This window comes from Acomys russatus, chromosome 4, assembly GCF_903995435.1.
Source record: "Acomys russatus chromosome 4, mAcoRus1.1, whole genome shotgun sequence".
Taxonomy (NCBI): Eukaryota; Metazoa; Chordata; class Mammalia; order Rodentia; family Muridae; genus Acomys; species Acomys russatus.
The window spans coordinates 1,594,129-1,655,076 of NC_067140.1; the positions used below are offsets into that span (position 1 = coordinate 1,594,129).

At 50.2% G+C, this 60,948-nt stretch overlaps 2 protein-coding genes across 4 annotated transcripts; both read right to left on the bottom strand.

Annotated features, from left to right (window-relative positions):
• Positions 1–18,203: 18,203 nt before the first annotated feature.
• Positions 18,204–54,980, bottom strand: Hm13 (histocompatibility minor 13). 3 transcript variants are annotated; one of them, XM_051143506.1, is made up of 13 exons: positions 54,672–54,980; positions 47,619–47,717; positions 43,728–43,810; positions 38,281–38,369; positions 35,578–35,663; positions 35,363–35,488; positions 34,198–34,255; positions 32,165–32,248; positions 29,089–29,125; positions 27,990–28,092; positions 22,462–22,547; positions 19,362–19,508; positions 18,204–18,596 (listed from the first exon to the last, which is right to left on the bottom strand). In XM_051143506.1, exons 1-13 carry the CDS (start codon positions 54,852–54,854, stop codon positions 18,506–18,508), a joined length of 1,272 nt encoding a protein of 423 aa, XP_050999463.1. In that variant the 5' UTR covers positions 54,855–54,980; the 3' UTR covers positions 18,204–18,505. The 3 variants fall into 3 exon arrangements, with proteins under 3 accessions (XP_050999463.1, XP_050999461.1, XP_050999460.1); XM_051143503.1 differs by having other exon boundaries at positions 18,451–18,596; positions 19,309–19,508; positions 54,672–54,979; XM_051143504.1 differs by lacking the exon at positions 19,362–19,508 and having other exon boundaries at positions 54,672–54,975.
• On the bottom strand, positions 36,341–37,431 carry Mcts2 (MCTS family member 2). Its single transcript, XM_051143521.1, has one exon. The coding sequence runs from the start codon at positions 37,089–37,091 to the stop codon at positions 36,546–36,548; it is 546 nt and encodes a 181-aa protein (XP_050999478.1). The 5' UTR covers positions 37,092–37,431; the 3' UTR covers positions 36,341–36,545.
• Positions 54,981–60,948: the final 5,968 nt, after the last annotated feature.

The following is a 60,948-nucleotide window of genomic DNA, read 5'->3' on the forward strand; positions in this document are numbered from 1 at the left end:
GAAGCCCACAGCTGCTAACAGGCAGCAAGGCTCAGGGAGGGCTGCCCCCAGTGCTTGTATCAGCTTGTTTGAAAGAACAACCAGAAAAAGTGCTAAAGAATGGCTGAATAAACTATGAATTCCTCGTGGCTCTTGGACGTCATGAGACAGCACTTTTCTTTCAGGAATTTGGCCTGAGGAGGCCCTCAAACAAATACGTACATATGAGAAGGCAGCCAATCGGAAGGGGCCACACAGGCCCCAGCAGGGCACGGCTTGGATCGTGGTGGTGTAGTTGCGGGAATGGGGAATAGGGGAGGGTGGAGTGTCAGCCTGTGACGTCAGCCCTTGGGAGGCTGAAGCAAGAGGATGGAAAACTGGGCTTACCTACGCTACACAGTGTGTTCCAGGCCAGCATGGACTACATCACAACACCTTCCCTGTCTTTAAAAAAGAAAGCCATTGAGGTTGGAGAGGCAGCTCTCTGGTTAAAAGCTTTTGCTGTTCTTGCAAAGGACCCAGGTTTCATTTATAGTACCCATGGCAGCTCGAAGCTATCGGTGACTCCAGTTCCAGGGTTCACATGCATTCTGGCCTCTTACATGGGCATATGTGTTCATATGCGCACATACCCGCATGTGTTCATATGCGCACACACCCGCATGCGTTCAGATGCGCACACACCCGCATGCGTTCATATGCGCACACACCCGCATGTGTTCAGATGCGCACACACCCGCATGTGTTCAGATGCGCACACACCCGCATGTGTTCAGAGGCGCACACACCCGCATGTGTTCAGAGGCGCGCACACCCGCATGTGTTCAGATGCGCACACACCCGCATGTGTTCAGAGGCGCGCACACCCGCATGCGTTCATATGCGCACATACCCGCATACATACACACAATTCCTATTTTTATTTTTTGGTTTTTCTTTTTTCTTTTTTTTCTATTTATTGGGTTTTTTCTTTTCTTTTCTTTCTTTTTTTTTTTTTTTTTTTTTTTGTTTTTTCGAGACAGGGTTTCTCTGTGTAGCCTTGGCCATCCTGGACTCACTTTGTAGACCAGGCTGGTCTCGAACTCACAGCGATCTGCCTGCCTCTGCCTCCCGAGTGCTGGGATTAAAGGCGTGCGCTACCACGCCCGGCCTATATCTATCTATCTATGTATCTATGTGTCTATCATCTATCTATCTATCTATCTATCTATCTATCTATCTATCCACCTAATGTTGTTTTGAGATAGGGTCTTTTCACAGAGCTCTGGCTGTCCAGAAACTCATTAGATCAGCTGGCTCAAACTCGTGGCGATCCACCTGCCTCTGCTTCTCACATGTTAGGATTAAAGGTGTGCTCCACCATGCCCAGGCTGTATGAGCATGCAATTTATAAAAAAATAGCAATAAGGTTTTCAAGACCCCCCCACTCCCCACCTCTCTCTCCAACCCCGCCTCTCTTTCTCTTCTGTTTGTCATCCCACCTCTCTCTTTTATCAAGCAAGGCTAAAATAGCTGCTACCGCAGGACCTCCCGTGTGCATGCTTGCTAAGTTAGGGCTTCATCACTGAACTGCCAGCTGCACACCCAACCAAAACTAATTTTTTTTCTTATTTATATTTAGATTAAAATAAATTGTGCTGGTGGCACTCAGAGGAAGGACAGCAGGTAGCCAAGAAGAGACTTGATACCCTATGAGAATATATAGGGGGAGGTAATCCCCTTCAGGAACAGTCATAGGGGAGGGGAATAATGGGAAAATGGGGGCGGGGGGGAATGGGAGGATACAAGGGATGGGATAAACATTGAGATGTAACAAGAATAAATTAATAAAAAAAAAACAAAAACAAATTGTGCGTGTGCATGTGCATGTGTATTCCATGTGTATGTGGGTGCCCGTGGAAGCCAGAGATGTCAGATCTCCTGGAGCTGTAGTGGCAGGCTGTTGTGAGGCACCTTGCAGGTGCCGGGTCCTCAAGAAGAGCAACACGTACTCTGAGCCACTGAATCGTCTCTCCAGCCAGTTCCTTTCTTTGACAAGGTCTTATGTAGCTCCAGCAGGCCTTGAGTTTGCTGTGTAGCTCAGGGCGGCCTTTTCTGTCTCTTTGTTGTACTGAGATCACAGGTGTGTGCCACTATACCTGGTTCATAGAGTGCTGGGGACCGAACCTAGGGCTTTGTGTGGGCTAGCTAGGTAAGCACTTTACCAAGTGAGCTACATTTCCAGCCTGCGGGCATTGAAAGCGTACGCCGTCATGGCCGGTAGAACATAGTTTTTAAGAGCCGGGCGTGGTGGCGCATGCCTTTAATCCCAGCACTCGGGAGGCAGAGGCAGGCGAATCACTGTGAGTTCGAGGCCAGCCTGGTCTACAAAGTGAGTCCAGGATGGCCAAGGCTACACAGAGAGACCCTGTCTCGAAAAACCAAAAAAAAAAAAAAAAAAAAAAAAAAAAAATCAAGAGCACAGATGGGCATGGTGGTGTACACTTGTCACCCAGCACTTGAGAAGTAGAGGCAGCTGAATCTGGGATTTGAAGCCGCCTCTTCCTCCAGAGGGAGGTTAAGGCCAGTCTAAGACCCCTATCTAAAAAACAGCAAAATCATGGAGACACTGACAAGCTGTTTTTATCTTTTCTAGACAGGGTTTCTCTGTGTAGCTTGGATTGTCCTGAAACTTGCCCTGTAGACCAGGCTGGATGCAAACTCAGAGACCCACCTGCCTCTGCCTCCCAAGGATGGGATTAAAGGCGCATGTGCCACAATGTCAGGCTTGGCAAGCTGTTTTAAGTAGGGACTGGGATGGGGATGATATGGGCAACTCAGGTGGACCTCTCGTTGTGTTGTCCGTGTGCACCGCTTGTATTGTGATGACTGAAATGTTGACACATTCACGGTGGAACACTTAGAGACAGAGTTTCTCTGTGTAGCCTTGGCTATCCTGGACTCGCTTTGTAGACCAGGCTGGCCTCGAACTCACAGCAATCCGCCTGCCTCTGCCTCCCGAGTGCTGGGATTAAAGGCATGTGCCACCACACCAGGCTTCATGGTTTGGTTTTATGTAGAATGGAAGTCTTTCTCAGTTCTATCTTCTGAACACCGCAAGATAACCAACCAGCTTGAATGTTTGAGTGTGGGCAGAAGGCGATGAACCTGGGAAGATGGTGTTTTACATGAGGAATGGAGAGCCGGGAGCCGATGACTCCCAAGATCCCATGAGATGGACACAGGTTCTGATGTGTTTCTAGCTGTCATTGGCGGAATGCCCCCGACTTGTCAGAATGTCCTTCCTTCACGCTGAGATGGAACTGCATGCTCGAGGATTCATTTAGTTCAGGAGCATTTGAATTCTTGGTGACTATAAGCCAGATAGGAGTAATGTCTCTGACGTCACGTAGAGCCTTGGCAGAGGAGGCCTGGAAGCAGCCAGCGCACATCATCATCTAAGACATGGCACCTGCAGATTGAAGATGTGCGCTCATCTTCTGGTCATTCCACCAATTCACGCTTCGGCTTGTTGTTGGTGGTGGTTTTTTTTTTTTTTTTCTTCTTCTTTTCTTTTTTGTTTCTTGTTTTCCCCTAGGCGGGGTCTTGTTATATAATTCTGGCTGAACTTAAAATTTTGGTCCCGGGCAGGCATGTGACTCAGTCCTAGCATGTAGGAAGTCCTGTGTTCTGTCCCTAGTACCAACTGAGCTTGGCCCCCTTCTGTAGCCCCAGCACTCGGGAGGTAGATGCAGGAGGATCACAATTCAAGGTCATCTTTAGCTGCACAGCAAATTCAAGGTCAGCCTGGGCACCTAAGATCCTATTTCAAAAACATAACAAAGTTGTTGTTTTCAAAAGAAAAGAACCGGGCGTGGTGGCGCACGCCTTTAATCCCAGCACTCGGGAGGCAGAGGCAGGCAGATCACTGGGAGTTCGAGGCCAGCCTGGTCTACAAAGTGAGTCCAGGATGGCCAAGGCTACACAGAGAAACCCTGTCTCGAAAAACACAAAACAAAACAAAACAAAAACCCAAAACAAAATCAAAAGAAAAGAAATTGCAATCCATACACCTTAGCATCTGGAGCGAGAGCAGGAATTCTGGGCAGGACCATCACACTTGCCTTTGATCTTTAGCTATTAAGCACCTACTGTGTGTCATGCTCTGGCCAAGTCCTGGAAACACTGTGGTGGGCAACATTTGCTGTCTTTCCCTTCTTAGCTTCCTTGAGGTTTCCACATGACCAGGGTCATGACTAACTGATATTAATAATGATAATAATGACTTAATGTGTTTCCAAATTTAGGCTGAAATAGCAAAACTGCTTTCATATCCTGGCTCTGCTGCTTGAAGGACATGTGTCTTCTTGGGGCTGCGTGCCCCCCTTTGCAAATGTGATGCCAACTGTGCCACTGACAGGGTTGTGGTGGGGATGTACAGGACAATGGCAAACTTAGAATGTTCTCCTGCCCAGTTTAGTCCAGCTAAGTCCTCAAGAGGACTGGAGTTTTTCTTGGGGCTGGAACCCAGGGTTTCCTGCATATTGAGCAAGAGTCTATCAGAAAAAAAAAAATTAAATTAGTAAAACTTTTAAAAGATTATGAGCTGGGCATGGCGGTGCACGCCTTTAATCCCAGCACTCAGGAGGCAGAGGCAGGTGGATCACTGTGAGTTCGAGGCCAGCCTGGTCTACAAAATGAGTCCAGGACAGCTAAGGATACACAGAGAAACCGTGTCTTGAAAAACCAAAGGGGAAACACCCAGCCCTAGCCTGGTGTTTACTCACTAGCCTGCCACCACCATGATATGAGTAACTTGGTCTGCCACATTAACTTGCTAACCCTCGCACCATCACTTTCATTTGCTGAGGAGGAAACAGTCCTGAGGAGGCTGGCTGCAGGCTCGAGCTGGTTGACTCCCAGGATCAGAGTCTAAGGAAGCTGGGGGCTGGGAGCCAGGCTCCTCCTCTCCTCAGTCAGTGTCGTGTCCGCCTGCCCCCCCCCCCACTTCCCTGGGAAAATCCAACAGGTGGTGGGGCCACTATGCTGGGGCCATTGTGTGGCCTAGAGGGTAGTGAGTGTGTGTGTGTGGAAAGATGGATGCCTTCATTACCATGTGAATCCTGGGAAAGTGCTGGGCTCGGGGGTGGGTGGATGGGAGACTTGGCTGGCCTTGGCCAGACCACACAGCGCCTGGGGTAGGGGTCCCTGTGAACCCTGAAAGTGCCTTTTAAAGTCCCAGGTAATGGGATTCCTCCTCTTGTTTAATTCCTCATTTTTAGAACATTTCCATCCTGCGAAGCTTAAGCAGGACACAGACCGAAACAATACTTTTTTTAAAGGGAGAGACACCCGTTTCCCACCCTTACTGCCTCAGCTGCAGTTTCCCACCGCTGGCTCCGGCCCACCAACCACCGACCACAGCACGCTGTAGCCCTGCACCTCAGTGAGGCATCTCCCAGCAGGTCTCTTCCTGACTGCTCCTCAAATAGGTCCTAGGTAACTTCAGAGTGAGCAAATTGGTAGAGGAAGGGGTTGGTCTTAGACACTAGATGTGGTCAGTCTGTGGGCTGTTTGATGATGGGAGAGGAAGCAAGGAAAAGAGAGTGACACTAGACTGAAGATCATCTGGGGACCATGTATCCTCCCCTTACCAATCGATGATGAACGTGGATCTGTTGAGTAGAATCCACATAAAAAGAGAACTGCAGCCTGGCGTGGTGGCGCACGCCTTTAATCCCAGCACTCGGGAGGCAGAGGCAGGTGGATCACTGTGAGTTCGAGGCCAGCCTGGTCTACAAAGCGGGTCCAGGACAGCCAAGGCTACACAGAGAAACCCTCTCTCGAAAAACCAAAAAAAAAAAAAAGAGAACTGCAGCAGACTCAGAATCCCAAATCCTGTTTCTCTCAGCCAGAGTTTCTTTCGGGAGTTTTCCCTTGAGGGTAGAAAAGAGGAAGGCTTCTTGGGAGATGCAGTGGGTGAGGGGACACAGACAACTACTACGCTGGAGAGGGAAAGAGAAATAAGGACCCAAATAGCCAGACCACACGCACACACGCACACACACAGACACACACACACAGACACACACACATAGATGATACACACACCACACAGACACACACACACACACACACACACACACACACACACCACAGAGCAGAGAGAAAGCAGAAGGGCACAGGTTCACAATTTGATACAAACATGCTTGAAAGCGTTCTTCAGCCCACTCTCAGCTGGCACACTCTTTCTCCCCACCAAGAGCCCTGCCACAAACATTCTCATAAACTCACACGTCTCTTAGTGTGCCAGAAGCACAAAGGCAGGGGCACGCGCAATGAGGAGTAAAAAGTACAGGCAGCCACTGGCTTGACCTGAGCTCTGGCACCAGACCAAAATGGTCTCTGATGGTGAAAGCTCACTTGGCAAAACCCAAATCAAGATGCTTATCTGACTGTCCAAGAAATGAGGAGAGAGACAGATGAAAGCCAACCACCACTCAGCAGGCCAGGTCAGCCAAGTGTGCTGGGAAGTCCCCTCCACTATGCCGGTGGTGACCTTTATGATGGAAAGTAACTTGGATTTATTTTATTTTATTTTAGGTTTTCCAAGACAGGGTTTCTCTGTGTAGCCCTAGCTGTCCTGGCCTCACTTTGTAGGCCAGGCTGGCCTGGAACTCAAAGCAAACCCGCCTGCCTCTGCCTCCCGAGTGCTGGGATTAAAGGTGTGCACGGCCATGCCCGGCCTTATTTTATTTTATTTTTTAAGACATGGCCTCCCTTTTATAGCTCAGGCTAACCTACAATGCCACTACCTTCCTGCCTCAGTCTCTGCATCCGTTGAGGAAAGACCCTTTGAAATGACTAATTTACTGTATGCAGTCTCCACCTCCCTCCTTTCTATCATCTCCATCCATGCATTTGGGCTCTTTCACTCCCCCCCTCCCAGACTTCCCCCTGTTCCCTACCCCCTACCCCACCCCACCCCCCTGTCCCTTATCCCCCCAACCCAACCCACCCTACCCCGCCCCACCCCCCCCTCCTTGTGAGACAGAATCTCCCTGTGTCTCCCTGGCTGGCCTGGAACTTGCTATGTAGACCAGGCTGGCATCAAATTTGAAGTTACCCTCCTGTCTCTGCCTTCTAAGGGCTAGAATGAGAGGTTTTGGACCATCACAAGCAGCCTGAACAGTCAGTCCATTTCATGGAACAGGTGCTGCCCGATTACAGAGCCACACATAAAAGCCAACTAAGATCTGAAGTACACGTTGGCTTGGTGTGGCAGTCCACACCTTAAACGCAGCCTTAAACTCAGGAGGCAGAGGTAGGCAGATATTTTGTGAATCGAGGCCAGCCAGGTCTAGGTAGGGCTGAAGAACGAGACCCTGTCTCAAAACAACAACAGCAGCAACAGAAGCAGCAACAGCAGCTTGCTTGATGCCTTAGGATTGATTCTTTTTAAAAAAAATTTTTTTTTTCCTCCGAGACAGGGTTTCTCTATGTAGCCTTGGCTATCCTGGGCTTACTTTGTAGACCAGGCTGGCCTTGAACTCCCAGTGATCTGCCTGCCCCTGCCTCCCAAGTGCTGGGATTAAAGTTGTGTGCCACCACCCCCAGCCAATACACTTGTACATTTGTCTTTTCTTTTTTTTTTCTTTTTCTTTTTTTTTTTTCCCGTTTCTTCCTTTCTCCTTCTTTTTGTTTTTTGAGACAGGATCTCTCTACATAGCCCTGGCTGTCCTGGAGCTCATTGTTTTGTTTGTTTGTTTTTCAAGGCAGGGTTTCTCTGTGTTGCCTTGGTTGTCCTGGACTCGATTTGTAGAACAGGCTGGCCTTGAACTCACAGTGACCTGCCTGCCTCTGCCTTCTTAGTGCTGGGATTAAAGGCATGGACTACCATGACTGGCATGTACTACATGACTTTAAAAAGATCTTTAACGTTATTTATTTCTCTTCATAGTAGCTGCTCTAATCTGCCTTCCCTTTAGAAATCTACACACACAGGATTAAAACAGAATTACCCTATAATGGGACAACAATGTCCCTATAGACACTACAAGCTAACAAGTTAAAAAGCCTAGGCCAGGAATGGGCTACCTCTTTTGACGTTGGCCAATGATGTTCCCTAGACACTCAAACATTACAGATTATTGCAGTGCTATGAGAACTTGACCGTAAGTCACCCATGGAATGGCGGCCCCCATAGACTCATGTGTTTGAATACTTGGCCCAGTAAGATGTGTGGCCTTGTTGGAGGAGGTGTGACTTTTTGGAGGAAATGTGTCACTGTGGGGGTGGCTTTGAGGTCACCACGCTACACCCAGTGTGGCACACTGTCTCCTTCTGCTGTCTATGGATGTACAACTCTCAGCTCCTTCTCCAGCACCATGCCTGCCTGTATGGTGCCATGCTTCCCACATGACCATAATGGAGTAAACCTCTGAAACTGTAGGCCAGTCCCAATTAAATATTTTTCTTTATAAGAGTTGCCATGATCATGGTGTCTTTCAACAGCAATAGAAACCCTAAGACACTCATTGCTGCAGATACTACATCCTTTGTCATCGAATGTGGAGAAATTGCCAGGTGGCAGTGAACCCCTTTAATGCCAGCACTTGGGAGGAGGAGGCATATGGATCTGAGCTCAAGGCCAGTGTGCTCTAGAGAGTGAGTTCTAGGACACCCAGGGATACACAGAGAAACCTTGTCTTTATAAAGGGAAAAAATAAGGGGCTGGAGAGATGGTTCAGTGGTTAAGAGCGCTACCTGCTCTTCCAAAGGTCCTGAGTTTAATTCCCAGCAACCACATGGTGGCTCACAACCATCTACAGTGAGATCTGGCGCCCTCTTCTGGTGGGCAGGCACACATGAAGGTGAAACACTGTATAGGGGTAAAATAAGTAAATCTTAAGTAAATAGGGGGCTGGAGAGATGGCTCAGTGGTTAAGAGCGCCACCTGCTCTTCTAAAGGTCCTGAGTTCAATTCCCAGCAACCACATGGTGGCTCACAACCATCTATAATGTGATATGGTGCCCTCTTCTGGCTTGCAGGAGTACATGCAAACAGAGCACTGTATACATAATAATAAATGGATCTTTTTTAAAAATCTTAAATAAATAAAAAATAAAGACTGTGGACAAATCAAGCTGGTAGTGACTTGGAAGTGTCATCCCTACTGGCTAGTTTCATAGTTCTTGAAAGTTGACCCGAGCTAGGTAGGCCATGGACCCTAGGGAAAACCCTACTACTACACACTGCTGAATAGGCACAAGAGTAAATTGACTCCTAATGGCTTGTTAGGCCCATAGGCGAGTGCACCTCTCAGCCCTCATCTGAGCAGCTTTTATTCACAGCAGATGGCAATTAACACAACTAACTGCGGAGTGCTCAGCCCTAAGCAGGACATCTTTTCCACCGCTCTCCTCCTCAGGCTCAGGGGAGGGCCCTGGTGGTGGGAGGGCCCAAGAGCCAGCCGTGAAGGATGACTACAAGGTAAGTGTTTCCCAGACACAGCAAGGCAGCTGCACATAAGAACTCACAGCAAGTACTCAACCCAGACGAAATCTCAGTAAAGACAGGTGAGGGGCACCGAGCCCTAGCCCCTAGCTGAGACGGTATTTACAACTGATAGCTGCAGGAGGAGGACAAGCCAGTGTTCTTCAATGATCCCTGGTCGGTGGGTCCAGGCATAGGCCACACACCCAGTGTGTATGAGCAACACACACTGGACTAAATGTGCTAAATTTAAAAAAAAAGGAAGGTGGGCTGGGTCTAGAGGTAGGAGGAAGGAGTGAATATGATAAAAATATATTATGTGACATTCCCAAAGAACTGGTAAAAAAAAAAAAAAAAAAAAAAGAAAGAAAAAAAAGAGATACCAAAGACAAACAACATCATTTTATATGTATGTTTTGCCTGAAGGTATTTCTGTGCACCACATAAGTGCCTGGTGCCTGCAGAAGTAAGAGGGTATCACAGCCCCCTGGGTGTTACTGGAGTTAAAAATGGGGTTACAGATGGTTGTAAGTTACCATACGGATGCTGTGAACCAGACAAAAGTCCTCTGCAAGAGCAGCAAGTGCTCTTAACCACTGGACCATCTCCTTAGTGTCCCTGAAAGAGAAACTTCTTTAAAGTTTATAGATTGTTGTCTCGGAGGATTACTGCCTCTGTCTGCTAACCTAGGCCTAGAATATTTTCAGCCTCTGAGACTTACTGCTTAATAAGATCACCCTTTCTTGTTCTTACTGAGCTCTGGGCTGCCTGGTTCAATTCAGCTGTTCTGGCTCAAACTCCTCTCCCAGATGACTTATTCAGTCTCGGTTCTTTTTTGGCCCCTAAAAATTGATGTTTGGATTTGCTTTGTAGATAAGCCTGGCCTTGAACTCACAGCAATTCTTCTGCCTCTGTCTCCCTGAGTGCTGGGATTAAAGGCCTGGTAGTTGGTATATTTCTTACATGAAGGTTCACGTCTGCGTTGCCCAGTTCATACTGTTGCCTCCTAGATGGAGGCATGCATGAAGGCACATGCAGGTTCACATACACACAGTCTTTTCGTGCACATCTGTTGTCCTGCTAATTTTTTTTTTTTTTTTTTTGAGACAGGGTTTCTCTGTGTAGCCTTGACCATTCTGGACTCACTTTGTAGACCAGGCTGGCCTCAAACTCACAGCAATTCGCCTGCCTCTGCCTCTCGAGTGCTGGGATTAAAGACGTGCGCCACCACGCCCGGCTGTCCTGCTAATTTTTATGTCGACACAAGCTAGAGTCATCTCAGAAGAGGGAATTTCAACTGAGAAAATGCCTTCATAAAATAGGATTGTAGGCAAGCCTGCAGAACATTTTTTCTTTCTTTCTTTCTTTTTTTAAAAATTTACTTTATTTTATTTTTGGTTTTTAGAGACAGAGTTTCTCTGTGTAGCTCTGTCTGTCCTGGACTCACTTGTAGACCAGGCTGGCCTTGAACTCACAGAGATTAGACTGATTGTTCTGAACCACACGTTAAATCTATCGCTACCATCATCCCTCTTACAGTACGAGGTCCTAATCTTCAGGCCTGGAAGTCTTCGATCTGAGGTGCTGACATTTGTGATACAGTCTGTCTTGTCTTTGAGAGCTTCCTCTGCCTCCCGAGTGCTGGGATTAAAGGTGTGCACCATCACGCCTGGCTGGGCTATAGAACATTTTCTTTCTTTTTTATTTTTATTTCCTAAATATTTTTAATATATTTTATTAATTTATTCATATTACCTCTCAATGGTTATCCCATCCCTTATATCCTCCCATTCTTTCCTCCCTCCCATTTTCCCCTTACTCCCCTCCCCTATGACTGTGACTGAGGGGGACCTCCTCCCCGTGTATATGTTCATAGGGTATCAAGTCTCTTCTTGGTAGCCTGCTATCCTTCCTCTGAGTGCCACCAAACCTCCCCATCAAGGGGACGTGATCAAATATGGGGCACCAGAGTTCATGTGAAAGTCAGTCCCCACTCTCCACTCAACTGTGGAGAAAGTCCTGTTCATTGGCTAGATCTGGGTAGGAGTTCGAAGTTTACTGCACACATTGTCCTTGGCTGGTGCCATAGTTTGAGCAGGACCCCTGGGTCCAGATCCGCCCATCATAATGTTCTCCTTGTAGGTTTCTAGGACCCTCTGGATCCTTCTGTTTCCCCATTTTCCCATGCTTCTCTCACCTAGAGTCCCAATAGGATGTCCTCCCCTCTGTCCCACTTTCCTGGTGAGTGAAGACTTTCATGGGACATGCCCCTTGGGCTAGTGTCCAGATATAAGTGAGTATATACCATTTGAGTCTTTCTGCTTCTGGGTTAACTCATTCATTATGATCATTTCTAGTTCAATCCATTTGTCCACAAATTTCGGGAATTCCTTGTTTTTAACAGCTGAGTAGTATTCCATAGTGTAAATGTACCATAGTTTCTTTATCCATTCTTCTACTGAGGGACACTTAGGCTGTTTCCATGTTCTGGCTATTTAGAACATTTTCTTAACTAGTGATAGTTGGGAGAAGGCCCAGTCTATGGTGGGTGAGGTCATCCCTAGGCTGGTGGGACTGGATTCTATAAGAAAGCAGGCTGAGGCTGGGCGTGGTAGCTTTGTAGACCAGGCTGGCCTCGAACTCACTGAGCTCTGCTTGCCTCTGCCTTCTGAGTGCTGGGATTAAAGACGTGTGCCACCAAGCCTGACCAGGAACCTTTTTCTTTTGCATTATGGAGGATCAAACACTCTGGCCTTACATGGTAGGCCAATGCTGTTCCACAGAGCCATAGTCCCCTGGCCTCTGTCTTAGGACTTTTCGAGGTGAGAGGGTAGGACTGTGAAGAGCTCACTTGAAACTGTCAGCTGCTCCCCAGGCTCTCTAACCAGGCTAAAGTTACTCAATTCTGAGTAGCTAGCTGGAGAACAGTCTACTGTAAAATGAAAGAAAACAGCCCTGGGTGATGAAGGCTTTGCCCACAGCAAGATTCTCTGTAGTTTGGTCCATGCGTTTCTATGACATTAAGTCTCCTTGAGATGGAGACGCAAGGCAGAGAATTTCCTCATCCTCCTGCAAGGTTGACTTCTTTCCCCAGTCCTCCACCTTTTTTTTTTTTTTTTTTTTAATTTTAAAAAAAGTTTGTCTTTTGCTTTTTCGAGACAAGGTTTCTCTATGTGGCCTTGACTGGTAGACCAGGCTGGCCTAGAACTCACAGCGACCCGCCTGCCTCTGCCTCCCGAGTATTGGGATTAAAGGCGTGCGCCACCACGTCTGGCTCAATCTTGTTTTTTTGTTTTTTGTTTTTTTTTGAGACAGCCCTGTAGACCATGCCGGCCTTGAACTCACAGAGATCCGCCTGCCTCTGCCTCCCGAGTGCTGGGATTACAGGCGTGCGCCACCCTGGCCAGGCCCCAGAGTCATCTTGCTGGATCTCTATCTCTTGAGAGTTTTTCGTAGCCAAAGCTAGACTTGACCTCCATACTCTCTGTGCTTTTGTGTGCTGGGGTGAATGTGTGCTCTGGCACATGTGTACGTCAGAGGACAACTGCCGCATGCGGCCCCCAGCCATCACGCTCGGAAGCAGGTGCCTTTACCTACTGAGCTGTCTTGCCTGACAACTGAGTTCTTGCCTGGCTGGCGGCCTTAAACTTCTGAACCTCTGGGATGTCCCACCACACCCAGGCCTCAGGGTGCCTCTGAGAAAACCTGTTTCCTTCTACCAACTTCTGGTCCTGTTTTTCGGTTGGAGTGGTGAGCCGTAGGAACTTGAAGATTACTCACATCAGTGAGGCCATGAGAAAATTGTCAGGACATGCTGGGTGACCCTGGGGTCCACTCTACAGTGTGCCTGAGTAGACCAGGCTGGTCTCTGCCTCTCAAATGCTGGGATTAAAGGTGTGTACCACCACCACCTTCCTCTGTCACTCCTTTCTATCCATCCTAGTGTCTGGTCTTTCCTCCTTTATTGTAATACTGTTAAGGATGATGACATTTCTCTGTTCAGAGTCCTCTCTTGGCTCCCCATTGCTTTTACAATACATTCCCAAGTCCTTCCCTGGTCTGGCTTTGTGCAAGGACTGTTTGCTGCTCCACCATGTCATCTGTAGAGCTTCTGGCTCCTCTCCCACTCTGCTAGACCCTTTCTCTCTTTTGGACTAGGACTCACTCTTTGAGGAAGTGATGAGAGGCCAGGGAGGGAGATGAGCTTCCTCCTTGCACCTTTCTGTGTATTTAATTTGGAGTCTAACACATTTTCCTTCATGTCTCATCATCTCTACAGTTTCACTGTCAGGTTCTGGTTACCGGTTGGGTTTGGTGCTGGGGACTGAGCCCAAGGCCTTCCTCTTCTAGATTAACGCTCTGCTAACTGAGCTCAAGCCTCTAGATTAAAACCCCTAACTACGAAATTTGACAAATTACTTTCTAGAACCTAAATCTGTAGTTACCCTATGGATTGATTCATTCTTCTTTTTAAGATTAGTCTGTCTGTCTGTCTGTCTGTCTGTGATGCCTGCAGTGGTCAGAAGTGGGTGGTGTCAGATTCCCTGGAACTGGGGTTACAGCCAAATGTGAGCCACCGTACAGGTTATCAGAATTAAACCCAAGTCCTCTACAAAGGCGACAAGTACTCTTGACTGTTGAGCCAACTCTCTAGCCTTGGATCAAAATCTTCAAAAACACAAATAATAAGAGATCGTGGGGCTGGAGAGATGGCTCAGAGGCTAAGAGCACTATCTGCTCTTCCAGAGGTCCTGAGTTCAATTCCCAGCAACCACGTGGTGGCTCATGACCATCTACACTGAGATCTGGTGGGCAGCTACACATGTAGGCAGAAAATTGTATACATAAGAAATAATAAATAGACTGCATAGCCAGGAAATTTTGTGTAATCCTAGTCTGCTATGCATAGAGTTCCATCAGGGCCAGCCTGGGTTATATAGCAAGACCCTATGTCAAAAACAAACAATCGACTCACCCCAAACCCTCCTATCTCCAAAACGGAACATCTTCCAAGTAGAATTCTTTTTTTTTTTTTTTTTTGGATTTTTGAGACAGGGTTTCTCTGTGTAGCCTTGGCTGTCCTGGACTTGCTTTGTAGACCAGGCTGGCCTCGAACTCACAGTGATCTGCCTGCCTCGGCCTCCTACACCCAGCCCAAGTAGAATTCTTGTGTATATTTTTACCTCCAGTTTAATCTTTGTTTAGAGTCAACAACAGATCTTATGTAGCCCAAACTAGCCTCAGATTCTGCAGCAGAAACTGGCTCTGAAAAACAAATCCTTCTGCCTCACTCTAGGATTACAGGAGTGGGCTGCCACACTTAGCTTTTACTTAATACTGTTTTTTTTTTCTTTTTCTTTTTGGTTTTCTCCAGACAGGGTTTCTCTGTGTAGCTTTGGCTTTGGCTGCCCTGGACTCGCTTTGTAGGCCAGGCTGGCTTCAAACTCCCGTCAATCTGCCTGCCTCTGCCACCCTAGTGCTGGGATTAAAGACATGGGCCACCCCGCCTGGCTTAATACTGTTTTTTCACATCTTGGAGATTCTTCCATTGTATCTTTACTGAGGATATTCTAGGTGTCCACATTTCCAAGGATTGTTTAATCCTCAGCCATCCTTGAAGTAGAGAAAAACGCAGCTTGGGGATGAAACGAAGAATGCCTCATCTGTGAGAAGCGTTTGCCCAATACAACGCCAGGCCACAGGTCCGTCCGTTCCAGATTTCTGCATCCATCCATCATTTAAGTGTCTGCATGATTTCGCACTGGGCCAGGTGTTATGGGGTACAATTGCTTATTTTCTAGGTTAGAACACCAAAGCACAGGGTTTCAGGACCTAGCTCAGTGATAAAGTGCTCGTCTAGCATGTTTCAGTCCCTTGGGACTAGGGAGTAAGAAAAACAATAAAGCCTGCCGAAATTCCAAGGCTTGTCCTTGGGCCAGTGACCCCGCCCTCCTGGGTGGGACTAACCCAGACCACACCCCCAGGCCGAACGTCTTCCGGTCGCCGAGCTGTGCGGGCGAGCAGCCCAGCTGGCGGCCCCCGCCGTGCGTCGGGAGGCGGCCCAGACTCGCTGGAGCCGGGTGCTGGCCCGGCCCTACCGCCTGCGGAGCCCAGGTGTAGCCTTGGCGGGGGCGGGAGAGGTGGCGCTTTCCTACCCGCTTGCGCGGCCCTTCCTGGCGCACCCGGCAGGATGCAGCTTCTCCCGTGGTCGGTAGTCAGGCGGGGAGTCCAATGTCGGAGAACAGGAAGGAGGCGCAGGAGGCCGCTGAGACCCCAGCCAGCCCTGCTTTTTCACGCCCCCCACCCCACCCGTGTGGCCCGTTTGCCGCCTTGTGCAGGACAGCTGGATGGCGCAGCCCCTTGCTTTGCCCACCAGGACCGGAGCAGAAGGCCCCTCTCCTGTGGCGTCATCTCTTGGCATATCCACTCAGTCATTCATTTAAGTCAGTGTCCCCAAGAGGAATGTCATCTTGTAGGATGTCAGCTCTGGAGAGCCACTGTTTGTGTTCCCTGCTAAGTCCTCAGCGAAATAGCTGGTGTCTGACACACTGTATGGAAACAGCAGCCCGCCCACCCCCGACTTCCCTGAGAGGAAGCTCTCACCCCTTAGCTGAAGAAAGGGGTCAGATGTCAGGACACCGCCATCATGAAAGCTAGTCTTGGGAAGCCTCTGATCCCTGTCCCCACATCCCTATGCTGTCTCCAAGGAAAACAATCAGAGATCCAGCACATGAGCATAGTGGTCCCACACCAAGCCTCTCAGGCACTGACTAATGGCCTCACTCACTGCCTCGGTTTCCTTATCTGTTAAGATGATGGTAGGTGCCATATAGGATTGTTACAATTAATCTACCCCCTAAGGCCTTATGAGCCAGGGTCTGGCCTTAGACTCTTTGGAGCCAAGGGAGACTTTGAACCGATCACCCTGTGCTAAGCTTGGTCACGCAGCAGCATGATCAATCTTTCTGTTCTCATTTATATTTGTGCTGGTTGCCATCATGCAGCCCTGGCTGGCCTGGAACTTGCTACGGAGACGAGGCTTATCTCAGCTTGCTGCCTCCGCGAGTGCTGGGATGGCAGGCATATACTACACAGGGATATAATCAAGTATTTCTAGACACTAACACAATGCTGGCCACATGCTAACCTGGTTAAGTATGGAGTATGGGGTCTCTTGCAGGGATGGGGTCCCTTACACCCTCTTCTTCCTCGAAGCAGGAGAAACCAAGGCATACAGAGGATACCACAAACCAGGGGAGATCTGTTTGAAACTAGCTTCCAAAGAATCCACCCCCACCCCAGGGTGAGCCTGGCACCAGGCCCACTTGAGGCCCTGCCCAACCACCCACCCCACCTCCCAGTATGCAGGCCCAATGCGTGCCCGGCCTGGTGCCATTTTTCCATGGGGCTCAGGCGGTGGCAGTTCACATCTGGAGTCTAGACTCAGAGGCTCTGCTGGCCGGGCCTACCGCCCAGGCTGGGCCCCGCTGCCCGCTGTTTGCTCAGCTGAAGCTGGTTAATTGGAACTGGAGTGGCCTCTGTGGCTGGCTGGCCAGGCAGGCCCTGATCGCTGCTGCAAGGTCTGTGGAACATCTGGCCGGGCCAGGATGGTCATTAGGTGGCGGGCGCCCGGCGCCACTGCCACCTCAGCCTCTGCTGGGGGTCGGCAGTGACTCAATGAGGCCTTTGTGGGCTGCGGGCTGTAGAGCCAACCACACTGTGTGCCTGGGCTGCCTGCCCCATCTGCCACCCTCAGAGCGGCTTTGTTCCAGGACCACACGGCCTCCCCCTAAAGGCAGTACAAGCCTGCAAAGATCCAAGAAGCCCCTGAAGGGACCCTCTGGCTGAAGAAGCTGTTCAGGTTTCCCTCTCCATGGAAATCTAGACCCCGAGAAGTTGGCTGGCTGACTCAGAGGGGCCCAGCATACCAGCCACAACAGCATAGTGCTTAAGTATATTGAATGGCGTCAACTGCTTGAGGTCACATCACTGTCTGCCAGTGAGCCGCCCAGTTCCATCCTCTGTATATGAGGCTAACAATACACATAGCTTAGGGCTGTAAGTGTGCAGTGGAACCTCTGTCAACACTCTTGGTCTGTATCAGAACCCAGGGGAGACCCCCGTGTTCTCACTGCCCAGGCTCCCGACAGGCTTTGTTCTCTGGCCACCTTCCGATCCGTTGGACTAAGCCTGAACCCTGGACAGGGAGGGCCAGGGAGGGCCAGGGGCTGGCAACTAGAAACCTGGCTCACATTCTTAGTTCCCCACCTGGGCAGGTGGACAAGGGATGAGCTGCCCTCTCCTTGTCCTTCGGGAACGCTCCTGAAGGTCAGGGGTGAAAGAAAACTTGGGCTTTGGGATCTCTAGCTCCTGACACTGGGTGACCTCTTCTATTTTCTGGGGACTGCTCCCCTCCCAACACAGAACGGGAGAGATAGACAGCAGGCCCGGGGACAGCCTGTCATGGTTACAGGTCCCTTTCCTGCGGCACACTGCCCTACGGCACTCTCCATCTTCTCGTGCCAAGGCCAGTGGGGCACAGCGAGCACCTGCCCACCACCTTCCCTGTCCCCAAGTGTTTGGGAGAGGGTAGTGAGGAAAACTCCTGGCTGGGGAAGGTGGCTCCTGGGCACTCTCTTCTAGCCTGGCAATGGGTGGGCACCCAAGAAGGGGCTCAGAGGCCTAGTGAGTTTAGCATAGGATACTCGGTAAAGTTGCTGAGAACCCTCCAGGAGCACAGTGGCCCATCGCCATGGGATGAGTTTTTAATGTGAGGCAAAGTCAGTCCACAATACAAAAGGCTAAAACCACATTCAGTTCCCACCTGGCTCCGGGGAAGAAGCAGCAGAGGCTTTGTTTCCTTTGCCTGCAGGGGATGAGGAGGAGCAGAGGAAGCCAGAGAAAGGGGAAGAGGGGAAGAGGGGAAGAGGCAGCCGAGGCCCGCTCCAGTCCTGGAGCCGCCTTCGCCTCCCGCCGGTCTCCTCTGTCCACGTGGCCTACCGGCCTTCCCCCTGCCTGTCTGGTCTGGCGTCCAGGTCAGGTAGCGCTGCCTCACTTCTCCTTCTTCTCTAGATTCTTCGATGCTGATGCCTCTTTGGATTCTGTGGCGCCTGCTGCATCTTTAGGGTTGGACTCCTCGTAACTGACCAGAAAACAAAGGGACACACTTAGAGGATGCTGAGGGCAGAGTTTCTGTTGTCCCTTCTCTTTGCAGTTTCAGGGAATGACAGGGTCACTGTGTCTCAAGCCTAGCCTCTGTCAGCACCTGGCCCCAACCCTCATGGGTACCCTGCTTGGCCAAGGGGCTACAAGGGCAGCGGCAAGCAGGAAAGGCTGTCCTGGACTTGTGTGGACAACTTTAAAACCTTCTGCTAGACAGCAGAAAGAGTGACAGGGACGAAACTCTGGGAGGTAGGCTGTCTCCTGGGGTACATGGCAGAGTTAAGAGCTCTGCCCTGGGTGGGGACTGTTCTGGTGAATAGCATAGTGCCACTCTTTAGCGTGGACATGCTAGCTCTTATCAGGGGTTTCTAACTGAGTAATGTTCGTTCAAGCACAATGCATATTTCCTGGCTGGTTAGGTAGGCAGCAGGTGCCAGCTTCACCGAGGGGAAGCGGTGTGTCCGAGGTCATAGCACATAAGCAAGCAGACACATCGTCAAGTACAGTGTGACGGGGCCACTCACGTCCATCTCATGTGACTTCCCCACTGAGGGTGAGTGCCCCAAGGTTCTGAGCTACCTGCTTGCCTTGGGGCTGGGCACCAAGTGTTGATGGTTGTGAAAAGCTGCCTCCTGCCACCAGCCCCAGTGACTCTCCCTGGCTTTACACTAGGGCTAGAATATCTGCCCTACCTTAGGCCCAGGACAGTGGGGGAGCGGGCAGGTAGGCACCCGCTGGGCATTACATGGCGCTGGGATTCTGCGGGCGCCGGCGACGAGGGCCAGCTAGCTTCTGCTGCATGGAGTCGGCCAGGCTGGCAGGGGAGCCCGAGACTGTGGGAAAGTGAGTGAGCCTCGGGGTATGAGGCAGGATTACGGCCGAGGACTCGTAGCTGTGTGAGAGACAGACAGAGAAGACAGAACAAGGAGCTGGAGAGAAGGTCAGGGCAGCACGGATGGCACAGAGCACCATTGCCTTGGTTACCTGGCTTACACTTTGCCGTGTGTAAAGCGGCCTCTATTGTTTTGGGGGAAGAAGCACCCCTGCAAAGTACATCATGCAGACAAGAAAGGCGGGTGTGGTGTGCTGGGTTGAGTGTGTTACCAAACCATTGTCTTTAACATATGCTGTTCTGCAACATAGCCAGTGTCACAGGGTAGCTCAGCAGCAGAGCAGGTGCTTGGCCTAAGGGAGGCCCTGGGTTTGAACCTTGGCCTTTAACACATGGCACGCAGGAGAAGCACCAAAGTGCAGAGAAGATTCTGGAGAAAGATACGTGTCGGTGCATATGTCTCTGAAGGTCTGTAAGGACGGGCCTTAGGATAGCCTCCCTTCTCACATCTGTGTGTGTGTGTGTGTGTGTGTGTGTGTGTGTGTGTGTGTATGTCAGAGGTTATCTTTTGAGACAGGATCTCTTATTGAACCCACAGATCATCTGCTGGGTAGACTGGATGTCTAGTGAACTCTAAGGATCTGTATGTCTGTTTCCACCCAAAGCCAGGGTCACAGCCACTCCGCCCAGCTGGGTGCTGGGTATTCCAAACACAGATCTTCATGCTTGGGCAGTTGGCACTTTAATAACTGAGCCATCTCCCCAGCTTGTTTTTTTTTTTTTTAAATCTATTTGTATGTGCCATGATGCTTGTGAGGAGGTCAGGGGACAACTAATGTGAGTTGATGCTCCCCTTCTACAATGTAGATTCTGGGGATTAAACTCAGGATCTTAGGCTTGGCAGCCAGCAATGTTACCTCCTGAGCCATCTCACTTAGCCATTTGTTTTTGTTTTTGGTTTTTTGAGACAGGGTTTCTTTGTGTAGCCCTGGCTGTCAATCGTAGAGCCAGCTGGCCTGGAACTGACAACCCAGAGATCTGCCTGCCTCTGCCTCCCAAGTTTCACCCAGCAAAATAATCCATTTTTATACCTAGCTCAGTGCTGAGTATCCAAACACAGGTCTTTCTTCTTGTACAGCAGGCACTTACTGACTGAGCTTTCTTCCTAGTTTGTTTTTAAATATACTGTGGTAGTTTGAAAAAGAACGGCCCCCATAGGCTCATATATTTGAATGCTTAGTATTCAGGGGTAGCACTGTTTGTGTGTCATAGGAGATGGGCTGTGAGGTTTCAGAAGTTTGTGCCTGCTCAGCGTCTCGCCCTCAGCCTGTGGATCAGGATGGGGCTCTTGGCTCTCAGCCCTACCTGAGCAGCATGCACGCCACCATGCACCCCGCCATGATGATGGTGGATGAAGGTTCTGAAGGTCAGCAAGGCTCCATTTATGTGCTTTCCTTCAGAAGAGATGCCTTGGCCATGGCGTCTCTTCACAGCAATGGAATTATTAGTAAGACAGATACATGCTTATCTGTGTGTGTCATGTGCTTATGAGGTCGGAGGACAACTTATGGGATTTGGGGTGTGTGTGTGTGTGTGTGTTTTGGCCTAAGGGAGTTTGAACCTTGGCCTCTAACATACCCAGGGATGGTTGTGAGCTGCCCAGGGTGGGTGCTGGGAGGACAGCAGGCACTCTTAACTGGGGAATCATCTCTTAGCACCAGCAATGAAACTCAGAACCATATAAATGTGTGATCTATTCAAGTGATCTATGTCACTGAATGAGTTTTTCTTTTGGTTTTTCAAGACAGGGTTTCTCTGTGTAGCCTTAGCTGTCTTGGACTCTATTTGTAGACCAGGCTGGCCTTGAACTCACAGAGATTGGCCTGCTGGGATTAAAGGCGTGTGCCACTACCGCCAGGCTTGAATGAGTTTTTCAAAAGGAGAGTGGCAGTGAAAGAGAACAAAGCAAAAGATCAGGTTGAGAACAGGATGGAGTACACAGGAGAGGAAGACCGCCTGTTTGCCTGCCTTTCCCTAAGGACCTTCTGGGTAGCATGGGGCTTATACAGAAGCGCATTTAGGGAAACCAGGCCTCAGTGGGGTGGAAGGAGGCACCTTCTGCCCTGTCTAGGTGCGGAGAGCTCAAGCCGCTGAGGATACAGGGGACTGGTCTGGAAGTCTTCCCAAACATGGATGCATAGAGGGAGGGATGAGAAGCCCTGACCTCAAGGATCAGCTGCCATGCCAGAAGATGGAAGTGGGCGGGCTTCCAACGGGCAGGCCAAGCCGGGAGCTGGGGATTCCAGGCAGGCCAGGCACGGGGAAGGGTGAGTCATCTGTTGCCCTGAGGCAGCCAGGTGCACAGGAGGCTCTGGCAGGCACCTGGAGGACAACTGGAGGCCAAGCGGGTGGAGTTGAGTGAAGGCCCCTGAGTGGGCAGCTTTAATAGTACCCAGCAGCTATTTCTAGGTCTCTGGCAGACAGGGTTGGTGGTGCCTGGGAGCAGACACCTGCTGGGAGTCATGCAGGCCCTGGCTTAAGGGTGGGGCTGCACACAAGGTGTGGCAGATGTGGTAGCGGCCATGGGGAAGGGGGTGTGTATGAGAAAAGAGCAGGCTGTCCGTTAGGGCTTCAGGGGTAACTGGACAGGAATGGACCTATGGCTTCTTGCCCTATTATATGCGAACTGATGCTGGGGGTGGGGTGGGGAGGACATGTCTCAAGTCACCTGGTAGCAGAGCTAGCCAGTGATCCAAGGCCCTGGACAGGGGCAGCCTGGAGAGAACACCCACCAACCATTCCTTTAAGACACTGTAGGCATACAGGCTGTCCTACACTAGACCTCGCTGGCTCCCAGGGAAGGTCCCACTGGTGACCACAGGCCAGACACCTAGTCTCAGGCAGGAAGGTGCAGGTGGTGGCAACACTCCCTTGGAGACAATGCTCACATGATCTGGCAGGCTGTGTGCAGGTGTGCTAGAATCATCTGAATGTCAGTTCCACTTTGCCTTACCTGAACATCTCTGCCACTTCTCCCTTGGCCAGTGCCACCAGGACAGGAAAGCCGATACACGCAGGGACCAGGTACAGGAGAGCCGGCTAGGAGAAGACAGAGGCTGGTAAGGCAAGGCACCCAACTCAGGACCACGCCCAGCACCCCAGCTCTCTTCTGGACTTGACTGAGGGACAGCTCAGACCCAGGTTCTCAGACGGAGTCAATGGCTGTGCCCTAAACACAGGGATAGAGTCCAGGGTTGCTCCTCCCAGGGAGGGAAAGCACACTATAAGAAACTGGGCACGGAGCTTCCAGGCTCCCCAGGAACCTGCCCCACACTATCTGACTTACAGACACCAGCTCAATGCTGCTGCTGCTGCTGCTGCTTGGGCTCGCTTTCTTCCAAGAGGCCTGCAGCCTAGGCTGGGGCACTGTAAGGACAGTGACAGCAGAGACAGCAGCCATACATGGCTGGAGCCAGCGCTGATGTGACTCCTGTTCACTGGCTTTCACACTCATGTGCTCTGGCCTCCCCTTCTCCGTCTCCCAAATCTGTGAGCCTCTGGGAAATGCTGGCCTGGGAGAAAAGGAAGACTGACTGTTTCAAGACATGAGGTTTTCCCCTGGCGGTTCCAGCTCCCCTCCATGGCAATGATCTCTCTCTTTGGGGAGAGAGGGCTAATGTTCTAGAGGGAGGGGACTGTCCAGGTCTCAGTTCACATACTAGACGTCACACCACTGCTGTAACGTCCCCAATGCTGCCAGTGGCCTGAAGGCCCCGTGAGATGTAACCTTTGCCATCTCCTGTCCCACCTGGCCATAGCCCCAGGCAGGACCTGGGCATGTGTCACTTCAGCTGCCTCAGTTGTTCTTCCTTCCCTCTGCCTAACTCCTCCTCCCTAGACCTCACCTCTGTGGAGAAGCCCCCCCCCCATCCCCCTTGCATGGCATCAGGCGCCTGGCATGTCTAAGTGTGCACCTGAGGCAGAATGGAGTCACTCTCCTGCTGGGTTGTAAACTTGGGAGGGAGCAAGCATCTGCTTCCCTGTTCGGTCTGTGTGCCTGGGGGGTAGGAGGTGTACCAGTGGCGTCTTCGCCATGCTCAACAAGTTAAGAGGGGTCTTGGAGTCGGATGGGATAAGAGTGCAGGATAAAGCCCGCACGTATGACCCCAGCTTCAGGGGTCCATCTCTTGGCTTGGGCCGGGTGGGCAGTGAGCCTAGATCGCCTAGAATCCAGACCTGAGCTCTAAAGATGGAGTTCCTGAGGCTCAGAGAAACGGACCGACTTGCTCAAGTTCACATAGGGCGTGTGAGGCCAAGCTGGGAGGGGACCCGGGGAGCTGGGCTTCTTTCACTGGCACTGGGTCCTTGCTGTGGGTGTTTGAGGTACATGACCCAAGCTGCGAGCAGCAGCTGGAGGTACTCTGAGCCCTCAGTGAACTCACGAGAAACAAGACACATGAAGTGGCTTAAGTTTCCAGGTTATAAAGCTAGAAAAATGGGCAGGGGTCTAGCTCAGTGGTAGAGTGCTCACAGAACGTTAGGCAACGCTGGGGTTGGATTCCCAGCACTGCCACAGGTGCAGTGGGTGGGGAGGCTAGAATAAAATATCCTTAAAGTAGAAAGAAAGTCCAAGTCCACAGGAGAGCTTGCCTCAAGGCAAAGCAAAATAAACAAAAACCAACCAGTCGATCAAACAAACACTCCACACCAAGCTGGGTACACCCTTAAGCCGAGCACTTGGGAAGCAGAGGCGGCAGACCTCATGGATGCTAGGCTACTCTGACATGCTGAGTTCCAGGCCAGCCAAGGAAACACAATGAGACCCTGTCTCAACCAACCACCAAACAGACCACATCCTATAAACAGGAAGAAAATAACACGAGCAGAAGCAGGAACGGAGGATCAGACTCAAACATTAATGTTTGATTTGTGGGTCTGGAGGGAGCGGGGAAGAAGGCACACGGCTTTTGTTCTGTTGCCTGGAACTCCAGCTCCTGGGACTCTGACTACCTTGCAGGCTTCTGCAGGCACCTACATCCATGTACGCAAACCCAGCTCTATCCTCCACACAGTAACAATAAACCAAATCAGATGAGCAAACTGGGGACTTGAGGATGGAGAAGCACTGGTAAGGATCTGGAGCCAGGGCACTCTCTATAGCCCAGGTACTCTCTATAGCCCAGGGCACTCTCTATAGGCCAGGCACTCTCTATAGCCCAGGCACTTTCTATAGCCCAGGGCACTTTCTATAGCCCAGGGCACTCTCTATAGCCCAGGCACTCTCTATAGCCCAGGGCACTCTCTATAGGCCAGGCACTCTCTATAGCCCAGGCACTTTCTATAGCCCAGGCACTCTCTATAGCCCAGGGCACTTTCTAGGGCACTAGGCACTCTCTATAGCCCAGGGCACTTTCTATAGCCCAGGGCACTCTCTATAGCCCAGGGCACTCTCTATAGCCCAGGGCACTCTCTATAGCCCAGGCACTCTCTATAGCCCAGGCACTCTCTATAGCCCAGGCACTCTCTATAGCCCAGGGCACTCTCTATAGCCCAGGCACTCTCTATAGCCCAGGCCACTCTCTATAGCCCAGGGCACTCTCTATAGGCTAGGGCACTCTCCTGTGAAGACAGTCTTGGGCAGGGGTGTGGACTTCACTCTTCACCTGTGACCTTCTTACCAGGGAGATAGTGGCCTCAGGCTCATGTGATGGTCCCTTTAAAAGAGAGCAAGTTTAGCCAGGCGTGGTGGCGTGCGCCTTTAATCCTAGCATTTGGGAAGCAGAGGTAGGCGGATCACTGTGAGTTCGAGGCCAGCCTGGTCTACAAAGCAGGGTCTAGGAGAGGCAAGGTTACACAGAGAAACCCTGTCTCAACAAACAAACAAACAAACAAACAAACAAGCAAAACAGCAAGTTTGCTACTATCGCAGGGATACAAGCCTGCCTTCTCTTCTTTCTTCTCAAGGCACCGGGGGCCTGTTCTTTTCTTTTCTTTTAATATTTATTTATTTTATGCATAGGAGTGCTCTATCACATGTACACCTGCAGGCCAGAAGAGGGCATCAGATCACATTACAGATGGTTCTGAGCCACCATGCGGTTGCTGGGAACTGAACTCAAGACCTCTGGAAGAGCACCCAGCGCTTTTAACCACTGAGCCACTTCTCCAGTCCCACCGGGGACCTTTTCAAGGTGAGTGTGAAGGGGAAAGAGATGCACCACTCAGGGCAGTGAGCTTTTCGAGACTGCTTCTCACATATGTACCCCAGGCTCACCTGAAATTAGCTGTGTAGCTGAGCATGGCTTTGGGCTCCTGCTCCTCCCTCCCAAATGCTGGGATCACAGGCATGCACCACCATGCCTGGCTGGGAAAGTTTTTAAAAGGCTAAGTGAACTGAAGGGGACACAGGGGACTTCTACTTAGGGCAACGCTGGCAAAAGGACTATGCCTTCTTGGAGAAGGGGATCCCATTCAACAGGCCCTTCCGATTGGAGCCCCTCTTCAAGGACTTCTGGACATGGCCACCTGGATGAAGTCAGGAGTAGCACAGGCCCAGGCCCAGCCCAGCTAGCTGGATTACCTGGCTAGGTCTGTCTAGGCCTTCAGAGTCTCTCCACAATGGAGGACTGCACACCTCAGGGCCCTATACCCTGCATGAGCAAGTCTCCCCAGCGGAGAAGGCAAGCCTGCCACCTGGTGGCCGCCGGGGGAATGGCTCTGGCCTACTCCAGCACAGGCCTGGGAGCTGTAGTACAGGCCTTGAAAAGGCCTCTAGGCTTGCGGGGGGATCTGGCACTATGTAATCCTCTCACCAAGCGCATGTCATGCTTCGCTGGCACAGCAGAGGCTGTGACGAACATAAATAAATGAATGAGAAAGCGCTGTGAGCATTCTGGGTTTCTCTGCTTGTGAGCCACACCCTTGGGCCTTTGTGAAGGGTTAGCACCAGCACAAGGCTCAACAATCTGATATTGCAATGAATTCAAAGGCCGCTCCCAGGTGTTGATGGAACTGTAGGGAGGGGAGGAGTGAGGAGCAGCAGCATCAGTAGCCACCCCTAATTTATCCCTGGGGCACCTCAAAGCTGTACCGTGTGGCACGCTGTGCCTACTTCTCTAATGGTGAGCAGCGTGTGCCGTGCCGTGCCGTGCCGTGCCGCATCAACACTTCATGAGGCAGTCAGAGCGCATGCTGGTATTAAGAGCGCATGGCATTTAAAACTGGAGTTTTGGGGACTGGAGAGATGGCTCATTAAGAACACCACCTGCTCTTTCAGAGGTCCTGAGTTCAATTCCCAGCAACCACATGGTGGCTCACAACCATCTATAATGTGACAATAAATAAATCTTAAAAAACAAAAACAAACAAACAAACAAAAAAACTGGAGTTTTTGATTCAATGTTTTTGGGCTGAGGGCAACTAAATTCACGGATGGCAAAGCTGTGCTGGAGGCAGGCTATCCCGGTGTAGTTCTGAGTACTTCCAGTGATCTGTCCCATCCTCAAGCCACTTCCTTTTTTGCTTTTATTAATGAACGAGGAAACTTGAGCCTGTAACTCCTGTAATCTGGCCTGAGTCCCAGAGAGGAGTCTGGTGGATTCCCACTGGGGCTTCCTCGGCCTCTGCACCTCATGTTGTCCCTGCAGCCTAGGCCTGTTTTTTGTTTTTGTTTTTTTCTGAGGCAGAGTTTTTCTGTGAAACCCCGGCTATCCTGGATCTTACTCTGTAGACCAGGCTGGCCTTGAAGTCAAGAGATCCATCCACCTGCCTCTGTCTTCCGAGTGTTGGGATTCAAGATGTACACCAACCACTGCCTGGCTTACATGTGTAGTGGGCCTGGTTTTTATACTGCCCCGGGCCAAGTCCTAGCTCCCCTACCCTCTCGCCGGGCGGTGCCTGAGCCCTCCTACCCTCTCGCTGGGCGGTGCCTGAGCCCTCCGACCCTCTCGCCGGGCGGTGTCTCCGTTCCAGCTTCCTCCTGAGCTCTCTAGGACTCTCAGGTGCAGAGACTGGCACAGGCATTGTGTTGTCAGGCAAGACAAGAGGCAGTCCTGCCTGCTCAGCCCCCACTGGCTTCCTCTCTCAGATCACTGAGATCCCAGCCTTCACACACGCTGTCCACTGTGGTGGCTCAGCATCTGCTGCCCACCTTGGTGGGTGGAGGCAGCAGAGCTTTGGCCTTCCTGGGGTGGGGGTAGCTGGCTTCTACTTGGCTGAAGCACTCAATTCTCATGCTCTTTGTTTGCCTAGGCTAGCTTGTCTGGGAAGCCATCTTTTCTTCCCCAGCCGCATGACATACTATCTGCTTATGGGCTACAGGCAGAAGCCAGACAGAGAGCTTGCCTTTCCTGGTGAAGACTGGAAATGTGCACCGACTGCCTGGAGCAGCAGCTCCCATACTGCCACCACGAGGACAACCAAAACCATGACCTGGCAGCCTTTTGCTACCGCTGCAGGGTGCTGACCTCTGGGCTGCTTGTGCACGTACGTTCTGGCCTGTCAGGGAAGAACGCCGGCCAGCCCGAGGGCTGCTCCGCTCACCTGGGCATGCTTGAAGATGTGCATGATGAAGATGGTGAGGCCCAAGCCGAAGATGTAGGCGGCGAAGCTGGTGTAGAAGTAGGTGTGGGTGTTCTTCTTCAAGCTGCAGGCGGAGGGGAAGGAAAGGAGGAGGTTAGAGCAGGACCATCCTCTCTGAGAAGAAGGCGGCTGCATGTGCGTGGGGGAGGCTCTCTGCTGGGAGCTTGCAGGGCCCATACCCTGACTTTTCCCTGAGCTACGTCTCTCTCTTTCTTTTTTTTTTTTTTTTCGAGACAGGGTTTCTCTATGTAGCCTTGGCTGTCCTGGACTCACTTTGTAGACCAGGCTGGCCTCGAACTCACAGTGGTCCTCCTGCCTCTGTCTCCCAAGTGCTGGGATTAAAGGCGTGTGCCACCATGCCCGGCTGAGCTACGTCTCTTTAGATAGTGATTTCTCTCCTTTCATGCTCAGTTTCTATCTTTGCAAAATGCGCAAACCGTAAGCCCGTTTGTAAGTAACAAATGTTATGATCTACAACTGGCTGTAAGATTTGTATCCAGCATAAAACCTCTTGGGGGCAGGGCGGAAGCTGGGTCTGAGGTTATCCCCACAGCATGTGAGTTTGGGGCAGGGCCCAGGAGTCTATGGGGACTGAGTTTGGCCCTGTGCATGCTTGGCAAGGGCTCTTCTGAGCTCCAGTCTATCTTTATGTTTAGTTAGCAAGAAGGCTGCAGACGGAGAGCCCCGGGAACAGCTAGACCTGAGCACAGTGACACAAGTACAGCCTGATACTGCAGCTGGCTCTCCCAAAGCCCCAGGGGCTGGCCTGTGCTCAGCACTCTCCCCAAACTGGCATCGCTGGCCTGAGTGGAAACTCTTGCTTACCACCACAGAGGTCAGACCGGCTGCCAAGGGCACAGAGCTACAAATACCAATCACAACGAAAAGGGTTTTGTTGGGGTGGTGGTGGGGGCTACTAAAAACTTCAGAACGCAGGTGAAGTGAGAACGTCACTGGCTGCATGTGGGTGGTGGAGGAGGGGACCTTCTCTATGCTCCTGAGAGCTGGAGAATGCCGGGAGAGGCGGACAGGACAAGCCTCGCCCTCCTTCTTCGCTTACCTGATGTCAAAACGAAGCAGCAGAGCAATGAAGATGCCTGAGGGGAGAGGGCAGGGTTAGGAGGCCAGGGCTGGGGGGGTGGTGCGGTGGGGGGTGGAGGGGACGGCCAGTGCCCCCTTCCCCCCAGCAGCACACTGTATCACAACGGGCCTTCCAGCTAGTGTCCCACTGACCAGGCAGAGTATACATCAAGTGAAAGGGGCAAGATGGTAGGGAGAGTAACCCTGGTTGTGACAGATTTCAACGGGACACCAAATCTAGGCCTGTTCTTACTGACAAGATGGACTTGTTGTGCCATACAAGGTGGACTGGGGTGGGACCTGGTCTGAAGAGCACTTCATCCCAGTGACACTGGCCAGGGAGAGTGAACACATGTTCTGAGGGGACATGGCACAGAATGGTCGCGTGGCAGGCCCTCCCAGGTTTGCATTCTGAGGAAGAAACACAACACGCTTGAAGAGCTCTGGGCAGGAAACCCACTCAAACAGGCCTTGAAAGAGCCCTGGGGCTGCTGCCTGGCTGCAGCAAGAAGCAGGCCACTGGGCGGTACCACAGGGGCCCAGGATGCTGACTCTGTCCCTGAGCACACGAGCCACACTTCAAAACCATGTCCAGATGCCCCAGAATCCTGAGTCCCTGAGACGCAGCCAGTCAGGCCAATCCTGCTCGCCTCACACACCACAGCCTTTATGAGTTTCCCCTGTCACTGGCCTCTGGGCTCACACAGGACAGAGACAAAATCTCAGTTCACTGAGGACTGCCTCAAGAGCTGAAGCATTCTGTGTCCATCAAAAGCATCATCTAGGGCTGGAGAGATGGCTCAGTGGTTAAGAGCGCCGCCTGCTCTTCCAGAGGTCCTGAGTTCCATTCTCGGCAACCATCTATAATGTGATCTGATACCCTCTTCTGCAGATAAAGCACTCATATGCAATAAATAAAATAAATAAATCTAAAAAAAAAAAAAAAAAGCATCATCTAGCAAGCATGATCAACGGACAGTTTTGCAGTGTTGTTTGGAACCCGGATCCACAACTGTGCATGCCTGGCAAGGACTCCACCACTGAGCTCAACTCCTCACCCTATGTCACTAATTTTAAAGAGGGAAATGAATCCTCAGTGAAGCCTGCGAGATGAGAGATGGGTGGAGAAAGCTGACCAGAGCTGCCTTTTCTACAGTGTTTGGACCTCAGCGCCCCCTGGTGACTGACACTTGTAACAGCTCGGCTAGTGTTAATGCCTGGCAGCTGACGGAGTTTCAACACACTGCTCTCTGGCCTGGGTGACTTGGAGCCACATATGGATCCCGGAGGGACTAATACAGAAAGAACTGTGTGCACTCCTAAAGCTCAGAACCAGCCTGGGGAAGCTAGACACTGGATCTCTGTAAGGTACTGGCTCTCAACCTATGGGTCCCAACCCTTTCATGTAAAATGACCCTCTCACAGGGGTCACCTAAGACCACCAGAAAATACAAATATTTACCATCCATAACAGTAGCAAAATTACAGTTATGAAGTAGAAATGAAAATAATTTCATGGTGAATAAATTATAAAAAAGAAAACAAACAAAAACAAAAAAAGAGAATACTTTTATGGATGCGGAACTGTATTAAAGGGTCACAGCATTAGATTAAGTTGAGAACCACTGCTGTAAGACATTTGCTTTGAGTGCCGGGCGTGGTGGCACATGCCTTTAATCCGAGCACTCAGGAGGCAGAGGCAGGTGGATCACTGTGAGTTCGAGGCCAGCCTGGTCTACAAAGCCAAGGTTACACAGAGAAACCTTGTCTCGAAAAACCAAAAAAAAAAAGCTCTGGCCACCAAGCTAGGCATCGAACTGGGATGAACACAGGACCACAATCTGCTCTCCCCTGACTGCCACCACAAATGGGGTGTCTCTACCATTACCAGGGGCTTGGAATTCATTTTTCCCCCCTTAAGAGCTCCATGCTGCACTGGGTGTGGTGGTGCACGCCTTTAATCCCAGCACTCGGGAGGCAGAGGCAGGCAGATCCCTGTGAGCTCGAGGTCAGCTTGGTCTACAAAGCGAGTCCAGGACAGCCAAGCCTAACACAGAGAGACCCTGTCTCGAAAAAACCAAACCAAACGAAACAAAACAAAACAGTCGGGGATACACAGAGAAACCCTGTCTCGAAAAGCCAACAACAACAACAACAACGAGCCCGATGTTGACCAGTTAACCAGGCTAGCCTTGAACTAACGATCCCGCTGTCTCTGTGTCCGGTCATATGCCACCACTTTCTCCTACAGGGCTCCTATCTTTCCCATGTTAGCCACCTGGGAAGCAAGTCCTTACTGACTCTGAGGCTGTGCATTATGGGGATATTTGGGGTACATCAAGCAAATGAGACAAGTTGAACCATTTCTCTGAGCCTGTTTCTTTAACCTGCGGCAATACGGAAGTTCCCTCTATTCCGTGGGATTGCCAGAAGCACAACTACCACTACTGGGCGTGGTGAGTGGCAGGTGCTGTCACCATCCTTCTCTTGTTGTTACTGTCCTAGAAATGGAGAGTGTCAGCCTTTATCTGTGTGTGGTACGCTGATGAAGCCAGGGCCCTGCGTGCTGAGGTCTCCCACCCCACCGAGCCACATTCCCCCCTCTGCACAGTCAGATGGCACTGCTGCTGGGGACGGTGTGGATCTCTGCCTGTCCTTTAAAGGAGCTAGGAGCTAGATGTATCTGACATGCAGGCAGGGGGAGGGCCTCAGGGAGCCACCACTCCTGACCCCGACCAGACAAAGCCCTGGCAGGTCCTCTCTTCCATCAGCAGGGCTCTCCCTTCTGGCCGAGCAGTACAAGTTGGCCAGATATGTTCACGGCCACTGAAGCTCTCTGTGGGATACGGGCTTCTCTTCAAGTTCAAACTCAGAGGGAAGAGACTTACCTTTTGCCACCAAACCACAAACATGTACTGAGGGGGACTCTGTCAAATCCTCATGACCCTGCCTATTCCCAATAGGTAAGACTAGCTACCCACTTCATAGTAACACCCTGAGGAGCAAGTGTCGCCGCCGTTGGCTTCCCTCCACCACACCCCTCTCCCAGCAAGCACCTGGAATGACGATGTCTCCAAGTCCCAGCATGGCAAAGTTGTCCGCTTCGAGGCCCTTCTCCAGCAGGTCCTGGGGGAACACCACTGCAGGGAGAGGCAGGGGAGAGACGGGAAGAGTCTGAGGGAGGCCTGTTTACTCTGGCTGCAGTCTCCAGCCCCGTGAAATGCGACTCACACCCAGCTGTGCTTCGGGTGTACAGGGGGTGGGGGTGGGCGTGTGGGGGGGGGGGGTGACAGAAGCCCTAAACTGACATCACCCCCAACTGCTTCCTGCTACAAGCCAGCATCTCTCAAGGTCACCTTGCCCTCCTCTTCCTGGCACCCTATCCAGTAGAGTCTCCGAGCCTGGTGACCCCAGGGGACTCGGCATCATCTAGAGTAGAGACTACCACAGTAAGCTGTTTTCCCCCATCTACCTTGCTCAAGCATGGTAGCTGTTTCTGAGCTGTTTTGTTTAGCTATGTGGTCCAAGTTGGCCTTGAATTTTCAGTCAAGTATGAGGACGGCACGTGTCACCATGCTCCATCAAAGAACCCAGTATGTTCTTATTTCTCTATCCTCTTGGGGTGCTGGAGATTTGAACCCAGGTCCTTACGGTATGTGAGCACCTCGCCACTGGCTACACCTGCAGCCCTAGAACATAGGACCTGGCCCATGACACATAAGGAAGCTTCCCTGGTGGACTTGGGGGCAGCATGGTGGGGGAGCACTCCTTCTGTGCCTCTGGACACGTCTGGGTGAGGAGTCAATCTAGAACTGTAGTTCCCCTCCAGGGACCTTGCAAAGGTGAGCTTAAGGACAGGTGACAAGAATGCTGAGAATGTGGGCTGGGAGGACAGGAACAACCTTGGTTTCTGGGATTCCACTGAAGGGTACGAACCCATCCTTGAGCCAGGAACCTTGAACCCAGGCTTGCTATAGTTGGAGATAACACAAATTTCCCCTTGCTTATTCAGGCCCTACAGTCCCAGTGCTTTGAAGGCAGAGGCAGAAGCATCTGAGGCTCAGAGCCACCTTTAGCCATGCTGTGAGTTCCAGGCTAGCTTCGGCTACCTGAAATCTATCTCAACTAACACCCAAACACTCTCCGTGGAAGACATTGGTATTTGAGTTCCTGCCCATCCACCATGGGGAATGGAGGTGTGGGGGGGGGGGGAGAGGTTGAGACAGGATTTCTCTGTGTAGCCCTGGCTGTCCTGGAACTTGTCCTGTAGATCAGGCTATTCTTGAAGTCAGAGGTCCACCTGCCTCTGCTTCTTTTTTTTTTTTGGTTTTTTGAGACAGGGTTTCTCTGTGTAGCCTTGGCCATCCTGGACTCACTTTGTAGACCAAGCTGGCCTCGAACTCACAGCGATCCGCCTGCCTCTGCCTCCCGAGTGCTGGGATTAAAGGCATGTGCCACCACGCCCGGCTTCTGCCTCTGCTTCTTAAGTGCTGGGGTTAAAGGCCTGCGCCACTGCCACCTGGCCACAGTTGGAGTTTCTTTTTTTCTTTTTATTTTCCAAGACAGGGTTTCTCTGTGTAGCCTTGACTGTCCTGGAGTCACTTTGTAGACCAGGCTGGCCTTCAACTCAGAGATCCGCCAGCCTCTGCCTCCCAAGTGCTGGGATTAAAGGTGTGCGCCACCACCACCCGGCCTCACAGTTGGATTTTTTAATACTTTTTATAAGCAATGGTTATTCTAAAAAACAAAACCAAGGTGTGGTGAGAGTTGGTTGACGAGACCACCTGGTAGTCAGGTGACAAGGCCAGCCCAGTTACGCGGAGGTCTCTATTTCTAGGAAGCCACTGAAGTCCCTACAATATAAAACTGCTAAGCACCTCTCCTCTACGTTTAATCGAATTCCTATGCATCTCATGCTATACCAATGTGCATGACCAAGTAGACCAAGGCCAGGGTCTGTGAGAGGCTGAGCTCAAGAACACAGATACAGAGGCGTCAAGGAAGAGGAAATAGAGAGGTCCTCACACCAGAGACGATGAAGTGGCAGCGGGCAGAGAGGGTGCACGGTTGTGGGAGGCGGTTCACTTACATTTTATTGGTGCCTCAAAGGACTTGGCCACAGTCACCATCACATTGGTACCAAATACCTGGAAGGAGAAGACAGGAGTCTAAAGGGAGGTGGGTGGGTAGGAAAAGGCTATCCCTAGCCTACTAGATGCAGTGTTGTCTGAGGTGTTGGAGAGCCGAACAGGGAACTGGGAGAGCTGACCCGACATTGAGTTGAAATGGCCACTCATGTGGTTCTGGGCAAAAGAAAATGGAAGGAGTTTGACAGAGACTCTAACTGGGCAAAAGAAAATGGAAGGAGTTTGACAGAGACTCTAACTGGCCCAAGCCAGGCAGCCTGTTGTTGTTCAAGCTTCTATCCCTCTTAAGAGACAAAGGACCCACCAGGAGGTGATGGCACACGCCTTTAATACTTGGGAGGCAGAGGCAGGTGGATCCCTGAGTTTAAGGTCAGTGTGGTCTACAGAGCAAGTTCCAGGACAGCCAGGGCCACACAGAGAAACCTTGTCTTGAAAAACCAAAGATAAGCCGGGCGTGGTGGCGCACGCCTTTAATCCCAGCACTCGGGAGGCAGAGGCAGGAGGATCGCTGTGAGTTCGAGGCCAGCCTGGTCTACAAAGTGAGTCCAGGACGGCCAAGGCTACACAGAGAAACCCTGTCTCGAAAAACCAAAAAAAAAAAAAAAAAAAAAAAAAAAAAAAAAAAAAAAAAAAAAGAAAAACCAAAGATAAACAGATAGGCAAACAAAGACCCTAGGCAGCATTCATTCAAAGACAAAAGGTCTTCTGGAGCCAGGGAAAGGATGTTCCAGTCAGGCACTGCTCAGACTCCTTAGTAGTGCCTTAAGAAAGTCTGCAGCCAGAGCACAGCTACCCCCGGTTCTCCCTGCTGGGCCATTCCCTAGCATTCACTGCTCCTGTCCAAATGTCCCCAAGTCTCAGCTCAATTGCCCTAGACACACAGGATTAAGCAGTGCCCCTGTAGGGACCACCTGGGGGGATCTGAAGGCACCGGGGACATTGGGCTTTTGGTAGGGGATTTAGTCCTCTGGATTTATATATGGACTAAAATAGACCTACTCTGGGGCACACACTTCCATCAGAGGGCCACATGGACCAGAGATGCAGGAAAGCCAGGAGGCAGAGGAGCATCCTCAGAGTTGAACATCGTGTCCCTGCCTGACTCACCCAGAAGATGTCATAGATGAAGAGTCCGCCAAGCAGGATGCAGCCAGTGCTCACGTTGTTCAGATGCAGGAGCTCTACCCCATTAAGGGAGAAGGCCAGACCAAACAGGTTGTTGGCAATCCAGTGCTGAAGAAAGGTGGTAGTGAGACTAGCTCTCTGCGCCCCATCCTGCCCTGTCACCCCCACCTCCCCTGCTGCACAGGCTGACTACTTACTTTCCTCAGCAGGTACCAGACACCAACGACACTGCTTAGGCCCAGGCACACCAGGTCCTTGGTGTCAAACTCATAGTTGATGATCTCTGGGCAGAGAGGCCAGGTAAGTCCACTCCCCGGAGTAAGACTGGTCCCCCCACACCCCCACCCCAACCTGTCAGTCTCTGGATGGGAGAGGGCATGGCTGTCAGCATGGACAGGCCCATGGGCTCAGCCTTGGTCAGTCAGACTGGCAGGGGCATTAGGCTGGAGAGGGCTTACGGGAACCATCCCCAACCCTCTTAATTCTAGAGGAAGGACTTAGGGCCAGATGAAATGCGGGTGTAGGGAGACATAAGCTCTGCCAAGCGAAGCTGGGTGTCCCTGGGGAGGTCTCAGCCTCCTAAGAGTTTGTTTCCTTATCTGTAAAAGGTCAGCAGCACCTTCCTCAAGGGGCTGTTGTGAGAAATACGGCTGTTCTTACAATGACCTCAGCACAGTGCCTGGAACACAGTGGGTTCCCAGTCAATGCTATTCCTACCGAGTTCAGAATTTTAGGAAACCAAGGGGATTGCTGGTCACCCTTCACAAGCAAAGGGAGGAGGAAAGAAGACAGATGGAGAAAGAGACAAGATCATCTCAAAGGCTGCTCTTGGGAAAACTCTGGTAGAGACCCTGACGTCTGACCCACAGGAGACGGACGCGTCCAAATCTCCTAATATGGAAGCCCCGAGAGGTGTTTGAGCCTTCCCCCAGGCCACAGGGCGCGGCCGCTTTTGTCAGATTCGGAAGTGCAGCAAGCCACTGCTCGTTCTCCAATTTCTGCTTGCTCCTGTGGTTACAACACCCCGATATCGGTTTTTAAAGGCATCTGTCGAATTTATTCATCATAACCACAGAGGCATTGTCTTCATGATGTCACATACAGACACACACACACAGATACAACACAATATTTATATTTAGCTCAAGTGTATTGCATCTAAGGCTCACTTATATGTCTTCATGTGCCACAGCCCGTCATTTAGATAATGGATATTCTCAATGCCGATCCCCTTGTTGACTTTCTCAATGTCCGCTGCAGCCATCTTCATAACTCCAACGCACAGGGCGTGCTCTTTGCCTTCGGCCATGACCGCCACTATCGTATCTTCTGCGGCGGTGTAGAGCTTCGCTCCCGGAGATGTTAGACCCGGACACATGATATTTGCACCACCGAGGACAAACTTGATGGCTCCTTTGTCGACCTGCTGGTGTGGCAGGATAAACGGGTATTTGTGAAGTAATCTTAGCGTTGGATAAAAAGGTCCTTTTCTCTGCCTGAAAAACAGCAATTCTCCATTGACTGTAAGGATTTCCATGTGCTCATGGCATCTCACTATTTTGACGGGATCTTTCTTAGGCATGATTTGATTAAGCCACGGCTCGATACCTGGAAACTGTTCAGTCAGCTGGCTCTTAATACCCTTAATAACAGAAGTTTTCAGCTGGATGCAGTTGGACACACAATCCTTCTCGTCAAATTTCTTGAACATGATCTTGGCGAAAGGGCGCACCAACGGGGAAGAGCTGAGGCGAACCGTGGATCGCCGAAGGTCCGACCGAGGCGTAGTCTACAGGAAGGATGGCACCGGCGTCCGAGCCGGCCGTTGTCGCTAACCGGAAGGTGGTCCGACAGATTGCGCTTTACGGCTGTGCAAAATCCGATTACTTCCGCTCTTCTGACCCCCCACGTTGGCTCTGACCCCTACGTGGTCGCCCCACGGGCTCCTCTCCGGATTTCCGGCTCTTCTCCGGACTTCCGATCAACGGGCGGAGCTCAGACCGGAAGATACGTCAGAGTATCCACGTCTAGGTATGGACAGTCACTTCAGGTTCGGACTGGACATGCGCCGAGGTGCGTCATCCCCTTGGGGGCACATTTCCCAGCTCCCCTTGGAGCTAACCCACCAATAGGGATGTTCCAGCCTTCCTTCCGGCTGCGCAGTGGTTGTCACGCTAGACCTCCCCACCCCTGGGTCCCGTGAGTATTACGGAGCTGGAGGTAGATGAGACATTGGAACTCTGAAGGCTCTATGGTCGGTTAAAAAACAAAACAAAAACAGGCTTAGCCTTGAAAAAAAATTCCAATAATCATTTATTTGGAACAGATGTACTTGACGCAGAGACGAAGCATCACATCGCCGTTTCCGGGGACAGGGGAGAATGTGCTTGGCAACCAGGAGAGAATGGAATACACTCCACAGGCTGTTCATTTCATGTATGAGAATTAGCTTCCACTTGGCTCGAGCCATTGTTAAGTCTTGTCACCGTGCTTGTATCCATTATGATAACACATCCTCCTAGTTTTCTTTTTCAAAGCTTAGGTGAAACAATCACTCAACAGACAACGCTAGGAACCAGCTGTCTGTTACAGCTTTTACTGAGGCCTTTTATGAGCCAGGCACTGTGCTGAATGCTTTCTGCTTATCATTTACTCCCCAACGGGGAAAGTACCGGATATAATTTTTATTTTACAGATGGGGTAACAAACTTCCAGTAAAAACACCCAGTGCTCAGAAATAATGGAATCACCCAGATTCCCATGTCTTGGTAATGGCAGAGCCGGGATGTGAACCAGGGCCATACGATTTGAGCTTCTCCTTTATTACTAGTTCCTTTGGAGAACCCAGTATTGGAAAAAGAAGAGGGGAGAACAGCCCAGGGGGCAGGGGCAGCACTGACCTTCCTTGTTTTCCCCAGAGCCCTGTGTGAAGAGCAGCTGATACTGTCGATTTGGGAAGTTGGCTGGAAAAAACTTATTCATGAAGGGGCTGGAAAGAAAGACAAAGCAGGTCGGCAAACAGCCCACAGACATCACAGCTCTAACAGTCCCCACCAGTACCTGCCTATCTGTGGCTGTTATCCCCAGACCCCTTCTCACGGGCCCTGGTAGGCACCTGTTTCTGTTCCCTTTCTCTATAGATTGGTAGTCAGTTAACCGGATAACTTGCCAGGGTCGCACAGGAAACCAGGATCTGAGCTGAGATTCAAACTGAGGTTTCTGAACTCCTAGCGACTAGTTTTGCTTATTGGCAAAGTGGACCCAAGAAGACTTGGTATGAAAAATTGGGAGGGAGGGGGTGCAAAGAGTCAGAATTTCCAAGTCTAGCCCGTGTGCTTTCTGTATCGGTCTTTTTTCAAAACAGTGTCCTCCCAGACTCCATCAAGTCCCATGCTATTGATCTGGTGACAAAACTGGGCTTTTACAAATGTAGTTGAAACCTACCAGATAGACACACAGCCTCCTGGGTAGGGACACCCTCGTTTTCATGCCTACTGTTACCCAAGACAAGCCTAACTTTGAAACTGTTGTTACCCAGAATGCTCCATATCCTGGCCAGGCAGGGAACAGAGATGTTCTTTCACAGACTATGTTAGAGCCAGACTAGCAAACCAAGACTTCTTGGTTGTGGGTGTGACAGTAGTGCAGTCCTGTGGGGACCAGAGCGGTGGCAGTCTCCCTGGGCTTTGGTCTCCTTACCTGTGTGAGAAGCTTATCGCCTGTCTCAAAAGAGGTAGGCGTGTGAAGATGAAATAAAGCAGGAAAGATGGCCCCAGCTCAGTGCTGGCCTGTGGCAGGGATGTTTAAGAAGGCATCCCAGTATGGTTTCCCAACTAAAAAGTAAACCAAGGCAGGCCTGCAGACATCTAGGTCACAATGGATAAGGCATGATTAAGAGAGGCCTTTCTTTTTCTTTTTCTTTTTAATTTTTAAATTCTGGTGGCTTGGTGATTATGAATTTAAGAACTATCTCTGGGCCTCAGTTTCTCTACTTGTCAAACAACTGATCCTTTGCAGCCTTAGACTGTGTGGTGGTTGATGACAGATGGCATCATAGGCAGAGAAGTGGCAGACACAGGGCTGGAATCTGGAGTGGGCATCCACGGAAGATCTCTGACGAGATGGAAGGCAGAAGCAGCCAGGATGGCCAAGGCTGGGGGCTCAGTTTGCTGAATCTCTTTTACGGGGAGGGTGAAGCCACAGCGCATGTGCAGATAAGGCAGAGGCAGAGAGCATGTGAGGAGCTGAAGCGCGTACCCTGCCTAGCCTCTTAGGAGCCTGACATTCTGTGTTTGTTTTTTTTTTTTTTCCCCCTCTTCCCTTGAGACAGGGTTTCTCTGTGTCGCCTTGGCTGTCTTGGACTCACTTTGTAGACCAGGCTGGCCTCGAACTTACAGTGGTCCACCTGCCTCTGCCTCCCGAGTGCTGGGATTAAAGGCGTGCGCCACCACGCCCCAAGGCATTCTGCATCTTACTTAACCAGCAGAGGACACTGAGATGTGTGTCCTAGGTTCAAGTCCTATCTCTGCCCCTCTTAGAGGTGTGATCTTGGTGAAGTCACTCAACTGCTCCTTGCAGCTCTTGCCATATGTGAACATTAGAAGACCTTTCTCAAAGGATTATTGTTCATTCTAAGATGGGTTCAGCCTCAAGCTTGCAGCGATCCTCCTCCTTTGCTTCTTGAGTGCTGGAACTCTAGGACCAATCCAAGTCTGATCCTCTCGAGGGCTATTGAGAGAATTAGGCTAATAATGTCTGGTATTCTGGGAGTCTGGCTGCAGCTTCCACTTAAGTGTTAAATGTCTGGACTGAAATCTGCCTGCATGCTACACCAGTGAACTACACAGCCAGCTCTTAATCACTGCAAGATAAATTCTGAGTTGCCTAGGCTAGCCTCCAATTTTTGATCCTCCTTGTCTCATCTGTCTAAACAGCTGGGATTACAGGCAAGCACTGAGAAAAGTCTGTCTGAATAACACAGCACAAAGGGCGACTCCTGTGATGCAACTGGTGTGAATCTGTGAACTTGAGGGGCGGGGCCCTGCCTCATCGTCTTCTCCCTATGCCAGGCACAGTGCTGAATGCACTTTTACCATGGGCAGAGTGTTATTATGACCCTCCACGGCTAATTAGACACTTAAAACTCCACTGCTGCTTGCTGAGAAACACCCTGGTGCTCTCCCTTCCTCTCCAGGGGGAGATGGTGAGGGTTAATGAAACTGGTGATGTGCCCTTGTTCTCTGGAGGTGAAGACTGGGGCTTTCTCTCTGTGGGCCACTTGAGTAAGGCAGGAGGCGAGCCACAGGTGATAAAAATAGTCCAAGGCTGCCTTGGCAGAGTGTGTGGAATCTGGCGGGGCTGGAGTCTTGGTGATTGTAGTAGGTGAAGGCAGGATGTGACTACCCCCTCCCCTCCAGCTCCAGTACTGCGAGCTGCGGTCTGTTCTGAGAGAGCTGAAGTGGGCATGCGATGGCACTTTAGAGGGGGGTTGTGGAGAGGTAGGCCTGCTCTCTCCAAGTTTTCCTTTCTCCTTAACGTCTGTCAAAGCAATAAAGAATTCTAGCACTGGGACCAGACAGACCTGGGATCAAGGCCCTCTGCTTTTATCAGCTGTGAATACTGGTAGCCATAACAACTCTTTTGAACCTCAACTTCCTTGTCTCACACCTTCAGACCTTAGAGTACAAATCCAGAGGAAGGTCTGACTTGTGGCTACCAACAGCTCATGGAAACTCTTAACACTGCAGTTTTCTTAACCAAAGGACTCGAGAAAACACAACTCCATCGAGTAAGAGTCAGTTTAATTTTTGGATCAACACTCAAAAATACCACCCCCTCCCATAACAAAATTGCTTCTTGTTGGTTTTCGTTCTTTCTCATGAGCTAGCCTCCCAAGTTCCTGGCCCTCTATATGGGTGTCACAGCAGATTACTAGAGCTCTGAATTTTAATAAGAAAATGATTCATGGCTCAGTGCTAGAACACATGACTAGCATATGGGAGGCCCTTGGTTCAATTCCTAATGGAGAGAGAGAGAGAGAGAGAGAGAGAGAGAGAGAGAGAGAGAGAGAGAGAGAGAGAGAGAAGAACACAAAACAAAACATCCAAAGAACCAAACTCAGGGCCGGGCTGTAGCTAGGTCGAAGAGACTGCCTAGGAATGTAGAAGGCCATGAATTTAACATCCAAACATTCAACCCACAAAACCAGTTTCTAGCTAACAAATTTTACTATGCACCATTTATTTGTTGTTTCTAGCTGTATAGCTGAGGATGGCCTTGAGCTCCCGCTTCTCCTGCCTCTGCATCCCGGAGGCCTGAGCCGACACACCAAGCCTCCACGTGTCTCTTTTTTGAGACAGGGTCTCACAGTATAGCCTTGGTCGGTATGGAACAATGTAGAACAGGCTGGCCTTGAGCTCAGAGATCTGCCTTCTCTGCTGGGATGAAAGGCATGTTGTACCACCTGGCTTCCCATGTAGTTAACTGCTGACTTCTGCTTGTTTGTGGTGCTAGGATGAAACCCAGGGCAAGTGCTCTACCACTAAGCTGTAGTCCCAGGCGCTGCTGGTTTTATTTTCTGCTGATGATATCTACCAGCAACATTTATGAATTGGCTAGATGGTAGAGATGCAGCTGGTTAACCTGAGACATGTGGGACACAAACATCTGTGGGCAGTTAGATCCAGGGCTGCCGAGATACTGTGAAATAACCAGTTCTCAAGCATATGATAGAAATGTTCCTTTTAGAGCTTGTTCTCACCATGTGGTGAAGCTAGGCTACAGGAAGAACTGGGAGGTGATGGGATGGGACTGGCTAGACTCGGAGGCATCCTCATCAGCATGGAAAAGAAGGAAACCCTAAGTTTCAAAGTGACGGCACCTCATGAGTGTTAGCCCTGCTGTTATTCTTGCTTGCCAGGTCCAGGTCACCTGCATTCTCTGAGAAGGACCACAGTACTCTCAACACAGTAAGAACAAGATTTTGCAGGTGAAGATGGTGCTGGGTTTAGTAAAAAGCCTATAGCCAAAGTCTCAGCTATGTAACGCTAGGCCAGTCCTGAGCTCACTGTGTGCCTGGCAAGGCTCAAGGTGTGCTGCAGACAGCAGCCCATTCGATGCTTCCTGGCTGTTACAGGATTCTGTATGCTCTCTGTCTACAGGGGAAAATGATACTGAGAGAGGCCAAGGCTACCTTTTGAGACTGCACTGTGACGGCCTCCATCCTGTCAGTACCTAGAGGAAGCAGCCACATTGCTCTGTGCTACATTCTGTGCCCACTGCTGTCTTTGGGGCAGATTCTGCTCTGTCTAGATCTGAACATTCTGGAAAGAGCCTGACACTGGCCTGTGGCTGGCAGAGACCATCCAGCTCCTGGCCTGGTACCTCTGTCCTTACCTTCCAGGCTTCCTACCTTTCAAACCTGAGTTCAAGCTGAATTCCTTTCTTTGGGCAACTTTTCCTGGCTATTCCGCAGTCTGTGTGTCGACTATGGCAAACAGGCGGACACAATGGTCCTGGGCTGTCTCTGTTGTCCATATTGGGGCTAAGACTCTCAGTGAATGGGAAAGGATGCCAAGGGACTCTAAGTGTACAAGCCAGTTCTGCAGTCTGAAGTTCCCACGACACTGTCCTAAATCATTTATGCCTGATGCCCTGATGCGAGCAACGGGTCTGAGCAGAGAGGTCTGTGTTTGGGCTTGCTGTTTACCAGCCGCGTGATCCTAGCGAATGTCTTAGTCTCACTAACTTGAGCTTCTCTAACTGTGACCCAGGGGCAGCAACAAGAGCTGGCCAGTCAAGGATGTCTAGCAAAGTGACCACAATAGTCCTAACAAAGGTGACTGCGGTACCTATTGACTGTGAGATGTCTTTTACACGAAAGGCACTACTTTGTTTTGTTTTGTTTTTTTAAACACACCCACAAGGAGACTGAAGTCAGGGAGATTAACTTTGAGTGTAGAGGCTGGACTTAAGGACAGGTGGTCAAGTTCAGAGCCTGCACTGCCAACCCTCTGCTGATAGGAGTGTGTCCCATGGATAGCTGAGTCTAGTCCTGGGCAAGGGACACTGATGTGACACTTCTCAGCATTGTGATGACTCTGACACTCCTGACTATGTGGTGGCCACCGTAACTGGCTAGGCTTCTAAGTCCCTATAGGGAGACTGGCCCAGGTTCTATCCCAGACCATGTACAATGTGGCACAAGGGATTTTATAGCCAGGATTTAAACCCAGCTCTGAAAGACACAAAAGATCATGTTCCCATTCAAGACCCTGTACTGGCTCCTGAGAAGGTAGCTTCAAAGGCTGCCTTTGAGATGCCTTTGAGATGAGAGACGCCTTCTGACCTGATGGTGTGGGACAGGGCCAGGATCCCCAGCACGAAGAAATACATGGACAGCAAGAGGTTGATGTACTCCTGGGAGAATATCTGAAGAAGAAACATAAAAAGAAACAAGTCAGGGTTGCCAGAAGTCACGAGGAATACTGCACGGCTTGGGCGCATTCCACCCCTGTGCTATCGGGGATAGTCAGGAAGGCTCTCAGATTCCAGGACTTCCATTTCACAGCTGTGGGGAGGGCAGGACCTCAGGTCCCACCCAGAGGCTCTGCACCCACAATGGTGCCTAGATGCTTACATGTGATTTTACCACCTGGAGAAAGAAGGTCAATTACTCTATGTGCCCAGGGTCTTTGATGGCAGTCCTAGAGAAACAGTGGAAGAATCTGAAATCAAACCCAAGAACAATGTCAGACCCAGAGAATTCATTCTTCAGTGGTTCCTTCTTCCCGCTCAAAAATCCGGGAGTCCTTTCAAAGTGGCCACCAGGCCCCGAGCATGCTTGTTCCAAGATCTCAAGGTTCTCGCGCTGCACTCGTCAGACCAGCCCTTCCGAGCACTGCTGTCCCGAGCCTGCGATGGCAGCCAGAAGGTGGGGTACCAGGCCTTCCGGGCACTGCCACCCCGAGCCTGTGATGGCAGCCAGAAGGTGGGGTACCAGCCCTTCCGGGCACTGCCGCCCCGAGCTGTGATGGCAGCTGGGAGGTGGGGTACCAGGCCCTGACTGCTACGTCCTTGCCTTACCATCTGCAGGGAAACAGAAATCTTCTGTCACAGTGCTTCAAAGCTAGCTGGAACCTGGGAAGGCTGCACTGTATTGACCTGTGCCTGCTGCAGCCTCTACTACACTGATCACCATGTTCTCTTAGGTGGGAGGAAGGGATGTGCTTTTCTTGTGTTGTATGTAGACCACACTGCTTGAGTAAGACTTGGAGTTATCTGGTGAAACATCATATCACTCTCGACTTCAAGCCTTGCCACTGTTTCCCTTTGTTTGCATGCTGTTCCCATGAGTGGGAAGGCCATGTAGGCCCTCCCAATGGAGGCTGTAAATCACTGTCCTGCCACACACTGGGTGTGATTCACACGTGGCAGCCTCACTCCTATTCCCAGGCAGCCTGGGTGTGTGCTCTTGGGCTGCTGAGATGTTTCTCTTTTCCCCTTACCTAAGCCACCCCAACTCTTCTTTCATCAGCTTTCAGCACTGAGCAGGAAAGTGAATGACCCCCAGCTGGCAATTTGGCTGCATTTCCTGTCTACTGTGTGCAGGGTACTGTGCCAGCAACTAGCCATTCAGTGAGGAATAAGGCATCGTCAGGGTCCACACGCTGATGGGAAAGAAAGAATCTCAAAGGACACTGGGAGCCAAAGGGTGCCAGGCTCTGTCGTACCATGACAGAGTTCAGATTCACCAAGCACAACTGAAGGTCGCAGGCAGTGGCATGATTTCAGGGCCCGAGGGGACCCTACTGCTGCTGTGCATACATAGCAAGAGTGGAGGCAGAGTGCCCAGGGAGAAGAGGTGCTGCATAAGCCAGCAGAGAGCGCTGTGCCCTAGACTAAAGGGGAGCTGAGGAGAAGCAGAGTCCAGTCTCTCCTGGACCAGCAGGATGTGCAGAGGCGCTGGATACTCAGAGGGCAGAGAAAAGGGGCAGGGCAAAAGGATTCCCACTGTTCCTGGCTGGGTGTGTGTGTGTGTGTGTGTGTGTGTGTGCGTGCGCGTGCGTGCATGCGCAAAAGGACTCCCACTGTTCCTGGCTGAGCAGGGTGTGTGTGTATGTGTGTGTGTGTACACACACTACGTACTATGGGCTCTGGCAGGAGGTGCTTACAATGGTCTGGTTCCATGCTTCACAATCTGGTGTATTATTGCTCAGTGACTAGCACAAGACCTAAATTCAGAATGACTGACTAGCCAGCAAGCCAAGTCAGGTAATGGGAACTCACTTCTCATTTACAAGATAACTGGTGGCCAAGAAAGATGGGCGGTCCCCCAGAAAGGACCTTGAGAAGAAGGGACTTATACTTGTGGGAGCTGCAGGGAGAGGAGACAGGGAGACCCACGGGCATGTGGCTATTCTGGGGTTAGGATGGAATACACAAGCGAAGATGGAAGGGATTTCATCGGCATCTCTGGATGTTGTCAAGTCACAGTTATGAGGACACAGAAGAAGGAAGTCACCACAGGGAGCAGTCTTATTGCACTGGTGGCACCTAGTCACCTAGGTGACTTAGAGCCTGAGAACAGGAAGCTAGAAAGCAGGAAGGAAGGAAAGGGGGCTGAATAAATGCCACCAAAGTGGCCTTTTCTTGTTACACAAACCACAGAACCATATGGCTAGAGTTCCAATGGGGCATGGTGGCCACATTGTTCCACAAGGGACACTCTAGGGACACGGGAAGAGCTTCTGCTGGGCCCACCTGCCCAGAGAGAACAGACTAAGCAATGCAAAACCTTAGACAAGTTCACACCTTTTGATCTTAGAAATCCTTGGGGGGAAGGGGGGCAGCAACTGGCCTAAGGGAAGAATTAAACATTAAATGAATTAAGAACTAAACTAAATATTTTTTAAAATGTGAGAAAGTCTGGAGGCAAGAGGCTAGATGTGTCCTCAGTGCAAGAGACTGGAGACATGGCTCCAGCCAAGTCAGAGGCAGCAGTCACGGCAGGACAGTGGATGACAATGTGGGACTGAGAGGGAGCCTAGAGAGCCCACTTCATACTGCTACCTGACGGGTCAACTCTGATCACACAGATACACCAGTGGGACTATAGAGCAAGGGCTTCTGGGAGAGAGGGAAATGAAGATGGAAAATGGAAGTGAGCATTAGGGGCAAAAGGAGAAACAAAAAGCCAGGGCTTTGAGCAGAGTGGGCTCTAAACCAAGGCCTTTGATAGGTACAGTTTTCATCTGAGGTCCAGGAAACAAAGGAAAACCAGAACTCAAAACCAGAGAACACTCAAGAATAACCAGGAATATATCCTGAGATTTTAAGAGTAAAAATCAGTGACATTCTGCTTAAAGAGAGGGAGAGAGATCCAATCAGTCAAGTGTGGTGTATTTGCTTGTGGGGTATTCTGAAACCAGGAAAGAACGAATATTCATGTCAGAACTGAGGCAGGGCTCCTGGGATGGCTCCATGAGCAATGGAGCTTACTGTCAAGCCTGAAGACCCGAGTTTGATTCCTGAAACTCAGCAAGTGGATAGAAAGAACCAACTCCTGCAAGTGTTCTTCAGACCTTAGCACATATGACATAGCATATATAACCCCCAAAGTAAATTAAATGTTTTAAAAAGTGGGGCTGGAAAGTTGGTTCAGTGATTAAGAGCACTTGTTGTTCTTGCAAAGGACAAGGGTTCGATTCTCATACCCACATGAAGGATCACCACCTCCTCAGGAACCAGGCATGCATGTGGCACACATACATACACGCAGGCAAAACATTCATATACACTAAATAAAATAAAAATTTAAAAAGTGATCAAATGCACCATAAAACAGGTATTAGAAGTTGGGTTTTTCCCTGACTCATACTGGTAAAATTAAGTTTTGGTGCTGGCTGGTGCAGGGGAGGGAAGACAGTGGGAAGGTAAAACAGTGCAGTCTGATACAGGGTGAGGGTGCAGCTCAGAGGCACAAAAATGTGCTTGGCACGCAGAAAGCCTTGGCTCTCAGCAGCCCCACTCCTGCCATCACTACCACTTCCACAAAGGAATTTGGCATTGTCTGTCCAATTGCAAATGGAGACCCTGTTTGACCTGGAATCTTACTGCAAATACTCAAGGAAGATATATCTGGGCACCGAAGTCTTCTATGCCAGTGTGGAGTTATCTCTGCTGTTCTCTAAAAATGACCATGCATTCAATAAAGTCATCTAGGCAGCAAAGGACTTACTTTGAAAAAGAGGTAGAGTCCCAAGAGAGTGCAGCTGGCGATGATGGGGAAGCGGGCGGCGTCCCGGCTGGTGATGGTTTCTGGCATGTCTGAAGAGCTCTAGAGAGAGAGGAAGGGTGCAGCTGAGCCACCATGGCCGTGCGCTGCTGGAACACGAGGCTTCAGCAGTTCTCTGTCTCCCTTCATGCTGGTTCACTTTGATGTCTCAAGGGGCCCCACAATCCCCATCTCAAGGCTTTTGCTAATGGTATTCCCTCCACCACAGAGGTTTATAATGACAGATGTTATAGTTAGCAAAAATATGGCACCAATAAGGAGCTGACAAAAGATAAATATTTATACACAAAAGGACTGAAAATAAGACAAAAACATTTTAGAATTGTAAATATGGAAAATAAATGAAAATGGAGCAACAGTGTAGCATAAGGATCACACCAGTTTTATAGAATTTAAGTCAAAGTCTATTTGTAGCACAATTTTAGCTTACATTTGCATTAAAGAACTTTCAACACAGGGCTGGTGGTACACCCTTAACCCCGGCACTCAGGAGGCAGAGGCGAGGTGGAGGTGGAGGCAGGTGATTGATTCTCTGTGAATTCAAGGCCAGCCTGGCCTACATTAGTGAGACTGGGAATCTTCCCTACAGATATTCGTGGCGCAGTCTCCATTTACTCCTGTCGAAAACAGTGACAATCTTTGGCTTTACTTACCTCAGAGTGGTGTGGTGTGTGTGCCCGTGTGTGTGCGCGAGTGGGCGCACGCGCATGTGTACCCGCTAAGAGGCTGAGTGGAGACTAGGACACATACAGAGCATGGGGAAAAGTCAAACCGTCACCCTGTGAAGTGAACATGTGCCCCACCCCCACCCCGCAGGGCCGAGGAGCTGTCAAGGCTAAAAGGCAGCCATCGCCCTATGAATCTCCCCATAGTTTACCAGGATGGGGGAGACATGGGCACTCTCAATAGGGAGGCCCGGTGTCCTTTCTCTTTCCTGCCAGCCCGTGGCTTCTGTTCTCGTCAGCAGTGCAGTGACACCTGGGCGGGACCTTGCCTCTGTGTATCCCCTCCACACCTTGAATACATTTCCTGTGTAGCAGCAGTGTGGGTACAAAATCAGCTAGACATCCCCCCCTCCTCAGTGAATCCCCAGGCAAGGGGGCTACAGTCTTGACAGCTTAAATAGAGGGCACAATGCAGTGTGGACACATGTGCTGGTAACGTAGTATGAAAGCCAAATGGTTAGAGAGCCTGTGCTAAGGTCAGGAGGCCCAGCAGCCTCCTAGCTGCATTTTGGGATGGTGACTCTCTCTCAGAGCCTTCACTGCCCTTGCCTGCAAAACCAGGACTCCAGTGCCCGCATAGAGCCTCAAGTCATTCTTCAAGCCTATGTGCTGTTTCTATCACTATGTACGCGGCTAAGCCAACACTTTCTGCAGGGAAGCAAGTGCCACAGGTGGTCACAACAGATGTCTTTTAAAGCCTTGAGAGCCAGACACAGGGTCTGGAATGCAACAGAGGCCCAATAAAGGCCATCTGTGTGGGGGTATTTGCTCTGTATACACAGTGGGGCAGTTCTCAGGCAGACTGCACAGAGAGGCCTGCCTGGAGCTCGAAAGCACATTCAGGCCTTTGTGGCTTCCCTGCAAACCAGGGCTATGGCTCATTTCCACAAATGCCTTTCAGTTCAGCCCCGTCCCAGGGCAGGAAGAGGCTTCATGTTATTCGATGACAAACCAAGGTTGGACAGATGCTTCACCAAACAGAGGAATCTGGTCTCCTCTGTGGGTGCCGGTTATAAATACCTCATGCTGCAGTGTTGAGTCAGAGTGAGAGCCTTGCGATCTGACTGGTAGTAACAGAAGGAGAGCATTTACTGAGCCCTTTCTATGAGCCAGGAGTGTCCCAGGAGCTTTGTGCAAAGCCCCTGCCCCCAACAGGGACTTTTTAAAAATTTAAATAAGGAGAGTTCTTTCTTATGGAAAGTGCCACCCAGCAGATACTTTTAACACATGAGATTCTTGCTTAGTGTAAAACAGACAGTGAATGAGCAAGCCAGGGATCAAGCCCAGGCAGCTGGTGGCTGGTGGCCGTGCTACCTTCCTCTCTGGAGAGTTCTACTTGAAGACTGATGGTCACGCTAAGGAGGCCTGTGGTCTTCCAAAGACTCAGAATCCTGAAGAAAAGAATAATTCCTTTTCTTTTGTTGTTTTGTTTTTTCGAGACAGAGTTTCTCTGTGTAGCCTTGGCTGTCCTGGACTCACTTTGTAGACTAGGCTGGCCTCGAACTCACAGTGATCCACCTGCCTCGGCCTCCCGTGTGCTGGGATTAAAGGCGTGTGCCACCATGGCCGGCTAGAACAGTTCCTTCTTTGCTTGTTTTTAGAAACAGGGTGTCTCTGGGAAGCCCTGGCTGTCCTGGAACTCCCTCTGTAGACTAGTCTGGCCTCAAATTCAAGAGATTTACCTGCTTCTCCCTGTCTCCTGAGTGCTGGGATCAAAGGCGTGTGTCACCACTGCCAGGCTGAACATCTTTGTAGTTACAAAAAAAAAAAATACTACAACTTATTAAGATTCACTACCAATTTGATTTGGCCTTTTAAGCCAAACACAATGAAAAAAATTAATGGGGAAAAAAGCTTCACAAACAGCTGAGACAGATTTAGCTTTCAGCATCCTGGGTATTCAGATACCAGGGTGGAAGCCAAAGCAACAGACGGAGTCCAATGCCCAGTTCTGGGCCACTGGCATCGCCAAGAGCCCCAGAAGGACTTATTCCTGACCACACCCCAGAGATAGCTTGGAATTCCTGGGCCACTTTATTATTATCTATCCAGATTGAGGCCCTGGGGTCTCTTGCACTCACCCACACTCACTCTCCTGGCCAATGCCTTGAACTTACCTTCTCCCCATCTGTCATCCCCCACCCTCCAAGCTGGCTTCATCAACTGCACTGGCCGTTTTGTGTCTCCTTCCTCTGACACCTGCACCTGCCTGCAGGCCAGTGAATGGCTGCAACCTCCAGGGCAGACCATTTTTGTAGACACTAAGACGAGATTAAGGCAGAGTTTGACTCAATAAGCCAATTTCAAGAAACTTTTCTTGTGTAAGGATATTGATTTCAGCATGGTTTGTAGTGGATAAAGACTAAATCAAATTGCAGAGGTCTCTAAATTAGTGGCTCTCATCTTTTGCGTGTGCACCAGAATCAACAGGAGAGTTTGCTAAACATTCCTCAGGGCCTATCTTGATTTTCTGATTCGGAATCTGATTTCCTGAAAGTTCAAGTTCTGCCCTTTCAGAACTGGTACCCTGAACAAACTGTGGGTACAGTGGGCACCTGCTCACACCTGCAGTTTCAGCACCGGGGAAGTTGAGGCAGGAAGAGTGCTGAGTTAGAGGACACACTGGGCTGCCGACTAAGGACAGGCCAGGCAGAGCAACACAGCAGGATCCAGCCCCATCAAGACAAAAGCAAAACCAAGACCCAACCCCCTCCCCACTTCCCCAAAAGGACCATTCCAGATGCATCCATACAGTTGGGTGTCTAAAGAAACACACTTTCTATGGATGGATAAATAAGTCCCAGGTTGGGCAGCTACGGTGGGAGGGAGATGTTCATATGTACCCACGGCGTTTTGCATCATGCACCAGGGAGCTACCTCACTTCAAAAAGGCTGAGGCAGCTGCAACATAGAAAATGACTAATTTACACTGCTGAAGAAAAACAGGGTGCAGAGCAGTAGGTACTGAACAACTCCCTTTATAGTAATAGACTTACCTGTGTGCATATACAAAAAGCATATATTCGCATACACGCAGAAAACACAGGCTGAGATATAGCCTATACAGGTGGTATAGCATATGTTTAGTACGTGTAAGGCCCTGGGTTGGATCAGGAATGTCACAACAAAAAAGCTCTAGGTCCCACAAGTAGCTGGGTGTGTGTCACTTCCAAGGCGTAGTTCTGAGGTGGCTCTCCTCTATGCTTCAGCAACCACTAGACTGCTGCACATGAGCGGCAAATTACCCATTTTAAGTGTTACGTTACTTTCTGGAGTCTTCCTCAGAAAGGTTGTAGGGTCCCTGTGCGTCCTGTCACAGCACCCAAGTCCCTCTCCTGGGCTCTTGCTATCTTTTTTTTACTGTTTACGATCCTCAGTGTGCTGAATTTTCAATCACATGTGCAAAGACACCTGCTGCCTCTTCCAGGAGACACAGCAGAATTCACTCGAGTTGGCTGATGGGACATTCTGTGTCTTATCCCAGCAGACCTGGCACCTCACCCAGGACCTGACAACTGATGCCCAGTCCTGGTGGCTAAGAGATCCCTCTCTGCTACAGGTGAAAGTCCAGTGAGCCTGTACAAGGCAGCTCCTGCTTGGCAGGAATTGACCCCTTGGGGGGGGGACACAGGCTTCTGACACTCCTACACATTTCACCTTTTGCCCAGGATTTCACAACACGCTCTGCCTTTTATGGATGCTGTTGACCCCAGGGGAACTGTCCTGGAGTGCTCTTTCTCAGTAGGCCTTGGTGTCGCGTATCAGTTGCAAGTGCCAAGCTTCTGGGTCTTTACTCTTGTCAAATGAGCAAGGTGGACAAAAGAGTCATTTGGCTCATATCTCAGGACAAAACCCTACTTGTGTGTGTTCAGAGGCATCTGCATCAAGGATGGTGGCCTGGTCTAGAAGGGGCCCACCTGATGCATTCTCTAACTGCAGAAAGACTTTCAGTTCTTTTTCCAAACAGACATGATAAACTGGCTCTGCCTGCTGCTTGAGCATCAAGGCAGGTGTCCTAGCTACTGGGGCTGGGAAGCCACTTGTGAATGCGCAGGTCCTTTGTAGTCGCAATCTTTCTAAGGAAGCCTCCTTGTGGATGATGCTTGGAAGCGACAACAGACATTATGGCTCCCTTTCTTCTATCTACACCCTCTGCTCCAGCTACACCAAGTCACCTGCTGTTTCCTGAAGTGCCTCCTTCCTTCCTGCTTTGCTACTGCTCTTGCTTTCCCCAGCTTAAGAATGCCCTCTCCTGGCTGGAACTGTACATTTCATCCAAGCAGGATGCCGCCCTGCTCTGTTACAGATGCGCTGTGCTGTCTCTCTAGCCCACCGAGGCGCCTGCTGCATTTAAATCACAGACTTTGCTATGCTTGCCTTACCTCTCTTTCCGAACTCCTTGGTAACAAGGCTCTGATTGGCTCATCTATGTGGCATCCCTCATCTTCGATAATAGCTTCAATCCAAAAAACCACTGCTACCTAGAAGGTATTTTCTGCAGAGAGTGGTCCATGTGCAGAAGGCACCAAGGAGAACCACTATGTTTAGAGGCTGCTTAGCCTTATGCCATGCTGTCCTGTTTCTCTTTTGTCTTGTTCTGTGTTTCAGAATTTCCCCTGGCATCAAACATCTGCCTGATTGTACTGGGAGAGGCTAAGGACACCAGAAATCTGCCTAGAAAAAGCAGAGGAGCAAAGAAAATGGGTCACACCCAGGCTTTCAGCCTGAGTCCAGACTGAGTGCTCTATGTGCCCAGAAGGAGCCACCAGTTGCTTTCCTATTCTCAGAGAGGAAGGCGGTATGCTCTCAGCCTCTCGGTGTTCTGAGAATCTTAACTGTTTCACGAGTGCCAGCTGCCCTGTGAGTCGGCCCTCTCAGGGTAAGGCAGCTTCCTCTCCAGGCCACCTTCAGGTTTGGTGGGGGAGGAACAGTGGGGAATTGTACGTTATGAGGCATTTGGAAAGAGGATGACAGGGCTACAGTGGCTTAATATAGGGTAGGGAGATTTGGGAGAGAGGGAGTGGAAGGTTCTGGAGTCACCCTGAATATACAGAGTTAGATGTCACAAAAGGGCAAGGATAGGGTCCACTTCAGTCTCCCTAACTGTCCAACAGTGGTCATTATTCAGCAAGTAGGCTCAATTTGCAAAGGGACTTGTTTTAACGGAGCCTGGGAGGAAGGCTACTTTGAGGGTGTTAAGTAGGGAGAAGAAATCAACCAAAGATGTCTAGACCAAGGTACTACATTCCAAAAAGACTGGATGGCCAGAATTGGTTCCACTTGCCATAGTGAACAAAAGAAGCCAGCGCTGCTGCTCTATGCCCCCACCCCACCCCCTTTATCTCCCTGGGCAAATGGGTCTCTGTAGCCTAGCTGCCCTAGAATATTTGATTCTCCTGCCTCAGCTCCCTTGTTTACAAATGTGTGCCATAATGCCAGGTTTCCATTTTATTTTATTTTTTTTAAAAAAAGGACTTTACATTTACTTAGTGTGATTATGTGAGGTCAGAAAATAACATGCAGTAGTTGGGGTTTCTCCTTCCACCACTGGAGTCCCTGAAATTTAACTCAAGTCATCAGGCTTGGCGGCAAGAGCCTTTAATGGCTGCGCCACTTCCCCCCCTCTGGGCTTTGTTTTTAAGGCCAGAGAAGGGTCTGATCGAGAGTTCCTGGCGGGTACACACGCAGCTGTGATTTCAGGGAGACAGAAATCAGGGCCTAGGGATGGATGAAGATGCTACAATTAACTGTGGGTGTGGCCAGGCATGGCTCTTGGCAGAAGGATGACAAAAGATGGTGCCTTTCAGAGCCATACCTGTAAGGAACACTGGGGCTTTGTTTCAAAGGACCCAAGCCATCAAATGGTGTGATCGATTGCCCCTGGTGAGATGGAAACAGCTGGCCGTTGATAGCCATAGCATCAGGTGGGGCTGGGCTCGGCAGGCTCAGAGGAGGCAGTGCCTGCCTTTGTGTCTGGGATCTGGCCGACAGTGTTCCCAGCTGTGACATGAAGGAGGGGGCTCTGGGGGAGGGGATGTGGCTGGATTTGCCTGAGGGCCGCTGAGGACAATGCTAATCCCCGCTTCTGGGAGTGGCCAGATCCTGGGACCCCAAAGGCCAGACACAGAAGTGAACGCAGGTGGAGGGAATGGATCGATGCCCCGGGTGAGTGACACGGGAGAGAGGGCGGCTATCGGGACTGAGGGGACAGGTCATTGGGGGCTGTAGTCGGGACGGGGGTGGAAGGCGCCAGCTTTCACCATGACCCTACCTTGCCGCGGGCGCAGCGCACTGAGCGCAGGGCGCCGAAGAAGATGGGCAGCAGCGCCATGAGCAGAAGGCTGCCGTAGGCCAGCGCGATGCCCTCGGGCGTGGAGGGCGGCCGCGTCGTGCCGTTGGTCGTGCTGCCTGCCTCGGCGCTGCCGTTGTGCGGGTCGCTGAGGGCCGAATCCATGGCGAGGCTGTGCTCGGGCTCCGACTCCAGCTTCGGCCGCCGCAGCACGAACGCAGATGGAAGGCGAGGCACTGCGGGGAAAGCCACGTTCCCCTAAAGAAACAGGAAGTGACGCGCCTCCCTTGCCTTTCCGCGCCCCGCTGTGAACGCGCGCGCGTTCACGCTAACCCGCGCCGGATCGCCCTCTAGTGGCGCCGAGGGAGGGGCGGCTTGTTGCTAAGCAACTTGCGACCAACCCGTAAAGGATCTCTGGACCACTCTGGCTGTAATCCATCCTGAAATTTGAGGACCCATCCCTTAGTCGTAGGCTATTTTTTCAGTGCCAGGCTATATAGCTCTCCACAAATCCTCATCCTTCATGCAAGGAAAGGTACAACCACACTTCGTTTCTCTATGAACAGACCTCGTTCTCCCTCTTTGTTCCTTATACTTATTCATCTACATAGACATGGGCGCTTTCATGGCCTGTTTAATGTATTTAAATGTACTTTTGTTTCATATAATAACTAGCAAGGATCATCAGTTCATATAAAAACCTTTGGGGGCTGTTAGTTGAGGAACAAGATACTCAGAGCATGCTCTCATAGAAAGCTGATGTTTGATTCTCAGCACCCACGTTAGTGGCTTCCAACAATAAGCCTAGTTCCAGAACTGTGATTCCCCAGTCTTGTTTTTTGTTTGTTTGTTTGTTTGTTTGTTTTGTTTTGTTTTGTTTTTCGAGACAGGGTTTCTCTGTGTAGCCTTGGCTGTCTTGGACTCACTTTGTAGACCAGGCTGGCCTGGAACTCACAGCGATCCACCTGCCTCTGCCTCCTGAGTGCTGGGATTAAAGGCGTGCTCCACCATGCCTAGCTTGTGATCCCCATTTTTAAACTCAGGCACCAGGCATGCACGTGGTACAATACATATATGCAAGCAATACAGTTGTACACATAAAATAAATAAGTCTAAAAACAAAGACAAACAAGCAAACAAACAAAAACTTCTCAATCTTAGCTAAGTTTAACCCCAACATTCTAGAGGTAGAGGCAGAGGCAGCAAAATCTCCATAGGTTGGAAGTCAGCCTGGTCTACATAGAGGATTTCAGGCTAGTAAGGGCTACATAGCAAGACTCTGTCTTAAACCAGCAAACATGAGATTCAGTCTTATTAAAGTTAATCTCTTTATTTCTCAGAAAGTGGTGCAAAGATAGAATGTTGAGTAAAGTTTGATGGATTTTAAAAAAAATTTTAAAGTTATTACTATGTATACAGTGTTCTCCCTGCAACACACCGGCAGGCCAGAAGAGGGCATCAGGTCACATTATAGATGGCTGTGAGGCACCATGTGGTTCCTGGGAATTGAACTCGGGACCTCTGGAGGAGCCCTTAACCTATGAGCCATCTCTTCAGCCCATTGATGGATGTTTTTAACAGTCAATTTTTGATTAAAACTTCTATCTATGAATGGCTTTGTGTGTCTGTATGCTACATGTATTTGGGTGTCCTATGAGCCAGAAAACGGTATCAGATACCCTGGAGTTAAGAGTTTTATTTATTTATTTTGGTTTTTCACTTTCTTTAAATTAGGATTTGTATTTCATGTACATTGGTGTTATTGCCTGTATGTCTGTGTGAGGCTGTTTGATGCCCTGGAATTGGGGTTACAGACAGTTGTGAGCTGTCATGTGGGAGCTGGGAGTTGAACCTGGGTCCTCTGGGAAAAGAACCAGTGTTCTTAACCGCTGAGCCATATCTCTAGCCCCTTGAGGGTTTTGTTTTTTTTTTTGTTTTTGTGGTTTTTTTTTTTTTTTTTTTTTTTTTTTTTTTTGCTTTTGTTTTTGTTTGAGACAGGGTTTCTCTGTGTAGACCAGGCTGGTCTCATTTTGTAGACCAGGCTGGCCTTGAACTCACAAAGATCCGCTTGCCTCTGCCTTCCTGAGTGCTGGGATTACAGGCATGCGCCACCATGCCCGGCAGAGTTAGAGTTTTAAAAAAAGATGTGACTCTCAAAGAAATAGATAAAATAAAAGAGTTTGTCACGGGTTACAGGAACTAGAAACAGCACACTCCTGCATCGAGGTGGACCCTCCTGTGTGATAACAGTGTGTGCTTGTCAGGACCCTGGGGTTCACAGCAGAGTTCCCAGCTGAGCTGAATTGGCTTTACTCTGGAGCTCCAGAGTGATTTGGACTCCATGAAGGCGCAGACTGCTGTTTCCAGGTGTTCATCTCTAGCAGAGCCTTCTTCAGGTGGCTCCCGAGAAGACAGAAGAGCACTCCTGACTGTAGGCAGCCTGCTCCTTCCTCAGGGATGGTTTCCTTGGTTGTGTCAGGAGTTAGTCTTGCAGGTAGAGCCACCATTAAGACCCCAGAAAACCTGGTGGTCTTGATTCTGTGAGACCAGGCTGGATGACTGTAAATTTCCACACAGGCATTTGCTGTTCTATCTGCCAAGTCCACAGGACCTTTAAAGGTGCTTGACAACTATTTGTGGACAAATGGATGAATCTATTTTTCCTTCTAGTGACATGTTTTTCATTTCCACAGCCTCTTCTAGCAGAATGGAGCCAGCATTGTCACTGGAACGATATAAGAGAAACAATGAAACTTCCTGAAACTGGCAGTGGTGGTGCACGCCTTTAATCCTGGCACCTGGGAGACAGAGGCAGGAGAATCTCTGTGAATTTGAGGCCAATCCAGTCTACATAGTGAGTTCCAGGACAACCAGGGCTACACAGAGAAACCCTGTCTTGAAAAAACAAAAACAAGAACAAAAACAAAAACAAACAAACAAAAAAAAAGGAGTTCCCTTTTGGATTACCTTTTTTTTTTTTGATGTTATGACAAAATATTGGACAGGATGCAACTTAGGAAAGGATGGGTCTATTTTTGCTCACAGTTCACAGGTACAACCCATTCTGCTGGGGAAGGCATGGCCGCAGGAGTCAAGACTGCTGTCTCTAAGAGAGATGGATACTCAACACACCTTCTTCTTTTTAGTTAGGCTGGGTCTGGCTACAAGATGGTGCCACCCACATAAGGGAGGGTCTTCCCTTCCCAGTGAAACCTCACTGGAGATGACCTCATGGACTTTTTCAGAGAGGCACTTTCCTGGTGATTATAAATCCAATCCAATCCACAATCAAAGCTAACCAACACACTTTGTTCTCTGAGAGGCCAGTGATGGCAAATGAGGAGCAAGGGCTTTGGTCCAAAAGGCCTAGAAGCCATGAAAAGGGAAGCATCTTAGCAGAGGAAGGAGTGCACTGGCACAAAGATTCCTAAGAGGAAGTGAAGAATCAAACTCTTACTCAGAATGGGCAGGGCTGGAGCTGGGCCTCAGCAGCACCCAGGTGCCAGGGTATCCGTGATGCCAGGATTGCACGTCTACATTCCTTGTCTGCTTACTGTATTTATTCTCCTTCATGAAAAACCTGTGGGCTACAAATTTCAGACCCTGTGATTTGAGTTGAGGGGGTCAGGGGAGTTTCCAGGATGCCCACTTGGAAGTCCTTTGGGATGGGCAAGTCTCCTTACAGGGCTGAGATTGAGGGTGGGTCCAACCTAAGATGCTGGAATTGTCAGCTGCAGTTGGGTAGCAGCCAGAGACGGCTCCATGCTGCTACCACCAGCAGCTGTGGGCATTCTTTTATTAGAATTCTTGGTTTGATACAGATAGGACGAGTCAGTAGGAAGCAGACTTTGAGCTTATTATGGGAGACTTTGAGCTTAGATTTAAGTATGGGAGTTAACAGGAAGAGGTGCAAGACCAGGTGTGGGTAATGACTTCCAGAGAGAGCCTTGCCTAGTGTCTCAGCAGTAGCCATATGTACAAGTTTGGTGGCATCTAAAGTTACATTGCACAAAGGATTTCCAAGGAACCCTTAAAAAAGACTTTTCTCTGATGGGGTGGATCAGGGCCCAGGGGTTTCTTCTTAAACTATTGCACTAACTAAGGACAATACAATAGTAAACATCGAACCCTTACTCTGATCTACCCAATGGACAGGACATTCTTCACAGTTATGTGGAGAGTGGGGACTGACTCTGACATGAACTCTGGTGCTCCGTATTTGGCCACCTCCCCTTGGTGGGGAGGCCTTGGTGGCACTCAAAGAAAGAATAAGCAGGTTACCAAGATGAGACTTGATAGCCTATGACCATATAGTGGGGAAGGATGTCCTCCTCGGTCATAGACCTAGGGGAGGGGAATAGGGTGAAAGTGGGAGGGAGGGAGGGAGGGAGGAATGGGAGGATACAAGTGATGGGATGACAATTGAGTTGTAATCTGAATAAATTAATAAATTAAAAAAAAAAGACTCCCCACCCCCCCCCCCCCCAGCAACTGAAGAGATGGATCAGTGGTTAAGAGCACACACTATTCTTGCAGAGGACCCACATTCTATTCCAGCGCCAAGATTTGGTAGCTCATAACCACCTGTAACCCAGATACATGAGATCTGACGCCCTCTTCTGGCCTCCTCTGGCACCTGCACTTATATGCATATACCCTACCACATACGCAAAATTAAACAATAAAATAAAACTTTAGTGAAAACATTCATCTTTTTGGTAATGAGATTACAAACAGCTAGGATGATGAAATGATCTTAGCAGTGGTAGGTTTTGGAGACACAGCTCCAGGGGTGTCCCTGGCAGCAGCTGCCTAAACAGTTCTTCTCAGAAACCTCTACTCATGGAAAGTGGATTCCTGCCCACGCTCACTGCAGAAAGGATTTCAGAACAAGGCAGTGTGAGACACAGTTGGAGTTTATTAAAAGAGGTGACAGCTTAGATTCCAAGATGGAGGACCCAGCAAGACTTACCCAAGTGTGAGAAAGGAGCCTGCAGTTGTTTCCCCCGTGGGTGTGGGTGAGATAGAAGTGCAGGTGACCACCAGGCTTTTAAGTTCTCTTCATTTGCAACAAGTGTCAAAGGTTAAAGGATTTCCTTCTGTAAACAAAGTTTTAGGTGGATGCCCAGGGCTGGGGTTTGGATTTTGAAAGGAGGTTATACTCCTCCTGACTCTAGGAAAGGCAGTTCTTTGTCTTCGACGTTTTGTTCGAGATGTCTGTCTTTAGGAAGACATGAGGAAAGCGTCATTTCTGCTGGCAGTTGGCTTTCTCAGTGGTGTCTGGAGCCCCACGCCTGGCAGCAGGAGAGGCAGACCGGAGCACAGGGTGAAAGGCCTCTCTGCTTCCTCATGTCCCCTTTGCTGCCTTTCTGCCTTTCTGTCTTGCCTCAAAACCACAAGTCAGGAGTTTGCAAAGGAGCGAGAGCCTTTTACTGTGAGTGGAGTCTATATTCTTACTGGTCATTTACCAAGACTCCAGGTTTGTAGCTGGGAAGAGAGAATGGCCATACTTGGTCATATACACTTAGGCCTTAACCATCGTCCACTGCTATTTTAACTTTTTAAAAAATTCTTTTTTGTTTTGTTTTGTTTTGTTTGTTTGTTTTGGGACTGAGTCTCACTATGTAGCCCTGAACAGCCTAGAACTCTCTTGAAGACTAGGATAGCCTTGAACTCACAGAGATCCTTCTGCTCTGGCCTCCTGGGTGCAGGGATTGAAGGCATGATCTTTATTTTATTATTCTTATTTGACATATCTCTCCATATAATATCGTCTATATTGTCAGCCTTCCCAGCAAGTGCTAATTGCTTGGGAATTCTTGCTTCTCAGCCGGTGAAAGGCTTCACCAGCCTCTGGATGGAGGGGATAATTTTCCTTCCTATGTTCCTTTAATTTCCCCCATCTCTCTATCCTGCCTCAGAGTGACAGTCATGTACTGTTGGCCTCCCACGCACCAGGTTGCAAACATTCTCCCGGCGCTGGTGTGTCTCCTAGGGAGTGACTTATGTGTGGGAATTGTGTCTTTAGTAACCTGCTGGCGGGAGGGGAGACCCTGAGTGCATTGTCTGGCAGTGCTGAAATGGCAAGTCTGCCTTGCAGTAGAAGCAAACAGGAATTAGTGGAAGAAGGGGGGAAGGGAGGGAAGAGAAGACAGAGAGGCAGAAAGGAACCAGTGTGATGACCCGAGGCAGGCAGGAACTTCACTGAGAGAGGGGGCGTTCCTGTCTGTGTGTGTGTGTGTGTGTGTGTGTGTGTGTG

Coding starts and splice junctions, on each gene's coding strand:
- Mcts2 (XM_051143521.1), bottom strand. CDS start 37,091: ATGTTCAAGAAATTTGACGAGAAGGATTGTGTGTCCAACTGCATCCAG.
- Hm13 (XM_051143506.1), bottom strand. CDS start 54,854: ATGGATTCGGCCCTCAGCGACCCGCACAACGGCAGCGCCGAGGCAGGC. Junction 34,256..35,362: donor TCATCTATGACATCTTCTGG/GTGAGTCAGGCA, acceptor TTCTCCTTCCAG/GTATTTGGTACCAATGTGAT. Junction 22,548..27,989: donor ACATCTTCAAGCATGCCCAG/GTGAGCGGAGCA, acceptor GTCTTCTCCTAG/CCGGCTCTCCTGTACCTGGT.